The sequence below is a fragment of the Bufo bufo genome, chromosome 6 (assembly GCF_905171765.1).
Source record: "Bufo bufo chromosome 6, aBufBuf1.1, whole genome shotgun sequence".
Lineage (NCBI taxonomy): Eukaryota > Metazoa > Chordata > Amphibia > Anura > Bufonidae > Bufo > Bufo bufo.
In genome coordinates, this window is record NC_053394.1 from 337209267 (window position 1) to 337281355 (window position 72089).

Here is a 72089-nt window from a genome sequence, read left to right on the forward strand (position 1 = left end):
CAACTATACATCATATAAACTATGTTACTATCAATATGCTCACCTCCTGCTGCTCTATGACACACTGCCTGCAGATGGCACTGCTTTTTATGGCACAGGTTCTCTTTAAAGTGTCCAGCATATGTAAATGCAAATGGCGGGAGGTATGATTTATACAATTAGGTCCAAAACTCACTCACTTTCACACGGGCGAGAATTCCGCATGGTTGCAATGCGTGAGGTGAACGCATTGCACCCGCACTGAATCTGGACCCATTCACTCCAATGGGGCTGTGCACATGAGCGGTGATTTTCACGCATCACTTGTGCGTTGCGTGAAAATCACAGCATGTTCTATAGTCTGCGTTTTTCACGCAACGCAGGCCCCATAGAAATGAATGAAACAAGCAAGTGCGGATGCAATGCGATTTTCACGCATGGTTGCTAGGAGATGATGTTAGTAAATTGATAAAAGTCAATTTACTGTATTATTTTCCCTTATAACATGGTTATAAGGGAAAATAATAGCATTCTGAATACAGAATGCTTAGTAAAATAGGGCTGGAGGGGTTAAAAAAAAAAGAAAAATGAACTCACCTCATTCACTTGATCGCGCAGCCGGCATCGTCTTCTTTCTTCTTCTTTGAGGACCTGCAAAAGGACCTTTGATGATGTAATCGCGGTGACGCCAGCGCAGGTCCTTCAGAATGAAGTTTATGTGTCACTTTCCAGTTCATTGCGATATATTATGTGGATAGATAAGTGGCTGCTAATGCCCTAGGATTTGTTTATCCAGTATGAGTATTGATGATGAGTATGAGTATGATGATGTAGTAAGGCATGACAGTTTTGATAACCCTTACATCATCATGTTATATCGCTACCTGTATGCATGAGAGAGTGATGCTACGTACACCGACACCCTTTCAGTGTTCAAAAAAGTATTATTGAAGGTGACTGTATATGACGGGATTTAGTAGCCTCCCTACATTTATTTATGAATTTATGTGCTTTTAACCACTTAAGGACCACAGGTTTATACCCCCCTAAAGACCAGGCCCTTTTTTACAAATCGGCACTCCACAACTTTAGCGGTTTATTGCTCGGTCATGCAACTTACCACCCAAATGAATTTTACCTCCTTTTCTTCTCACTAATAGAGCTTTCATTTGGTGGTATTTCATTGCTGCTGACATTTTTACTTTTTTTGTTATTATTTGAAATTTAACGATTTTTTTGCAAAAAAATGACATTTTTCACTTCCAGTTGTAAAATTTTGCAAAAAAAACGACATCCATATATAAATTTTGCTCTAAATTTAATGTTCTACATGTCTTTGATAAAAAAAAATGTTTGGGTAAAAAAAAAAATGTTTGGGTAAAAGTTATAGCGTTTACAAACTATGGTACAAAAATGTGAATTTCCGCTTTTTGAAGCAGCTCTGACTTTCTGAGCACCTGTCATGTTTCCTGAGGTTCTACAATGGCCAGACAGTACAAACACCCCACAAATGACCCCATTTCTGAAAGTACACACCCTAAGGTATTCGCTGATGGGCATAGTGAGTTCATAGAACTTTTTATTTTTTGTCACAAGTTAGCGGAAAATGATGATTTTTTTTTATTTTTATTTTTTTCTTACAAAGTCTCATATTCCACTAACTTGTGACAAAAAATAAAAACTTCCATGAACTCACTATGCCCATCAGCGAATACCTTGGGGTGTCTTCTTTCCAAAATGGGGTCACTTGTGGGGTAGTTATACTGCCCTGGCATTCTAGGGGCCCAAATGTGTGGTAAGGAGTTTGAAATCAAATTCTGTAATAAATGGCCGGTGAAATCCGAAAGGTGCTCTTTGGAATTTGAGCCCCTTTGCCCACCTAGGCTGCAAAAAAGTGTCACACATGTGGTATCTCTGTACTCAGGAGAAGTTGGGGAATGTGTTTTGGGGTGTCATTTTACATATACCCATGCTGGGTGAGATAAATATCTTGGTCAAATGCCAACTTTGTATAAAAAAATGGGAAAAGTTGTCTTTTGCCAAGATATTTCTCTCACCCAGCATGGGTATATGTAAAATGACACCCCAAAACACATTCCCCAACTTCTACTGAATACGGAGATACCACATGTGTGACACTTTTTTGCAGCCTAGGTGGGCAAAAGGGCCCATATTCCAAAGAGCACCTTTCGGATTTCACTGGTCATTTTTTACAGAATTTGATTTCAAACTCCTTACCACACATTTGGGCCCCTAGAATGCCAGGGCAGTATAACTACCCTACAAGTGACCCCATTTTGGAAAGAAGACACCCCAAGGTATTCGCTGATGGGCATAGTGAGTTCATGGAAGTTTTTATTTTTTGTCACAAGTTAGTGGAATATGAGACTTTGTAAGGGAAAAAAATAAAAATAAAAAAATCATCATTTTCCGCTAACTTGTGACAAAAAATATAAAAGTCTAGGAACTCGCCATGCCCCTCACGGAATACCTTGGGGTGTCTTCTTTCCAAAATGGGGTCACTTGTGGGGTAGTTATACTGCCCTGGCATTTTCCAGGGGCCCTAATGTGTGGTAAGTAGGTAAATGACCTGTGAAATCCTAAAGGTGCTCTTTGGAATGTGGGCCCCTTTGCCCACCTAGGCTGCAAAAAAGTGTCACACATGTGGTATCGCCGTATTCAGGAGAAGTTGGGCAATATGTTTTGGGGTGTCTTTTTACATATACTCATGCTGGGTGAGAGAAATATCTCGGCAAAAGACAACTTTTCCCATTTTTTTATACAAAGTTTGATTTGACCAAAATATTTATCTCACCCAGCATGGGTATATGTAAAATGACACCCCAAAACACATTGCCCAACTTCTCCTGAGTACGGCGATACCAGATGTGTGACACTTTTTTGCAGCCTAGATGCGCAAAGGGGCCCACATTCCTTTTATGAGGGCATTTTTAGACATTTGGATCCCAGACTTCTTCTCACGCTTTAGGGCCCCTAAAATGCCAGGGCAGTATAAATACCCCACATGTGACCCTATTTTGGAAAGAAGACACCCCAAGGTATTCAATGAGGGGCATGGCGAGTTCATAGAAATTTTTTTTTTTGGCACAAGTTAGCGGAAATTGATTTTTTATTTATTTTTTTCTCACAAAGTCTCCCTTTCCACTAACTTGGGACAAAAATTTCAATCTTTCATGGACTCAATATGCCCCTCACGGAATACCTGGGGGTGTCTTCTTTCCGAAATGGGGTCACATGTGGGGCATTTATACTGCCCTGGCATTCTAGGGGCCCTAAAGCGTGAGAAGAAGTCTAGAATATAAATGTCTAAAAAATTTTACGCATTTGGATACCGTGAGGGGTATGGTGACTTCATGTGAGATTTTATTTTTTGACACAAGTTAGTGGAATATGAGACTTTGTAAGAAAAAAATAATAATTTCCGCTAACTTGGGCCAAAAAAATGTCTGAATGGAGCCTTACAGAGGGGTGATCAATGACAGGGGGGTGATCAATGACAGGGGGGGTGATCAATGACAGGGGGGTGATCAGGGAGTCTATATGGGGTGATCACCCCCCTGTCATTGATCACCCCCCTATAAGGCTCCATTCAGATGTCCGTATGTGTTTTGCGGATCCGATCCATGTATCCGTGGATCCGTAAAAATCATACGGACATCTGAATGCAGCCTGACAGGGGGGGTGATCAATGACAGGGTGGGTGATCAATGACAGGGGGGGTGATCAATGACAGGGGGGTGATCAGGGAGTCTATATGGGGTGATCACCCCCCCTGGAAGGCTCCAGGGAGACGCCTGTATGTGTTTTGCGGATCCGATCCATCTATCAGTGGATCCGTAAAAATCATGCGGACGTCTGAATGGAGCTTTACAGGGGGTTATCAATGACAGGGGGGTGATCAGGGAGTCTATATGGGGTGATCACCACAGTCATTGATCACGCCCCTGTAAGGCTCTATTCAGACGTCCGGATGCGTTTTGCGGATCCGATCCATCTATCAGTGGATCCGTAAAAATCATGCGGACATCTGAATGGAGCTTTACAGGGGTGTGATCAATGACAGGGGGGTAATCAATGACAGGGGGGTGATCAGGGAGTCTATATGGGGTGATCAGGGGCTAATAAGGGGTTAATAAGTGACGGGGGGGGGTGTAGTGTAGTGTAGTGTAGTGGTGCTTGGTGCTACTTTACTGAGCTACCTGTGTCCTCTGGTGGTCGATCCAAACAAAGGGGACCACCAGAGGACCAGGTAGCAGGTACATTAGACGCTGTTATCAAAACAGCGTCTAATATACCTGTTAGGGGTTAAAAAAAATCACATCTCCAGCCTGCCAGCGAACGATCGCCGCTGGCAGGCTGGAGATCAACTCTCTTACCTTCCGTTCCTGTGAGCGCGCGCGCCTGTGTGCGCGCGTTCACAGGAAATCTCGGCTCACGCGAGATGACGCCAATCGGCGTTAGCGTAGCCTGAGGGAGCCGCCGCGATGACGCCTTTCGGCGTTACAGTTGCGGCAACTGGTTAAAATACTTAATAAAGATTGCCAATTTTTTAAGGACTATTGTATTACTCCAGTTGTCCAGTTACTAAAAAGTGTTACAAATAGTGGATCTAACAACAATATTAATCTTTATAACTAACTAAACTTTCGTCTAGAAATGATATTCTTGTTTCTTTACTCCATCCCCTCATTGGAGTGACATTGCAACTTTTTTGCGACTTAAAAAAATAAATAAAAAATCACAGTGATAAGTCTAGAGTGAAACTAATTAAAGGGGTTATCTGCATTTAAAATTTTTTTTTTTTTGTTAATGGTTCCCCCTTCATATCATTCAGTGATGAGGTTGAAAAGATTCCTACCGTGCCACCGCTGCGCTCTCAGGTGTAATTAGGTTGTGGGCACTTCCTAGATCACATGCCGTACATTCGGCACGTTATCCTAGCCTGGTTACAACCCATGATGGGGCCCTATGATTCCTGTGGATGCGTCTGATGTAGCTTCAGCTTATCACAGCCATTAGAGCTGTGTGTTGCTATTTTCAGTCTTTGTAGATGTTTTTTTTAACCTTTTTTAGAACAAGCTGCTCTATTTTGCATACTATTTATACTGCAATGAAAAAAAAATATTCCGGCTTAGTTTTTACACAGTTAATAGCACTGAGTGATATTAAAGGTAACATGTCTCCAGGTTTAGGGCTCATGTAACACGACTGTATGTATTTTGCAGTCTGCAAAACATGGATCCACAAAAAAAAAAAAAAGGATGATGTCCGTGTTGCTTAGGGCTCTTTCACACTTGCGTTGTCCGGATCCGTCGTGTACTCCATTTGCCGGAGGTGCCCGCCGGATCCGTAACAACGCAAGTGAACTGAAAGCATTTGAAGACAGATCCGTCTTCAAAATGCGTTCAGTGTTACTATGGCACCCAGGACGCTATTAGGGTCCATTCACACGTCCGTTTTTTCTTTCCTGATCTGTTCCGTTTTTTCAGGAACAGATCTGGACCAGATCTGGACCCATTCATTTTCAATGGGTCCTGGAAAAAATCGGACAGCACAATGTGTGCTGTCCGTTTCCGTTGTTCCGTTCCGCATGTCCGAAAAAATATAAAACATGTCCTATTCTTTTCCGCAAAAATCGGATCCTGCACCAATACAAAGTCAATGGATCCGCAAAAAACGGAAGACATTCGTATGTCATTACGTATGTCATCCGTTTTATGCGGATTCCGTTCCTGGAAATTAGGCTTCCTCCCCAGTATTAAATGTGACCAGTGCGGCCCCCCTCCCTCTATATTCATTGGTGGCCAGTGCGGCAGTGCGGATTCCCAGTAAGTTTTCTACAGATCAGATTTTTCACTTCGTGAAAAACTGAGATCCGACAGCATATTCTAACACAGAGGCGTTCCCATGGTGATGGGGACGCTTCTAGTTAGAATATACTGAGAACGGTGTACATGACTGCCCCCTGCTGCCTGGCAGCACCCGATCTCTTACAGGGGGCTGTGATCTGCACAATTAACCCCTCAGGTGCTGCGCCTGAGGGGTTAATTGTGCATATCATAGCCCCCTATAAGAGATCAGGGGCTGCAAGGCAGCAGGGGGCAGACCCCCCTCCCTCCCCAGTATTAAATGTGACCAGTGCGGCCTCACCTCTCCCCCCCCCCCCCATCATTGGTGGCCAGTGCGGATTCCCAGTATTAATAAATGTGCCCAGTGCGGCCTCACCTCTCCCCCCCCCCCCATCATTGGTGGCCAGTGCGGATTCCCAGTATTAATAAATGTGCCCAGTGCGGCCTCACCTCCCCCCCCCCCCCCATCATTGGTGGCCAGTGCGGATTCCCAGTATTAATAAATGTGCCCAGTGCGGCCTCACCTCTCCCCCCCCCCCCCATCATTGGTGGCCAGTGCGGATTCCCAGTATTAATAAATGTGCCCAGTGCAGGTCTGTGCTAAAAGCAATGCGCCGCACAGACCTTTCACTTACCAGTAGGAGGAGCTCCCGGCCGGACACACATCGCAGCTCGCAGTCGCAGGTAAGTATAATGCTTGTATTTATTGCTAAGTAACCATGGCAGCCAAGACTGCAATAGCGTCTTGGCTGCCATGGTAACCGATCGGAGCCCCAGCAATTAAACTGGGACTCCGATCGGAACTCTCCGCTGCCACCAATGATGGGGGGACGGGGGGGGGGGGGGGGGGGAGGTGAGGCCGCACTGGTCACATTTATTAATACTGGGAATCCGCACTGGCCACCAATGATGGGGGGGGGGGGGGGGAAGAGGTGAGGCCGCACTGGTCACATCCGCACTGGCCACCAATGATGATGGGGGGGGGGGGAAGAGGTGAGGCCGCACTGGTCACATCCGCACTGGCCACCAATGAATATAGAGGGGGGGGGGGCCGCACTAGTCACATTTAATACAGGGGAGGGAGGGGGTCTGCCCCCTCCTGCCTGGCAGCACCTGATCTCTCACAGGGGGCTATGATTCGCACAATAATTGTGCGGATCACAGCCCCCTGTAAGAGATCGGGTGCTGCCAGGCAGCGGGGGCAGTCATGTACACAGTTCTCAGTATATCACCATGGGAACGCCTCTGTGTTAGAATATACTGTCGGATTTGAGTTTTCACATGTTTCCGTTTTTTGCGGATCCGCAAAAAACGGATGACATACGGAAACATTTTCAGGAACAACGGATCTGCAAAAAACGGACAGAAAATCGGATTATAGAAAAATACTGACGTGTGAATGTAGCCTTAAAGTCCTGGCTGCCATAGTAGTAGTGGGGAGCGGGGGAGCAGTATACTTACAGTCCGTGCGGCTCCCGGGGCGCTCCAGAATGACGTCAGGGCGCCCCAATGCGCATGGATGACGTGATCCATGCGACACGTCATCCATGAGCGTGGGGCGCCCTGACGTCACTCTGGAGCGCCCAGGGAGCCGCACGGACTGTAAGTATACTGCTCCCCACTACACTTTACCATGGCAAACAGGACTTTAGCGTCTTGGCAGCCATGGTAACCATTCAGAAAAAGCTAAACGTCGGATCCAGTAATGCGCCGAAATGACGTTTAGCTTAAGGCCGGATCCGGATTAATGCCTTTCAATGGGCATTAATTCCGGATCCGGCCTTGCGGCAAGTGTTCAGGATTTTTGGCCGGAGCAAAAAGCGCAGCATGCTGCGGTATTTTCTCCGGCCAAAAAACGTTCTGTTCCGGAACTGAAGGCATCCTGATGCATCCTGAACGGATTTCTCTCCATTCAGAATGCATTAGGATAATCCTGATCAGGATTCTTCCGGCATAGAGCCCCGACGACGGAACTCTATGCCGGAACCCAACAACGCAAGTGTGAAAGAGCCCTTAGTCGTTTTTTTTTCGGATCCATTGTAAGAATAATATTGGTTAGGACCTAACCTGGGTAAGGTTGATTAACAAATAATTTTACAAATGCCTAGGAAGGCAATAAGACCTATCTTGACCCAGGTGAAATTTAATACTTCACTTTTACTATTATATATATTAAAATCTGAATTACTAGGTGAGTGCTCATTTTATTTACCTTTATTAACTATTTTACAAACCCAAAAAATACTATGTTTAAAAATACAGTCAGCACTCCACTAGAGAAGTGAGATGTTGAATGGCAATGACGGGGCGTGGAGGGGTGCACTACCTCCCACCCTATACAGGGCAATGCCGTATTACTTAGTGCAGGGCTGTTGCCAACTGAATATTGTTATCAGTATGGCAGTGTAAAGCAGTGGGGAACAGGCGACATCAACCCACTGTCAGACGAATGCTAATGACCCCCTTATACACATGAGGCCAGCTAAAATGCCAGACCACAGATAGCCCTACAAGCTATAGTACACACCATAAGCTGGTGTTTGAACTGAATAGCTTGATTAATCTCTCTATTGAGATGTAGTCCAGCCGGACTGAACACAGTTGGATCACAATGAAGTGAAAGACTTCTTACTTGTAATACAGGACAATGCCATGTTACTTAGTGCAGGGCTGTTGCCAACTGAATATTGTTGTCAGTATGGCAGTGTAAAGCAGTGGGGAACAAGCGGCATCGACCCACTGTCAGAGGGATGCTAATAACCCACTTATACACATGAGGCCAGCTTAATGCCAGACCACAGATAGCCCTGCAAGCTATAGTACACACCATAAGCTTGTGTTTGAACTGAATAGCTTGATTGTTCTCTCTATTGAGATGTAGTCCAGCCGGACTGAACACAGTTGGATCACAATGGAGTGGAAGACTGAATCTAAAACTGCAAACTACAACTGCCCCCCGACATGTTTCACCAGTATTCTGGCTTCATCAGGAAAAATGGGCAGCAATTGTAACAATGTCTGCCCTTGTCCGAAAAATGGACAAGAATAGGACATGTTCTATTTATTTTGCGGAATGGAAGACAAATAGACACACAGAGTAATTTCTGCTTTTTTTCAAGCCCCATTGAAATGAATGGTTCCATATACGGACCTGTAAAAAAAGTTTATGTAAATGGAAGAAAAGTGTGTTCGTGTGCATGAGCCCTTATGCTGCACAATACGAGGGTCAATTACTTTTTAGGTCATCAATATCTGATCGGTGGGTGTCGCGCTCCGGCAATCTCCTCAATCAGCTGTTTCAGCTGCAGCACTAAGAAGAGGCTGCAGCGCTCACCAGAGGCTCATGCGGCCTCTTTAAACAGCTAATTAGTAGGAGTTCCGGGAGTCAGACCCCCTACCTTTCAGATATTGATAATCTATCCTGACTCCGGAAACCTCTTTAATGCCCAGGAGTTTTAAAGAGGACCTTTAATCTGTTTTACTTATAGGAGCTAAATACCTGTACTTGTGGGGTTGATGCTGCCACCCGTTGTTTTTTTTAAAAAAAACATCGCCACTACCCCCCGCTGTGCCCTCCTGAAGTTTTCTTGCTCAGTATTTAAATCCTAAGCATCGGTACAGGGAGGAGGAGACGCCAGGGTTTCTCAATGGGCGTCTCCTTCTCCCTGGCTGTGTCGCGATCCAATCACATCGGAGCCACTAGTGTTTTCTTCAAGACAGTTTTCCCCTGTAGAGAAGATATTGGCAAAGAGCTTCATCATTGATGAACTTTTAAAAGGCAAGAAAGACAAAAAATAACACCCAATGATCAAAACCATCAGGAGCAAAAAAATAAATACTTGTGTGTCCTGCGTTTCATATTTCCCATAGACCTTCTGCTAACATTTGGAGCTGGCGTGTTTACAGCAAAAAATGCACCAAAAAACAGGTGCAAAAAAATAGAACTAAAAGCATTAAAGCACAAAAAAAAACGTTAGCAAAAATCTATGAGAAAGCAGCCTTAAAAATTATAGGTATAGTTTTTTTTTTAGCTACACACTATTAGTTCCACATGCATAGCTGGTCCTAGGGATGGGAGGGGTTATTTGCATAGCTCCACCCACTAATCTAAATTTGCTTTTGACATAAAATAAACTTATCCAAATAAAAATATTTATGCAGTGGCTCACCAGTTTAGTATTATGGAGTGAGGTGCTCTATCATCGGCACACCCAAAAGCCGTTAGATGTAGGGGAAAAAATTGTGAGTTTGGAGACGGTGATAGTAATAAAATGGTATATTTAAATTTTTATAATATATTAAAAATTTGGTAAAAAAAAAGGCTAGTAGGGGTGGGGAGTCCTCTCTTCGTGTTGGATATCTGTATTGGGATTTATGACGTATATTCGGCTGGGATGTATGGAATTGTAATTAGAGTTAAGCGAACACCTGGATGTTCGGGTTCGAGAAGTTCGGCCGAACTTCCCGTAAATGTTCGGGTTCGGGATCCGAACCCGAACCGAACTTCGCCCCGAACCCGAACCTCATTGAAGTCAATGGGGACCCGAACTTTTGGGCACTAAAAAGGCTGTAAAACAGCCCAGGAAAGAGCTAGAGGGCTGCAAAAGGCAGCAACATGTAGGTAAATCCCCTGCAAACAAATGTGGATAGGGAAATGAATCAAAATAAAAATAAAAAAAATTAAAATGAACCAATATCAATTGGACAGAGGTCCCATAGCAGAGAATCTGGCTTCACATCAGCAGAGAATTAGTCTCTTCATGCCATAGCAAAGAATCTGGCTTCATGTCAGCACAGAATCAGTCTCTTTATGCCATAGCAGAGAATCTGGCTTCATGTCAGCACAGAATCAGTCTTCATGTCATAGCAGAGAATCTGGCTTCACGTCACCCACCACTGGAACAGGCCACTGTCACACATTTAGGCCCCGGCACCCAGACAGAGGAGAGCGGTCCCGTAACAGAGAATCTGGCCTTATGTCAGCGCAGAATCTGTCTTCATGTCATAGCAGAGAATCAGGCTTCACGTCACCCACCACTGGAACAGGCCACTGTCACACATTTAGGCCCCGGCACCCAGACAGAGGAGAGCGGTCCCGTAACAGAGAATCTGGCCTTATGTCAGCGCAGAATCTGTCTTCATGTCATAGCAGAGAATCAGGCTTCACGTCACCCACCACTGGAACAGGCCACTGTCACACATTTAGGCCCCGGCACCCAGACAGAGGAGAGCGGTCCCGTAACAGAGAATCTGGCCTTATGTCAGCGCAGAATCTGTCTTCATGTCATAGCAGAGAATCAGGCTTCACGTCACCCACCACTGGAACAGGCCACTGTCACACATTTAGGCCCAGGCACCCAGGCAGAGGAGAGAGGTCCCGTAACAGAGAATCTGGCCTTATGTCAGCGCAGAATCTGTCTTCATGTCATAGCAGAGAATCAGGCTTCACGTCACCCACCACTGGAACAGGCCACTGTCACACATTTAGGCCCAGGCACCCAGGCAGAGGAGAGAGGTCCCGTAACAGAGAATCTGGCCTTATGTCAGCGCAGAATCTGTCTTCATGTCATAGCAGAGAATCAGGCTTCACGTCACCCACCACTGGAACAGGCCACTGTCACACATTTAGGCCCCGGCACCCAGACAGAGGAGAGCGGTCCCGTAACAGAGAATCTGGCCTTATGTCAGCGCAGAATCTGTCTTCATGTCATAGCAGAGAATCAGGCTTCACGTCACCCACCACTGGAACAGGCCACTGTCACACATTTAGGCCCCGGCACCCAGACAGAGGAGAGCGGTCCCGTAACAGAGAATCTGGCCTTATGTCAGCGCAGAATCTGTCTTCATGTCATAGCAGAGAATCAGGCTTCACGTCACCCACCACTGGAACAGGCCACTGTCACACATTTAGGCCCAGGCACCCAGGCAGAGGAGAGAGGTCCCGTAACAGAGAATCTGGCCTTATGTCAGCGCAGAATCTGTCTTCATGTCATAGCAGAGAATCAGGCTTCACGTCACCCACCACTGGAACAGGCCACTGTCACACATTTAGGCCCCGGCACCCAGACAGAGAAGAGCGGTCCCGTAACAGAGAATCTGGCCTTATGTCAGCGCAGAATCTGTCTTCATGTCAGCAGAGAATTAGTCTCTTCATGCCATAGCAAAGAATCTGGCTTCATGTCAGCACAGAATCAGTCTCTTTATGCCATAGCAGAGAATCTGGCTTCATGTCAGCACAGAATCAGTCTTCATGTCATAGCAGAGAATCTGGCTTCACGTCACCCACCACTGGAACAGGCCACTGTCACACATTTAGGCCCCGGCACCCAGACAGAGGAGAGCGGTCCCGTAACAGAGAATCTGGCCTTATGTCAGCGCAGAATCTGTCTTCATGTCATAGCAGAGAATCAGGCTTCACGTCACCCACCACTGGAACAGGCCACTGTCACACATTTAGGCCCCGGCACCCAGACAGAGGAGAGCGGTCCCGTAACAGAGAATCTGGCCTTATGTCAGCGCAGAATCTGTCTTCATGTCATAGCAGAGAATCAGGCTTCACGTCACCCACCACTGGAACAGGCCACTGTCACACATTTAGGCCCCGGCACCCAGACAGAGGAGAGCGGTCCCGTAACAGAGAATCTGGCCTTATGTCAGCGCAGAATCTGTCTTCATGTCATAGCAGAGAATCAGGCTTCACGTCACCCACCACTGGAACAGGCCACTGTCACACATTTAGGCCCAGGCACCCAGGCAGAGGAGAGAGGTCCCGTAACAGAGAATCTGGCCTTATGTCAGCGCAGAATCTGTCTTCATGTCATAGCAGAGAATCAGGCTTCACGTCACCCACCACTGGAACAGGCCACTGTCACACATTTAGGCCCAGGCACCCAGGCAGAGGAGAGAGGTCCCGTAACAGAGAATCTGGCCTTATGTCAGCGCAGAATCTGTCTTCATGTCATAGCAGAGAATCAGGCTTCACGTCACCCACCACTGGAACAGGCCACTGTCACACATTTAGGCCCCGGCACCCAGACAGAGGAGAGCGGTCCCGTAACAGAGAATCTGGCCTTATGTCAGCGCAGAATCTGTCTTCATGTCATAGCAGAGAATCAGGCTTCACGTCACCCACCACTGGAACAGGCCACTGTCACACATTTAGGCCCCGGCACCCAGACAGAGGAGAGCGGTCCCGTAACAGAGAATCTGGCCTTATGTCAGCGCAGAATCTGTCTTCATGTCATAGCAGAGAATCAGGCTTCACGTCACCCACCACTGGAACAGGCCACTGTCACACATTTAGGCCCCGGCACCCAGACAGAGGAGAGCGGTCCCGTAACAGAGAATCTGGCCTTATGTCAGCGCAGAATCTGTCTTCATGTCATAGCAGAGAATCAGGCTTCACGTCACCCACCACTGGAACAGGCCACTGTCACACATTTAGGCCCCGGCACCCAGACAGAGGAGAGCGGTCCCGTAACAGAGAATCTGGCCTTATGTCAGCGCAGAATCTGTCTTCATGTCATAGCAGAGAATCAGGCTTCACGTCACCCACCACTGGAACAGGCCACTGTCACACATTTAGGCCCAGGCACCCAGGCAGAGGAGAGAGGTCCCGTAACAGAGAATCTGGCCTTATGTCAGCGCAGAATCTGTCTTCATGTCATAGCAGAGAATCAGGCTTCACGTCACCCACCACTGGAACAGGCCACTGTCACACATTTAGGCCCAGGCACCCAGGCAGAGGAGAGAGGTCCCGTAACAGAGAATCTGGCCTTATGTCAGCGCAGAATCTGTCTTCATGTCATAGCAGAGAATCAGGCTTCACGTCACCCACCACTGGAACAGGCCACTGTCACACATTTAGGCCCCGGCACCCAGACAGAGGAGAGCGGTCCCGTAACAGAGAATCTGGCCTTATGTCAGCGCAGAATCTGTCTTCATGTCATAGCAGAGAATCAGGCTTCACGTCACCCACCACTGGAACAGGCCACTGTCACACATTTAGGCCCAGGCACCCAGGCAGAGGAGAGAGGTCCCGTAACAGAGAATCTGGCCTTATGTCAGCGCAGAATCTGTCTTCATGTCATAGCAGAGAATCAGGCTTCACGTCACCCACCACTGGAACAGGCCACTGTCACACATTTAGGCCCCGGCACCCAGACAGAGAAGAGCGGTCCCGTAACAGAGAATCTGGCCTTATGTCAGCGCAGAATCTGTCTTCATGTCATAGCAGAGAATCAGGCTTCACGTCACCCACCACTGGAACAGGCCACTGTCACACATTTAGGCCCAGGCACTCAGGCAGAGGAGAGAGGTCCCGTAACAGAGAATCTGGCCTTATGTCAGCACAGAAGCTGTCTTCATGTCATAGCAGAGAATCAGGCTTCACGTCACCCACCACTGGAACAGGCCACTGTCACACATTTAGGCCCCGGCACCCAGACAGAGGAGAGCGGTCCCGTAACAGAGAATCTGGCCTTATGTCAGCGCAGAATCTGTCTTCATGTCATAGCAGAGAATCAGGCTTCACGTCACCCACCACTGGAACAGGCCACTGTCACACATTTAGGCCCCGGCACCCAGACAGAGGAGAGCGGTCCCGTAACAGAGAATCTGGCCTTATGTCAGCGCAGAATCTATCTTCATGTCATAGCAGAGAATCAGGCTTCACGTCACCCACCACTGGAACAGGCCACTGTCACACATTTAGGCCCAGGCACCCAGGCAGAGGAGAGAGGTCCCGTAACAGAGAATCTGGCCTTATGTCAGCGCAGAATCTGTCTTCATGTCATAGCAGAGAATCAGGCTTCACGTCACCCACCACTGGAACAGGCCACTGTCACACATTTAGGCCCCGGCACCCAGACAGAGAAGAGCGGTCCCGTAACAGAGAATCTGGCCTTATGTCAGCGCAGAATCTGTCTTCATGTCATAGCAGAGAATCAGGCTTCACGTCACCCACCACTGGAACAGGCCACTGTCACACATTTAGGCCCAGGCACTCAGGCAGAGGAGAGAGGTCCCGTAACAGAGAATCTGGCCTTATGTCAGCGCAGAAGCTGTCTTCATGTCATAGCAGAGAATCAGGCTTCACGTCACCCACCACTGGAACAGGCCACTGTCACACATTTAGGCCCCGGCACCCAGACAGAGGAGAGCGGTCCCGTAACAGAGAATCTGGCCTTATGTCAGCGCAGAATCTGTCTTCATGTCATAGCAGAGAATCAGGCTTCACGTCACCCACCACTGGAACAGGCCACTGTCACACATTTAGGCCCCGGCACCCAGACAGAGGAGAGCGGTCCCGTAACAGAGAATCGGGCCTTATGTCAGCGCAGAATCTGTCTTCATGTCATAGCAGAGAATCAGGCTTCACGTCACCCACCACTGGAACAGGCCACTGTCACACATTTAGGCCCAGGCACCCAGGCAGAGGAGAGAGGTCCCGTAACAGAGAATCTGGCCTTATGTCAGCGCAGAATCTGTATTCATGTCATAGCAGAGAATCAGGCTTCACGTCACCCACCACTGGAACAGGCCACTGTCACACATTTAGGCCCAGGCACCCAGGCAGAGGAGAGAGGTCCCGTAACAGAGAATCTGGCCTTATGTCAGCGCAGAATCTGTATTCATGTCATAGCAGAGAATCAGGCTTCACGTCACCCACCACTGGAACAGGCCACTGTCACACATTTAGGCCCCGGCACCCAGACAGAGAAGAGCGGTCCCGTAACAGAGAATCTGGCCTTATGTCAGCGCAGAATCTGTCTTCATGTCATAGCAGAGAATCAGGCTTCACGTCACCCACCACTGGAACAGGCCACTGTCACACATTTAGGCCCAGGCACTCAGGCAGAGGAGAGAGGTCCCGTAACAGAGAATCTGGCCTTATGTCAGCGCAGAAGCTGTCTTCGTGTCATAGCAGAGAATCAGGCTTCACGTCACCCACCACTGGAACAGGCCACTGTCACACATTTAGGCCCCGGCACCCAGACAGAGGAGAGCGGTCCCGTAACAGAGAATCTGGCCTTATGTCAGCGCAGAATCTGTCTTCATGTCATAGCAGAGAATCAGGCTTCACGTCACCCACCACTGGAACAGGCCACTGTCACACATTTAGGCCCAGGCACCCAGGCAGAGGAGAGAGGTCCCGTAACAGAGAATCTGGCCTTATGTCAGTGCAGAATCTGTATTCATGTCATAGCAGAGAATCAGGCTTCACGTCACCCACCACTGGAACAGGCCACTGTCACACATTTAGGCCCAGGCACCCAGGCAGAGGAGAGAGGTCCCGTAACAGAGAATCTGGCCTTATGTCAGCGCAGAATCTGTATTCATGTCATAGCAGAGAATCAGGCTTCACGTCACCCACCACTGGAACAGGCCACTGTCACACATTTAGGCCCCGGCACCCAGACAGAGGAGAGGTTCATTCAACTTTGGGTTGCCCCGCAATATAATGGTAAAATGAAATTAAAAATAGTATTGAATGAGGAAGTGCCCTGGAGTAGAATAATATATTGTTAAGGGGAGGTAGTTAATATCTAATCTGCACAAGGGATGGACAGGTCCTGTGGGATCCATGCCTGGTTCATTTTTATGAACGTCAGCTTGTCCACATTGGCTGTAGACAGGCGGCTGCGTTTGTCTGTAATGACGCCCCCTGCCGTGCTGAATACACGTTCAGACAAAACGCTGGCCGCCGGGCAGGCCAGCACCTCCAAGCCTTAAAAGGCTAGCTCTGGCCACGTGGACAATTTGGAGACCCAGAAGTTGAATGGGGCTGAACCATCAGTCAGTACGTGGAGGGGTGTGCACAGGTACTGTTCCACCATGTTAGTGAAATGTTGCCTCCTGCTAACACGTTCCGTATCAGGTGGTGGTGCACTTAGCTGTGGCGTGTTGACAAAACTTTTCCACATCTCTGCCATGCTAACCCTGCCCTCAGAGGAGCTGGGCGTGACACAGCTGCGTTGGTGACCTCTTGCTCCTCCTCTGCCTTCGCCTTGGGCTTCCACTGGTTCCCCTGTGACATTTGGGAATGCTCTCAGTAGCGCGTCTACCAACGTGCGCTTGTACTCGCGCATCTTCCTATCACGCTCCAGTGTAGGAAGTAAGGTGGGCACATTGTCTTTGTACCGGGGATCCAGCAGGGTGGCAACCCAGTAGTCCGCACACGTTAAAATGTGGGCAACTCTGCTGTCGTTGCGCAGGCACTGCAGCATGTAGTCGCTGATGTGTGCCAGGCTGCCCAGAGGTAAGGACAAGCTGTCCTCTGTGGGAGGCGTATCGTCATCGTCCTGTGTTTCCCCCCAGCCACGCACCAGTGATGGGCCCGAGCTGCTTTGGGTGCCACCCCGCTGTGAACATGCTTCATCCTCATCCTCCTCCACCTCCTCCTCATCCTCGTCCTCCTCGTCCTCCAGTAGTGGGCCCTGTCTGGCCACATTTGTACCTGGCCTCTGGTGTTGCAAAAAACCTCCCTCTGAGTCACTTCGAAGAGACTTGCCTGAAAGTGCTAAAAATGACCCCTCTTCCTCCTGGGCCACCTCCTCTTCCATCATCGCCCTAAGTGTTTTCTCAAGGAGACATAGAAGTGGTATTGTAACGCTGATAACGGCGTCATCGCCACTGACCATGTTGGTGGAGTACTCGAAACAGCGCAACAGGGCACACAGGTCTCGCATGGAGGCCCAGTCATTGGTGGTGAAGTGGGTCTGATCCACAGTGCGACTGACCCGTGCGTGCTGCAGCTGAAACTCCACTATGGCCTGCTGCTGCTCGCACAGTCTGTCCAGCATATGCAAGGTGGAGTTCCACCTGGTGGGCACGTCGCATATGAGGCGGTGAGCGGGAAGGCCGAAGTTACGCTGTAGCGCAGACAGGCGAGCAGCGGCAGGTTGTGAACGCCGGAAGCGCGAACAGACGGCCCGCACTTTATGCAGCAGCTCTGACATGTCGGGGTAGTTGCGAATGAACTTCTGCACCACCAAATTCAGCACATGCGCCAGGCAAGGGATGTGCGTCAAACCGGCTAGTCCCAGAGCTGCAACGAGATTTCGCCCATTATCGCACACCACCAGGCCGGGCTTGAGGCTCACCGGCAGCAACCACTCGACGGTCTGTTGTTCTATACCCCGCCACAACTCCTGTGCGGTGTGGGGCCTGTCCCCCAAACATATGAGTTTCAGAATGGCCTGCTGACGTTTACCCCGTGCTGTGCTGAAGTTGGTGGTGAAGGTGTGTGGCTGACTGGATGAGCAGGTGGAAGAAGAGGAGGAGGAAGCTGAGTAGGAGGAGGAGGAGACAGGAGGCAAAGAATGTTGCCCTGCGATCCTTGGCGGCGGAAGGACATGCGCCAAACAGCTCTCCGCCTGGGGCCCAGCCGCCACTACATTTACCCAGTGTGCAGTTAGGGAGATATAGCGTCCCTGGCCGTGCTTACTGGTCCACGTATCTGTGGTTAGGTGGACCTTGCCACAGATGGCGTTGCGCAGTGCACACTTGATTTTATCGGACACTTGTTTGTGCAGGGAAGGCACGGCTCTCTTGGAGAAGTAGTGGCGGCTGGGAACAACATACTGTGGGACAGCAAGTGACATGAGCTGTTTGAAGCTGTCTGTGTCCACCAGCCTAAATGACAGTATTTCATAGGCCAGTAGTTTAGAAATGCTGGCATTCAGGGCCAGGGATCGAGGGTGGCTAGGTGGGAATTTACGCTTTCTCTCAAATGTTTGTGAGATGGAGAGGTGAACGCTGCCGTGTGACATGGTTGAGATGCTTGGTGACGCAGGTGGTGGTGTTGGTGGTACATCCCATGTTTGCTGGGCGGCAGGTGCCAACGTTCCTCCAGAGGCGGAGGAAGAGGCCGAGGCGGCGGCAGCAGCAGCAGAAGAGGCCGAGGCGGCGGCAGCAGCAGAAGAGGCCGAGGCGGCAGCAGCAGAAGAGGTAGCAGGGGGAGCCTGAGTGACTTCCTTGTTTTTAAGGTGTTTACTCCACTGCAGTTCATGCTTTGCATGCAGGTGCCTGGTCATGCAGGTTGTGCTAAGGTTCAGAACGTTAATGCCTCGCTTCAGGCTCTGATGGCACAGCGTGCAAACCACTCGGGTCTTGTCGTCAGCACATTGTTTGAAGAAGTGCCATGCCAGGGAACTCCTTGAAGCTGCCTTTGGGGTGCTCGGTCCCAGATGGCGGCGGTCAGTAGCAGGCGGAGTCTCTTGGCGGCGGGTGTTCTGATTTTGCCCACTGCTCCCTCTTTTGCTACGCTGTTGGCTCGGTCTCACCACTGCCTCTTCTTTCGAACTGTGAAAGTCAGTGGCACGACCTTCATTCCATGTGGGGTCTAGGACCTCATCGTCCCCTGCATCGTCTTCCACCCAGTCTTGATCCCTGACCTCCTGTTCAGTCTGCACACTGCAGAAAGACGCAGCAGTTGGCACCTGTGTTTCGTCATCATCAGAGACGTGCTGAGGTGGTATTCCCATGTCCTCATCATCAGGAAAAATAAGTGGTTGTGCGTTAGTGCATTCTATCTCTTCCACCCCTGGGGAAGGGCTAGGTGGATGCCCTTGGGAAACCCTGGCAGCAGAGTCTTCAAACAGCATAAGAGACTGCTGCATAACTTGAGGCTCAGACAGTTTCCCTGATATGCATGGGGGTGATGTGACAGACCGATGGGCTTGGTTTTCATGCGCCATCTGTGCGCTTTCTGCAGAAGACTGGGTGGGAGATAATGTGAACGTGCTGGATCCACTGTCGGCCACCCAATTGACTAATGCCTGTACCTGCTCAGGCCTTACCATCCTTAGAACGGCATTGGGCCCCACCAAATATCGCTGTAAATTCTGCTGGCTACTGGGACCTGAGGTAGTTGGTTCACTAGCACGTGTGGCTGTGGCAGAACGGCCACGTCCTCTCCCAGCACCAGAGGGTCCACTAACACCACCACGACCATGTCCACGTCCGCGTCCGAGTCCCTTATTAGATGTTTTCCTCATTGTTCCCGTTCACCACAATTTTGAGAATGGCAAATTTGGGAATGCTTTTTCAACCCAGAACAAAAAGTCTGCTTTTACGGTCACTACAAATAACTTGACCAGCTAAAACAGTGCAGATTTGGTTGAATAGAGATGTGAGACCTGTTTTTTTTTGCGCTGTGTGACAGGTATAGGTTTAATCACAGAATGACACTTCTATCAGCACGCTAGCGTGTGTCTTAGGTTTTTCTGAATGACACTATCAATACCTTCAATGTAAGATTTTCTTTTTGGGATAGATTTCAAGTAGGCCTCAAATTCCAGAAACTAGTTATTTTGAGAATGGGAAATTTGGGAATGCTTTTTCAACCCAGAACAAAAAGTCTGCTTTTACGGTCACTACAAATAACTTGACCAGCAAAAACAGTGCAGATTTGGTTGAATAGAGATGTGAGACCTGTTTTTTTTTTGCGCTGTGTGACAGGTATAGGTTTAATCACAGAATGACACTTCTATCAGCACGCTAGCGTGTGTCTTAGGTTTTTCTGAATTACACTATCAATACCTTCAATGTAAGATTTTCTTTTTGGGATAGATTTCAAGTAGGCCTCAAATACCAGAAACTAGTTATTTTGAGAATGGGAAATTTGGGAATGCTTTTTCAACCCAGAACAAAAAGTCTGCTTTTACGGTCACTACAAATAACTTGACCAGCAAAAACAGTGCAGATTTGGTTGAATAGAGATGTGAGACCTGTTTTTTTTTGCACTGTGTGACAGGTATAGGTTTAATCACAGAATGACACTTCTATCAGCACGCTAGCGTGTGTCTTAGGTTTTTCTGAATTACACTATCAATACCTTCAATGTAAGATTTTCTTTTTGGGATAGATTTCAAGTAGGCCTCAAATACCAGAAACTAGTTATTTTGAGAATGGGAAATTTGGGAATGCTTTTTCAACCCAGAACAAAAAGTCTGCTTTTACGGTCACTACAAATAACTTGACCAGCAAAAACAGTGCAGATTTGGTTGAATAGAGATGTGAGACCTGTTTTTTTTTGCGCTGTGTGACAGGTATAGGTTTAATCACAGAATGACACTTCTATCAGCACGCTAGCGTGTGTCTTAGGTTTTTCTGAATGACACTATCAATACCTTCAATGTAAGATTTTCTTTTTGGGATAGATTTCAAGTAGGCCTCAAATACCAGAAACTAGTTATTTTGAGAATGGGAAATTTGGGAATGCTTTTTCAACCCAGAACAAAAAGTCTGTTTTTACGGTCACTACAAATAACTTGACCAGCAAAAACAGTGCAGATTTGGTTGAATAGAGATGTGAGACCTGTTTTTTTTTGCGCTGTGTGACAGGTATAGGTTTAATCACAGAATGACACTTCTATCAGCACGCTAGCGTGTGTCTTAGGTTTTTCTGAATGACACTATCAATACCTTCAATGTAAGATTTTCTTTTTGGGATAGATTTCAAGTAGGCCTCAAATACCAGAAACTAGTTATTTTGAGAATGGGAAATTTGGGAATGCTTTTTCAACCCAGAACAAAAAGTCTGCTTTTACGGTCACTACAAATAACTTGACCAGCTAAAACAGTGCAGATTTGGTTGAATAGAGATGTGAGACCTGTTTTTTTTTTTGCGCTGTGTGACAGGTATAGGTTTAATCACAGAATGACACTTCTATCAGCACGGTAGCGTGTGTCTTAGGTTTTTCTGAATGACACTATCAATACCTTCAATGTAAGATTTTCTTTTTGGGATAGATTTCAAGTAGGCCTCAAATACCAGAAACTAGTTATTTTGAGAATGGGAAATTTGGGAATGCTTTTTCAACCCAGAAAAAAAAGTGTGCTTTTACGGTCAATAAAAATAACTTGACCAGCTAAAACAGTACAGATTTGGTTGAATAGAAATGTCAGGTCTATTTTTTAGGCGCTGGGTGACAGGCTCAACTTGCCCCTGATGTAATATATGGCCAAAAAATAACCACACTGTTGATGGGTAAATGCACTTGGGTGACACAGGCTCAGCCTGCACCAGATGTAGTATATGGCCAAAAAATAATCAGACTGTTGATGGTTAAATGCACTTGGGTGACACAGGCTCAGCCTGCAGCTGATGTAGGATATAGCACAAAATAACCACACTATCGCTGGTTAAATACACTTGGGTGACACAGGCTCAGACTGCAGCTGATGTAGTATATGGCCAAAAAATAATCAGACTGTTGATGGTTAAATGCACTTGGGTGACACAGGCTCAGCCTGCAGCTGATGTAGTATATGGCCAAAAAATAACCAGACTGTTGATGGTTAAATGCACTTCGATGACACAGGCTCAGCCTGCAGCTGATGTAGGATATAGCACAAAATAACCACACTATCGATGGTTAAATACACTTGGTGATAGCTCGTGCTGGCGCACCACAAGTCACAAAATGGCCGCCAATCACCCCAGAAAAAAAGTGATCTAAAAACGCTCTGGGCAGCCTCAAAAAAGTGAGCAAGTCAATAATAGCACTTCAATGATCCACAGCTGCAGATCGATCACAGAATGAAGTCTTTTGGAGGAGTTAATCTGCCTAATCTCACCCTAACGTCGCAGCTGCAACCTCTCTCTATACTGATCATAGCAGAGTGACGTGCGGCGCTACGTGACTCCAGCTTAAATAGAGGCTGGGTCACATGGTGCACTGGCCAATCACAGCCATGCCAATAGTAGGCATGGCTGTGATGGCCTCTTGGGGCAAGTAGTATGACGCTTGTTGATTGGCTGCTTTGCAGCCTTTCAAAAAGCGCCAAGAAAGCGCCGAACACCGAACCCGAACCCGAACCCGGACTTTTACGAAAATGTTCGGGTTCGGGTCCGTGTCACGGACACCCCAGTTCGGGTTCGCTCATCCCTAATTGTAATGTGTTTAGTTACAATTTTATATCATATCCACCTTTGCTGAATACATCAAATACATAAAGTGCCAAGTGCTCAATATAGTGCTGGGTACATAGATATAAAAAGAGCTAAAAGTATGCTGAATACATAGAGTGCCAGGTTTTGGCTGGATACAAAAATGTATATAAACGCTGAATAAAGCGCTGAGTACATAGATACGCCGGGTACATGGATACATATACTTATACCGGATACATGGAGTGCCAGATCTTGGCTGAATATATAAATGCCAAATATATTTGATCCTTTACTTTGTCGTAATAAATGTAGTGGCTGAGTGTTTGTCACTACATCTCCCATTTATTACAACGAAGTAAAGGATCATAAGGAGTTATTGCAAGATGATATGACTGCATATAACATCCAAAACACAAAAACGCATGAAAACCGCACTCGAAGCGCACCTACATTTTTCATGACAAACACCTAGAAAATTAATTTGTGGCAAAAAATTGCAAGTACCCATGTAGACAAAATGATAAGGGAACCATCATCCACGTACTCCCACTGCTTATCATTAGATTAAATGAATAAGACCAAACAACTCCAAGTGCCCAAGATACAACACTCAATTGGGACATTGAGGGAAATACAACATTGTTTTTAGACAGGCTAACTTTTAATGTTCTGAAATAGGCCACCTTTTAATGTTTCGAGACAGGAATTTTTTCACTCATGCGACTATCACTGCGTTTTATCCAGCAACTCAAACAAAACCAGAATTTAACGAAACCCAGTCCGGATTTTCGAATCTACCTAATTGGACAATCGTAATGCCCACCAGTTCCAGTATACTACTATAAGCCACTGAGGAAGGAGCAGCAATAGGCTTCGAAACGCGTTTTGGTGAAAGGAACTCGAGGGCTATACAAGTTAAGATTACTTGATTACTACCGCTAAAATTATTCAAAATTTATGTTTTTGCCGCTTTTCCGCAAGACCAAAGAGCTAAAAGTCAATCACAATCCGACACTTCAAAAGTGAACTTCCGCCCTGAAACTAAGGACGAATCACAACCAACTCCGGGAGTGACGTGTGGCGCCGCCTTGTCACGTGGGACGCCACGACATACACACAACGAACCACGTGGGATGCCGCGTAGGTCCTTGCAGAGCAAAAAGAGATTGCGGACGATACGGAAGAGCAGAGCGGCACACAGCGGAGTGGTAAAGTACCAAAAATCCAACATTTTAATCGATTCAAAGTGGAACTATCTTTTTTTGCTTATATAACTTTTTGCCTATAAGATTTTTATGTGACTTTTATATGACTTTTATATGATTTATACACAACGCTTTAAAAAAACAAGTGAATCACTAACCTGAATCGACAACGCTATACGATTGATGACATTCATTATGTTGTCACCCATGAACTAACATCATATCTCCCACTCAAACAGGCCAAATATCTTTAGGAAATATTTGATGTGTACTGTCCCAAGAAGCAAAAGCCTATATTTTTACTGAAGTTTAATTAATACTCAGCATTTATATATTCAGCCAAGATCTGGCACTCCATGTATCCGGTATTAGTATATGTATCCATGTACCCGGCGTATCTATGTACTCAGCGCTTTATTCAGCGTTTATATACATTTTATGTACACTCTATGTATTCAGCATAAGTTTATCTTTATATCTATGTACCCAGCACTATATTGAGCACTTGGCACTTTATGTATTTGATGTATTCAGCAAAGGTGGATATGATATAAAATTGTAACTAAACACATTGCAATTCCATACATCCCAGCCGAATATACGTCCTAATTCCCAATACAGATATCCAACACGAAGAGAGGACTCCCCACCCCTACTACCCTTTTTTTACCAAATTTTTTATATATTGTAAAAATTAAAATATACCATTTTATTACTATCACTGTCTCCAAATTCATTCCGTGCTGCAACTAGTGAGAGTGTGCCTTTCATACTTATCTACAATAAAATGAACTTACCCTCTGCTTTATGCGGTTAATACTGTTCAATAAAGAACAGTTGGAGCTATGCAACGTGGTAGGTGGAGGGCCTATTTGGAAATACAAAAAGACTAGCTGGCTGGATCCTGGTGGCAAATCCGGTGCACAGATCCCTCTCCAACAACGTGATGAATCCAAACAACAAATTATTGACCCAGCATCAGGATAAAAGCAACTCCTTTTATTGAAAAATGACATAAAAAATTCCCATACTACACTTCCAGGTACCACCAACGTGCTTCGATCGCACTGTTGATCTTACCTATGGATGGTGGGGGGCCTGTTATAGATTTTGCATTAGCGCCCAGGAGCTTGGAGTTACGCGTCTGCGTGATATATTGCTTTCGTGATCATTAGTTGACATACTAATGACTAGTCTGTTAATTACAATGTAATTTATTGGCATCGCTGAGAATAATTATTGCAAGCGGTAGATTCCTCTGGCATATCACATCCATGAAGGGTTATCAATATACATTTCTTGTGTATATAGCCGCCTGCTCTCTAGTCCATTAGGGACATGCACACATTTGCGCTCTCTTTTTGGTGGTCTCAGCCACAAATGAGATTGTGACTGTAGATAATTGATACCTGGCGGCTGGTAGCGCAGAATCGTAAGGCTGAGTGAAAGCTTATGATGCGTAATTCGGGGCACATGATGCAAGCTTTATGCGTGTTTGTTCTTGTCAAAGGAAATATTGCACTACTTCAATGTAATCGACATATGGACCATAGTATGCTCAGCAAATGGATTGTACTTAAAGGGGTAAAACCGATTTGTGCTGGGCACCTCAATGGGAAAATACTTAACCTGCCCCCTGCGCCGCTCCTGGTCCCCGCACCGCCGATGCTGCGTCACCCGCGATGTTAGGGAGGCTTGTCCCTGTCCCCGTCTGCCATTGGCTGCTCCCCCCGACACCGGATGTTTTCCTCCGTGTACACGGAGAAGCAGCAGTGCGGGGACCAGGAGCGGCGCGGGAAGCGGGGTAAGTATATTCCCTCTGAGGGGCCCGGCACATGGGGGGGGGCTGTTGTATGATGTTGGATAACCCCTTTAATGAACAATAGCCATCATACAACAGTACCTGCCTCGTGCAAATCCAAAGCGAAATCAGCACCTAGCTGTAGCTTACATAGGAGTCACAGAACTGAAGGTTTCCTGTAGAACGACAATCCCAATAAAGTAACTGACACCAGGGCTGGTTACCCCAAGTGACAGCAACATAAGGCATATCTCCCAAGTGTCCCTCTTTTGGGGGGACAGTCCCTCATTTGGACCCAAGTCCCTCTGTCCCTTTTTGGTCCCTAAATTTTCCCCTTCTTGACCTGGGAAATAAATTTGCATTAACACTGATGACGTCCGTGTGCATTCCGTATTTTGCTGAACGGAGCAGCTGGCCCCTAATTGAACAGTCCTATCCTTGTCCGTTATGTGGTCAAGGAAATGGAATGTAGAACTGACATGCGGACATGCGGAAATGGAATGCACGCGGAGCAAGTTCAGTTTTTTTTTGCAGACCCATTGAAATGAATAGTTCCGTATATGGTCAGCAAAAAAAAAAAAAGAAAAAAGGAACTGACGCGGAAATAAAATATGTTTGTGTGCATGAGGCCTTATACAGAAATGCGGAATGGATATACGGATGCGGATCCATTCCGGAAAAATATACGATTATGCATTGTTATGCATTGACAAATTGCACACTAATGGTATTAGGATAATGGTAGGTGAACGGGCATGAGTCAGATTTAACCAATGATTTAACAACCCTGTTCACAACCCTCATATCAATTGTTGCTAAATTTATATATACAGATATAATAACAGAGGCATTTTCAACCTCTAGTGAACGACTGAAAAGCAGGCTTAGCCACAGTGTTGTAAGGAGCATGGAAATGTACTGCTATGTGAAGCAGTAAGTGACCAGGTCTACAGGTGAAACTCCAAAAATTTGAATATCGTGCAAAGTTCATTTATTTCAGTAATGCAACTTAAAAGGTGAAACTAACATATGAGATAGACTCATTACATGCAAAGCGAGATATTTCAAGCCTTTATTTGTTATAATTTGGATGATTATGGCTTACAGCTTATGAAAACCCCAAATTAAAAATCTCACAAAATTAGAAAAGTAGTGAGAGGTCAAAGTGTCACACTCTAGTCAGCTAATTAATCCATACCCCCTGAGAAAAGGGTTCCTGAGCCTTTACATTGTCTCTCAGTCTGGTTCAGTAGGAATCACAATCATGGGAAAGACTGCTGACCTGACAGTTTTGCAGAAAACCATCATTGACACCCTCCATAAGGAGGGAAAGCCTCAAAAGGTAATTGCAAAAGAAGTTGGATTTTCCCAAAGTGCTGTATCAAAGCACATTAATAGAAAGTTATGTGGAAGGGACAAGTGTGGAAGACAAAGGTGCACAAGCAGCAGGGATGACAGCAGCCTGGAGAGGATTGTTAGGAAAAGGCCATTCAAAAGTGTTAAGGACTTTCACCAGGAGTGGACTGAGGCTGGAGTTAGTGCGTCAAGAGCCACCACACACAGACGGATCCTGGACATGGGCTTCAAATGTCGTATTCCTCTTGTCAAGCCTCTACTGAACAACAAACAACATCAGAAGCGTCTTACCTGGGCTAAAGAAAAAAAAGAACTGGTCTGTTGCTCAGTGGTCCAAAGTCCTCTTTTCTTATGAGAGCAACTTTTGCATCTCATTTGGAAACCAAGGACCCAGAGTCTGGAGGAAGAATGGAGAGGCACACAATGCAAGATGCTTGAAGTCCAGTGTGAAGTTTCCACAGTCTGTATTGATTCGGGGAGCCATGTCATCTGCTGGTGTTGGTCCACTGTACTTCATAAAGTCCAGAGTCAACGCAGCCGTCTACTAGGAGATTTTGGAGCACTTCATGCTTCCTTCCGCAGACGAGCTTTATGGAGATGGTGACTTCATTTTCCAGCAGGACTTGGCACCTGCCCACACTGCCAAAAATACCAAAACCTGGTTCAATGACCATGGGATTACTGTGCTTGATTGGCCAGCAAACTCGCCTGACCTGAACCCCATAGAGAATCTATGGGGCATTGCCAAGAGAAAGATGAGAGACATGAGACCGAACAATGCAGAAGAGCTGAAGGCTGCTATTGAAGCAACCTGTTCTCCCATAACACCTCAGCAGTGCCATAGGCTGATAGCATCCATGACACGCCGCATTGAGGCAGTAATTGATGCAAAAGGGGCCCAAACCAAGTACTGAGTACATATGCATGATTATACTTTTCAGAGGTCCTACATTGTTCTATTTAACGTCCTTTTTTTTATTGATTTCATGTAATATTCTAATTTTCTGAGATTGTGAATTTGGGGTTTCATAAGTTGTAAGCCATAATCATCCAAATTATAACAAATAAAGGCTTGAAATATCTCGCTTTGCATGTAATGAGTCTATCTCATACGTTAGTTTCACCTTTTAAGTTGCATTACTGAAACAAATGAACTTTTGCACAATATTCAAATTTTTTTGAGTTTCACCTGTATATGTTACCACTAAGTCAAGCACATCTAGAGTGTAGATACCTCACAGCAAATGCCTAAGAAACACAGAAAAGTCAAGTACCAACTGTTTACGTGACCATTACTCTATTCATTTAAATTTCTGGTCTTTCCATTCTTAGAAGTCCAGTGATTGACAGCTATCTCTGTAAGAATGCTCATAAATGAAAGGCTGTTAATCATTGTAGAAACACCCACTGGACTCCTAATTATGGGAAAAGTAGAGTTTAAAGAGGACCTTTCACCACTCCTGACATGCCTGTTTTTAATAGCTATATGCATTTCCCATGTAATAACAATTCTGGAGCATCTATACTTATGTCTGTATGTTGTACCATTCCTTTATTATTTCTACTAGAAGTTATGAATGAATCACTAGCAGTCTGCAGTAAGGGTACAGAGGGGAGGTAACCAGTTGGAGGCGTGTACCTGCTCAGACTCACTCTATCCAATCAGTGCTGCCATTGTCAGTCTGTGCAGGTACAAGCCCCCAACTTGTTAAAACACCTCTGTACACTTACCGCAGACTGCTAGTGATTCATTTATAACTTCTGATAGAAATAATAAAGGAATGGCACAACATAGAGCCATAAGAATAGATGCTCCAGAATTGTTATTACATGGGGAATGCATGAAGCTATTAAAACAGACATGTCAGAAGTAGTGAGAGGTCCTCTTTAATGAATAAACTACAAGTTATACTGAATCTTTACCATTAAACTATTTGTATTTGAATCTGCTCAGCTCCTTCTACTCTATAGGATGCTGTCTGCAGATTGGGCCTCGCGCTGTTCAGTAGTTGTGGACCTCCACCTGCAATTTTAAACCATTTACCCATAAGATGGATATTCTCCTTCGCCTGCATTATTAGAGAAAGTCTGCCCTATAAGCATTGCTTTTACAGCAGAACGCAATGGATCATGAAGGCGCCATACAGCAGCACACCGAGTGCCTACAGGTTTGTAATATACGGATTCCATGTGCTGTCATACAGGGTGAATGCCTATTGCCATTGCTGTGGGCATGACTCCAATTGACACTGTTTGTGAGTCTTTCAACATTTACTGGGAAAGAATGCCAAAAACACATTTTTAGGACATTTGGCTGGGTGATAACTCCCAGACCCCCCCCCCCCCCCCCCCCACAGCCACCTATAATAATGTCTTATACGATGCCATCGGAAATCAGTTCCGTTGATTATAATAAGCCTTTGACAAGCTGCATGAATCGTCAGTCACGGTCAGGACACAAATTGTATTAAAATATTTTAGATAACTAAAGCAAGTTGGTGGCAGGAAGACACATAGTGAGCTGTCCTGGTGTACCTGTACAGAGCAGCAGGTGATGTACAGGACCAACATAACATATCAAGGACAGAAGGACACGTGTATTATTTTGAGAGATTGCATCAGAGTTGCCTGTCCCTGTTATTACATAAGAAGAGATACACAAACAAATACCGAGCAGACGCTTTCTCAACGTCATGATGGCTTGTGAAACATGATCAGTGTTAGCTATTCTGAGCATTGGTGTGGGATTGCTGTATTACCGCTTCCCTCGCCTGTCCTTAACCTCAAATTGAAAGGAATGAGGGAGGAAAAGTTAACGTAAAGAAATGTATTGGCAATAACGTACTCTTACCTTAAGAAATGAAATGGAGTTGCACAAATGAAATAATGTAAATAGTAAATACAAGGGTACTTTGGACTATGGACGTTGGTGGACATTTGTGCCTATTGTTTCAATAAAAAGCCATCAACTACCTACTTTATTGCATTTTTAAGGGTTAACTTGCACTGTGATGTATACTGTTTACACTTATACTGTTTTACATTGTTGAACTGCATTTCATATGTTTATGTAATATATCCTATTCATTTGCACTGTATTTGCACTGTTATTGCACTATATTTAAACTGCATTGTGGAGTTAGAGAGTAAGGGTTAATGTACAGGCAGTTAATACTGACAGACTTTCTACCTATGCAAAGTTTTGGAGGGAAAAAACAGACACACTTACCTTCTGACTATCTGGTTTAGCTCTGTTGTTTATGGCTGAAGACTTGTTTATGTCTGGAAAAACTGCTTAGTCATTCCCATAGATTTGCTTTGAAATGCTATACAAGTCTATGGCAGACTGAAATTGTAACACTGTATTTGTTTAGGCTGTGCTTTTCCACTCCACCCCTCTCACTAGAAGGTTCTATTTCAGCTAGAAACTGTATATAGAGAGGGTAGTCAGAGACCCTAGTTGTTTGCAGATAGGAGAGACTCTGTCAGTCTGCAGATAGGGACCAGTGTTTAATAGAAGAGACTCTGCCAGACTGCATGAGTGACCATAATAGGATGCTAGGATGGGGATACTCTGCCTCAGACCCTGTGTCATAAGCCTTTTGACCAGAGGGATAGTTGTACGACTGAGCCACAGACCCTGGGCCACCAGCCCTTTGGCAAGGGTACCAGCCTTCTGAGAGAGAGAGGGACAGCTAGATCATCCTTTTTCTCAGAATTAAATCTTCTTCTGCCTGGGAGGAGACTGGAGAAGCCAGCTCAGTTACCTGCCTGTAATGTTATGCACTTGAGTTCCTCCAGTAAAGAAGCACATTGGTTTACTGCAAACCCTGACTCTCTTGACTTATTTCCCATTGGGATGCACCACGCCTTCCCTTCTGGAGAATAGCAACATGTGGTGGCACCTCAACGGTGTCTGGGGGACCCAGTGTAGCGTTAGGGCCACCCCACACCAGGCTGCTGCAAAAATACTTACCTTTCCACACTCCAGCAATGCTCTCCCCTGCCCTTTCTTGTTGTTCTTTCTCATATGAGTGACACATACTCAAACACAATGTTTTCTTGGCCAAAATGAAAGCTTAGCCGATCAGCCAATAACGTGGCTTGGTTAGTGGACCAATATGGGGACGGATGTCTGCTGGAGGCAAGCAAAGAGTCTGACAGAGACACTGCTGCCAGCTTATAAGTGACTTACTGTCTTATCTATTATTTATCTATCTATCCCAATGAAAACAACACTAGTCAAAACAAGAGAATGCAGTGGGTGCAGTCCCTCCAGGCCATGGGCTGTAAGCCAATGTCTATCTGTCTGTCTATCTATCCATTCATCTATCTCTTTATCTATCTATCTATCCATTTATCTCATATCTATCTATTTATCTATCTACAGTATCTATCTTTCCCAAAGAGAGCAGCAGCACTAGTCAAAACAGGAGAATGTAGTGGGAGCAGTCCCTCCAGGCCATGGGTTGTAAGCCAATAGATGTACGATGGAAGAATGAGGCAGAACTCCAAAATAAGGTGAAAGGGTAGTGGACACGCTTTATTCACCCCAAATGCTTTCTATCTCAGATCTATCTATCTATCTATCTATCTATCTATCTATCTATCTATCTATCTATCTATCTATCTCAGATCTATCTATCTATCTCAGATCTACTGTATATTTATCTAATTGGTTACTACACAAGTGGTCAGTGCATGTAGATACTAGCCATGCTGCCAAGTTTAGATGGGTGTATCTCACATGCTGCTCTGTCATACCTGCAGTATAAATAGTGCGTTTGCAGAACACAGGTTACACAGAGAGTGACACCCTCACCAGGTAAGTTACAGTCCTGGGGTATTACTGATGCTATATCGACATTTGCAAAGTATTTAGCAATATATATGGGGAGGGTAGAGCCCATCCGTCGCTTAAACAGACCCTTCAGATAGAAGCTTGGAGTCTAGTTCTTGACTCCAATGTCAGAACCCGTCAGACATTTCAGATGAATGGCTGCCATGAAATACATGGATGGCAGAAAACCTTCAGAACAAAGTGGTTATGTATTTTGGCTCATAGAGGGGAAGGTCCTGAGCAGTCAGTGGTAGTAGTTGTTGCTGTACTCTGTGTTTTATCCTTTGGTTTACTCGAATGCAGGAAAAAACCTGGCCCTAAATTCTATTCATCTAAAATCTGTCTCATTGTTCCCTTCTTGCCTATTTATTATGATGTCTAAGATATTGACCCTTAATTTCAGGTTCCACAAAATGTCCAGTATGAGTTCCACAGCCAAGTCTCGGAAGCCATTTATTGTCCTAAGAGAGTTTATGACTGGCCGGCACAAGGTGGCCTCTGGATTCATAGGTGTTTTTCTAGACAATGACCAGACACATGGTCGTATCATGGACCTGTCTTCACGTCCCGAAGTATTGGTGAGGAGAAACGTGGTACGGCTCCTCAGCCGGAGAGAGTCAGCCTTTTTGTATGGGATTGGATCACCTCAACGGCGGCTTCATCTACTGGCCAACGAGAAGCTATTTCTTGCAGTGTGTGCATTGCAGATTAGCGATGTTGTCCGAGTGCGTTACCGGGGCTATGCCGCAGTGGGTGTAGCCACTGGCATCTGGGAACTTTCTGAAAAATCAGGACTGTGTGATCTTACAAAGTTACTGGTTGAAATTGAATTACTGGTGAGTAAATCTATAACATAATAATTCAATAGTACTCATACCCTACTGGCCATCAAACAAGGTTGTACAGCATAAGAAGCGGTTCTGGAGATTGTAAGAAGGAAAATAGGGGGCGCAGAAAATGGGGATCTCTCAATTCCCTAAATTTACAGGTCTCCTGCAAAGTCCGGCTGCTCTGATGAAAGGGTAACTTCATCGGCCTAGACTTTGCTAAGAGAGATAAGCGCAAGTAGCCAAGTGAGTGTCCGCTTGTTTGCCGTTCACATATCACTTTCTGGCAAGGCTTGAGTTAGAATAAGTGAGTGTTTTCAAGATTTTTTTTTATTCTTTTTTGGCCTGGGCATGGAAGAAGTCTGTATGGGGCGCTCCTTTAATGAAAGCACAGTTTGGCTGAGAAACCATATGTGGGGGAACTCTCTAGCAGGCACCCACACTAGATGTATGGGTGCCAGTCTTTGGTTTTGGGGCAGTCTTTTGCTATCATTATGAGATTATGACAGGTATATGAGGACAGGGCTAAAACCCATTGTCATCTATGGACTAGCCTTATCCCCCTTTCCTTTAGTCTATATTAACCTGCACAGTCCCTATCCACACTGGAAACTTTAGCAAACAAGTGAGAGGAAAGATGTTCACGGGTCTTCTCTCCCACCAGGTTGAAGAGCAGCACATTTTGACTATACTTTATTCCAAGGTGTTAATTATAGTGAAGCTGTCCCCTCTCGTTAAGAGCCCATGTCCCCTCTCGCTAAGCTCTGCCCACTTCTCTCAACACTGAGAAGTGCAAATACAAAATATAGCGCCATAATTTCCGACTTTTTATACGACATGAAAGTGATGTAAAACCTATGATGAATCTGTCCCATAGTCTGCATCCATCGTAATATAACATGAAATATTGGAAAAAGGAAGAGTTTCATAAGTAAGGGTACAGCTACACGGCCACACAGGTAGCACGACGTGTCGTGGCCAGGATAGCGGAGTAGTGGTGATCCCATAGAAATGAGTGGGATCGCTGCGCAAGTGGATTTTTTGAGACTTGCCCAACGATCCAGCCACTATCGTTGTGCACCAGTGTAGCCGTACCCTAATATTCTCCTAGACATACATTGTGTAATTCTGCAATGAAAATCCACAATAAAGTCCAGTACAATGCAGGTATAACACATGCGGTGGAAAAATATGTGTTGATTTAATGGCATGCTATGTATTTTCAAGACCTCATCATGGCCTATATTAAGGGTACGGCCATACGGGAACATTGAAAAATTGCATGCGGATTATCCACAGTGTTTTACACTACCAGTGAAGTGGATGAAATTTCAACAAATCTCCTCTCTTACATGCTGCGGAAAAAATCGACTTGCGTTTTGGATTTTAAATCCAAAGCAAATCAATTTATTTTGCAGTTTTACAATGCAGATCTCACTTTTTGCAATGCAGATGGTAAAATCTGTAGAAACCTCTGTGACAGATCCGCCCTTTGTGGTCACATACTAAGGCCATGCTCACAAGGCGTATTTTTCATGCAGATTTTGGCATGTTTTCCACACCAAAATCCATGCATAATCCACCTCCCATGGTTTTCAGTTGGCAATCGCTGTAGTTCATACTGAGCGTTTTTTTTTTTTCCATGCGTTGATAGAATTTTTTTTTTTCATACATGGTAAAGGCCTAAAAACCACATCAAAATCAGCATCACAATCTGCACCAAAAACAGAATAACAGTAACTGCACATGATGTGGATTTCCCATGGTTATTCTGTGTGGATTTTTATGTGGAAAAAACACAGCCTAAGGTCGAATGCACACGGCCGTGTTTCACCAATGACGCTGTGCTCTCCTACTCTCAGCAGGAATCCAGGCCGTGTTACCAAGGACCACTTACGGCCGTGAAACACGTCCGTGTGCATTCGGCCTAAGGGTCCTTTCACACAACCGCATGAATGGATCCGGAACCGTTCCGCAATTTTGCAGAATGGGTGCAGACCAATTCATTTCAATGGGGCCGCAAAACACAGTGTGCTGTCCACATCCGTAGTTTCGTTCCACGGCCCCGCAAAAAAGATAGAGCATGTCCTATTCTTATCCGCATTCGCCGACAAGAATAGGCATTTCTATCATAAGGCTGGCCGTGTGTGTTCTGCAAAATGCGGAACGCACACGGCCGGTACCCGTGTTTTGCAGATCAGCAATTTGCAGAATTACTGTCAGGTGAATGGACCCTAATATGGTACCATTAAAGTGAATGGGATTTGCCAAATTTCATATCCAATTTTCTCATTCTGTACTTACGGAAATTGACCTGCTGTGCATACTTTAAAATCTGCAGCATGTCAATTGTTTGTGCAATTCTGCACCTTAGAGATAGCAGTTTTTCCCCTAGATTTCAATGGGGTTAACATAAATAGAAAATCCACACCAAAAACTGCATAAAAACGCACAAAAAACGTGATTAATTGTGAAGATATATGTGCGTTTTTGCGGTTTTGATGTGGATTTCATGCAGATTTTCTGTGTACTAATCAGGTACCTTTAGGGCCCATTCAAACAGTGGAATTTGCCAGCATAAATTTGGCGCGACACTGTGCCAAAATTCCGTTGGTGGACGATTGGTGTCTGCCTCATATTGCTTTTAATAGGAGGCTGTGCTGCAGTTCACAGGCCAGTGGTTTAAAGGGGTATTCCCATTAGAGACAATGGGGCATGTCACTAGGATATGCCCCCATTGTCTGATAGGTGCGGGTCCCACCTACACAGACAACGGAGCAGCGATGTTGGTGGCCAGAAGACCCCAGGTTTGACCAGGTCCGGCCACCGCCAAGCGTTTTCCCCATAGTACTGAATGGGAGCGCACTGCGGTTGCGCAGCCACCACTCCCATTCATTTCTATAGGGCCAACTGAAATAGCTGAGTCAGCGCTTGGCTATTTTCGGCAGCGCCATAGAAATGTATGGAGGGCGGCTGAGCATGCGCAGTGCGCTCTCCACAACTTTTGGCATCCATTCTCAGTGTAGGTGCGGGTCCCAGCGGTGGGTCCCGAACCTATCAGACAATGGGGGCATATCCTAGCGTCCTAATGTCTGAGATGGGAAAACCTCTTTAAAGCTGCAACCTTGACAAGAAGGGACATGTCCCTTCCTGGCGTGATGTCCGGATGGATGCCGTTGGAAGCCACAGTGGATGACCGCTCACGGTTTAGCTCGATTCAATGTAACTAAGATGCAAGAGGGTCCGCGGCATTCAAAGTGAACAACTGCGTCAGAAATAGCGTCTGTTTCTGCCTCGGGGTACGCAGCAGAGTTAGACAGCATCAAAATTCACAGTGTAAACGTACCCTTAACAAAAACGGCACAGAAATGGAATTTTGAAGTAAATTTTGCGCCTAAACTTTCGGCGTGCTAATATAACCGTGTGAACATACCCTCAAGGATGTAACATACAGCAAAATCTGTATGTGGCCATAACCATTGCAAAAATGTTCATGCCATATCTCAACATTTATAAACACATGACAAAATAACGTGGTCTCAAAAAGCAGGAAATGCTCAACTCTGTATGCCGTTATGCATCTATACCGGGGGAGCAAATCCTGCACATGTGGCCCATTGCTAATGGAGATCCCCAGCAAAAAATGCATACAGTGGAGGATGCCTGCAGCGGACCACAAGTGCCACAAAAACATCCTACACAGATAACAAAATGTGTGGATGCAATTGAGTATATGAAATTAACTTTTACACGAATAGGTGCACTACTGTGGTGGATGCAATCAACAAAATCTTACTAAACCCTCACACTGATGTTAAAATGAGACTTTAGCCAATATATCCTTATATGAAGGAGCCCGCGCACCACGTCAAGATATCACCTGTGAGGTCTGCGTCATATCAGTCAGCCTTGAGTGGGACTCGCAGCCTCCTCCCTCCTCCCACTGTATGTGTGGTTTCACACTGCAGGTAACGGGGAGCTGTTTGCTGTGAGTCGGACCTTACGCTCCTGTAATTCACCCACTGACCCCTGGTTCTGCTCATACGGCACAGGTAGGTTAGCGTTAGGTGCCACCTGAGATACCTTGACGTGGTGCGCGGGCTCCGGTATGTCCTTCATATAAGGATATATTGGCTAAAGTTTCATTTTAACATCAGTGTGAGGACTTAGTCAGATTTTGTTGATTGCATCCACCACAGTAGTGCACCTATTCGTGTAAAAGTTTATTTCATATCTCCACATCCCCATGGCATGCTCACGCTAGCTGCATTTTCTATAATTGCACTAATGCTAAGTCAACAAACATAATATACAATGTATACTTCATAGCAATAAACGTAATTAAAAATGGAGACCTGCGAAATACTATTTCCATTGGTATTCCTTTACCATGTCATCCAGGTGCAGTCATAACTCAAAAATAGACTTGGGTGCCCTTTAAGACATGAAATATAATCTGAAGACATTTTAATTTTATATGACTTTCACAAGACTTGGTAATATTTTGCAGGAAGGAGAGTTCAACGATAATGCCACGCCATTGATAAAGATTGATGCAGGCGATGTTCTGGCTGTAAGTTCTAGCATACAGCGCTATCCACAGTACAGGGGAAACGGACCCAGGTCGGAAGAAGAAGGTACATGTCTATCAAATAATACTGTGGCCGAGTGCAGCTAGGTACCGTATATAAGAAACAAAGAAAAGTCTTGGCATTATCCGCTTTCGTAAAGATGATGGGGCAGATGATTCTGGTATTTTGGAAACTGATCCAAGTTCTATGACGTCTTATTGATGCCTTTTAGTTTCCTAATGTCGCCCGGGTACAATGTACGTCATCAATGAAAGCAATCCCAGAATCCCATCTGCCTTTGTCACGGCATGCCATTAAGCCTGTATTTGTTTTACCGTGGGAGTGACACGTGTTGCAAGGATAATTAGTATGTAATAATTGTAATTACAACATGTTAACCTTTAAGGCATTTACAACTCTCATTTCATGTCCCTGGCCTGATTTTATAGCGCTTACACATATGATTGCCGTAAATAGTCTCCAAGATCATTTTTTTTTAAATTTTACAAAATTTTTGTATGTTTCTTAGGCTACTTTAACATCTGCATTTTCCTTTCAGGTTTTGAGATCCGACAGAGGATCTCAATACCGGAGGAAAAACGCTATAGTCCGATTTAATACAACCGGCTGCATCCGTTCGGATGCGATTGTATTAAATAAAAAAATGGACAAACCGGATCTGGCACTAACACCATTGTTAGTCAATGGGCGCAATGGGAAAAAAAACTGCATCCATTGCACCATTGCCTTAGCTTGTTCAGTTTCGCAAACCAGACACAAAACCACAGATTGCAGCGGTTTTGTGTCTGGTCACAGAACGCAACAAACCGGAATGGAATGCATTCTGATCCATTCTTTTACGGTTTGTTCAGTTTTGTCCCCATTGACAATGAATGGTTACAAAAGTGGAGCATTTTCCTCCTCCTCTGCCGGATCTCAACGCATATGTGAAAGTAGCCTTAAAAAGGTTTTCTGAGATATTTTTATCTGATGATTAGAGATGAGCAAAGCGAATGTCAGATAGAAACATAGAATGTGTCGGCAGATAAGAACCATTCGGCCCATCTAGTCTGCCCAATATACTGAGTACTATGGATAGCCCCTGGCCCTATCTTATATGAAGGATGGCCTTATGCCTATCCCATGCATGCTTAAACTCCTTCACTGTATTTGCAGCTACCACTTCTGCAGGAAGGCTATTCCATGCATCCACTACTCTCTCAGTAAAGTAATACTTCCTGATATTACTTTTAAACCTTTGCCCCTCTAATTTAAAACTATGTCCTCTTGTAGCAGTTTTTCTTCTTTTAAATATTCTCTCCTCTTTTACCTTGTTGATTCCCTTTATGTATTTAAAAGTTTCTACCATATCCCCTCTGTCTCGTCTTTCTTCCAAGCTATACATGTTAAGGTCCTTTAATCTTTCCTGGTAAGTTTTATCCTGCAATCCATGTACTAGTTTAGTAGCTCTTCTCTGAACTCTCTCCAAAGTATCAATATCCTTCTGGAGATATGGTCTCCAGTACTGCGCACAATACTCCAAATGAGGTGTCACTAGTGCTCTGTAGAGCGGCATGAGCACCTCCCTCTTTCTACTGGTAATTCCTCTTGCTATACACCCAAGCATTCTGCTAGCATTTCCTGCTGCTCTATGACATTGTCTGCCTACCTTTAAGTCTTCTGAAATAATGACCCCTAAATCCCTTTCCTCAGATACTGAGGTTAGGACTGTATCACTGATTTTATATTCTGCTCTTGGGTTTTTACGTCCCAGGTGCATTATCTTGCACTTATCCACATTCAATTTTAGTTGCCAGATTTTTGACCATTCCTCTAGTTTTCCTAAGTCCTTTTCCATTTGGTGTATCCCTCCAGGAACATCAACCCTGTTACAAATCTTTGTGTCATCAGCAAAAAGACACACCTTACAATCGAGGCCTTCTGCAATTTCGCTGATAAAGATATTAAACAATATGGGTCCCAGAACAGATCCCTGAGGTACCCCACTGGTAACAAGACCATGGTCTGAATATACTCCATTGACTACAACCCTCTGTTGCCTGTCCCTCAGCCACTGCCTAATCCATTCAACAATATGGGAGTCCAAGCCCAAAGACTGCAATTTATTGATAAGCCTTCTGTGTGGGACAGTATCGAAAGCCTTACTGAAGGCTAGATAAGCGATGTCTACTGCACCTCCGCCATCTATTATTTTGGTCACCCAATCAAAAAAATCAATAAGATTAGTTTGACATGATCTCCCTGAAGTAAACCCATGCTGTTTTTCATCTTTCAATCCATGGGATTTTAGATGTTCCACAATCCTCTCCTTAAGTATGGTTTCCATTAATTTCCCCACTATTGATGTCAGGCTTACTGGCCTATAGTTGCCCGATTCCTCCCTACTACCTTTCTTGTGAATGGGCACAACATTTGCTAATTTCCAATCTTCTGGGACGACTCCTGTTGCTGCATCTGAAGCCTCTTCGCTAAGCCGAGTTCGGTTCCAAGGTTTTTCACTGTAATAATCAATTACTGAAGTTATTCAACGAAGTCACGCGTGACTTCGTGATTAACGGACTTCGAATCATCGCAGGCAGTATATTCTAATACTGTATGGAGAAGGATCTCCATACAGCATTATAAGCATCCGAAGTCCCTTCGCTAATCTCTACTGATGATCTATCCTCTGGACACCCAAGACTCCCGCCAATCAGCTGTTTGAGAAGGCACCGACATTCACCATAGCGCCATGGCCTTCTCACAGCTCTCTTTAGGCCGTGTGAAATCACTTTCATTGGTCACATGGCCTAGGCGTCACTCAGCCCCATGGAAGTGAATGGGGCTGAGTGCAATGCCAAGCACAGCCACTATACTATGTAGGGCGCTGTGCTTAGTGAGCAGTGAGAAGGCTGGGGCACTACCGCGAGCACCAGTGCCTTCACAAACAGCTGATCGGCGGGGGTCCCGGGTATCAGACCCCCACCAATCAGATACTGATGACCCATCCAGAGGATAAAACCTCTTTAACCCCTTCAAGACCGGGACAATTTATGTTTTTGAGTTTTTTTCCTCCCTGCCTTCCTGGAGCCATGACTTTATTAACTGTTCCGTTCACATAGCCATATGAGGCCTATTGTGTCTTGTAATTAAATTTACCATGTCTTGTATTCTAAAAAGGGAAAACATTCTTTGGGGGGTGAAATTGCAAAGAAAACGCAATTCTGCCATTTTAGGGGGATTTTGCCTTTACAAAGTTCACTGTTCGCAACATGGCGACCTTATTCTGCGGGTCAGTGCAAGAAAAATGATACCAAGTGTATATAGATTTAATTGTGTTTTACTACTAAAATTTGTAGCGCCATATTCTTACACCTATGCCCTTTTTTATACTTCTGTCCACACAGCTGTGTCAGGGCTTGTATTTTGTACGGGGCAAGATGTCGTTTGTGTGGGTACAATTTTGATCACTTTTATTCAATTAATTTTTTTGGGGGGGAGGGGGGAATCGGACAAGGTGACAAAAAAAATAACTAATTGATCACTTTTTTCCACTACGGTTATGGCTTTCACCATGCATGATAAATATGTATGTGTTTTAATAGATTGGACATCATTTTTTATTATTATTTATTTTTATATGTAAAGTAGGGAAAAGGAATTAATTAAATTTTTTATATTTTTTGTGGAGTTTTTAAAAAAATATTTTTTCTTTTTTTTTTCACTTAAATTTTTAGTCTCCTTGGGGGTCTTGAGCCTGTAATCGTTCAATGGCTTATACCATAAACTGCAATAGCATACTATGGTAGTCTATGGGATTTCTACTAGCTGCCTATTAAGTCCTGCCGCAGGCACAGCATATGGCACTATGTTTTCTGGTAAACTGACGGACATGATGATAGAATCTGACAGACCTCTCTTGGTGACCGTCATGCAGATGCGTCACAGCTTGAATTTTGTTTTTCTGCTCCTACGATGGAACAGAAGTACAACATTCCTAACATAGGTGTTCTTTGCAACTCTTGAGTTATACACCACCCCGTCATGTTGTATAATGTAGCTATATAATGCTGTGTAATTTGGCTGTGTTCCAACAACATATATAATATACACACCTTGTTAAATTTCGTCCTCAAAACCTAATCCTGGGAACACAGGGGAACGTTTGTCTACATATGTCTCTTCTAAATGGATTGCACAAGAACATAGATCCCTTTTTGGGTATCCATGGCCCCAAGTACCAAATGAAGTTGTTTGAGCCTGACCCTTTAGTCCAGCAAATATAAGATTAAAAAAACATTATTAAATGTGTTTTTCCTGTATCTGCCCAGATATGTATAGTGTCTTGGAAGACTTAAAGGACCATCCACCTGTGCATGAATCCGATGTTCAGGAGAAGATGGTTGGACAGAGAAAAGGCATTCAAGGCCACTACAATTCTTGCTATTTAGATACCACCCTTTTCAGGTGAGGACTAATGAATTCCTAATAAAACAGGGCATAGAAACCTAAATCCTATAAAACACTTATAAACCTACAGTAATTGTGTGCCTCTGATTTTTTCTTTGACAGCCTGTTTGCGTTTTCTTCTGCCTTGGATCACCTCTTACGCTCTCCTGATGTTTGTGATGCCAAAGTACAGCGAATCTTGCGGCAAGATATTGTGAATCCACTGAGAAGGTACATTTCTTTTAGAGAACTAGATCTGCCCATCCACATACAGATAGCTATATGAGCATTTTCATTAACAATCTAAGTATGGCTGCAAGTCTATCTTTTGTACATCTTCAAAGAGAGTCCTAGATCTTAGGATGTCCTGTCAGTGAACTGATCTGACAAGCAAATTCAATGGGAGTTCAGCTTGACAGAATGGACGACAAACATGGAAATAGCTGTTAGAAGGGGTTAAAGGAAGTCTATCACCACAGTATGCCACCATACACTGCTTATATGGTACTGTAGCATAACTATAGATGAATCAAATGGCACGTGTCTTCTTTTGTTTTGATGTTCACCAAAGGAAAAAAACTCAGTTTTATTGATATGTAAATGAGGGCTTGCAAGTGCCCAGGTGTGGCGTTGGGGCTGTAAGTGCCCAGGTGTGGCGTTGGGGCTGTAAGTGCCCAGGGGTGGCGTTGGGGCTGTAAGTGCCCAGGGGTGGCGTTGGGGCTGTAAGTGCCCAGGGGTGGCGTTGGGGTTGTAAGTCCCAGGGGTGGCGTTGGGGCTGTAAGTGCCCAGGCCGCTCTGCCTTCTTCTCACATAACCCCTCCCCAGCCTGTTGCTTGGCCCACCCTGTAAGACTCTTGCGTCATCCAGTTTAATGTATGAGATCCCGCCTGCGCTTGCGCACTGTGATGACCATTGTGGGCAACAGCATCGCTCCATGCAGTGGCGGGATCTCGTCCAGTACACTGGATGACGTAAGAGGCTTACTGGGCGGGCCAAGCAACAGGCTGGGGAGGGGTTATGTGAGAAGAAGGCAGAGCGGCCTGGGCACTTACAGCCCGAACACTGCCCCTGGGCACTTACAGCCCGAACGCCGCCCCTGGGCACTTACAGCCCGAACACCGCCCCTGGGCACTTACAGCACGAACACCGCCCCTGGGCACTTACAGCCCGAACGCCGCCCCTGGGCACTTACAGCCCGAACACCGGCCCTGGGCACTTGCGAGCCCTCATTTACATATGAATAAAACTGCGTTTTTTCCCTTGGACTGAATCCAAGCATCAATCATCAACTGTAGTCCAAAGCTGCTTTAAACTGAGCCAGTATACATTATATACAGTATAATCTAGTAGTGGTTTCCCATATAGCTGTTCCTCATGCTAATGGTATACAAGATGTGGGATATTTTCTGCATTTCACATCATATTTCACATCGTATTACAGGAGCGGATTTGTACATGCTGAGAATGTCATGAAGCTCAGAAAACTACTTCGATGTGACACCTTTGTTACGGAGGAGAAAGGTTGGTTTGTAATTTTAGGTACTTTTAGTTGTTTTATACATGTTGTCAGCTATATTCATCTCATGTGGTCAATCTCTTCCAGACCCTGAAGAGTTTCTAAGTGCCTTATTACATGAGGTTCTAGCAGTGGAGCCACTTCTTAAAATCAGGTATTAGTTCATGATTCTGTCACTGGCAGGCATGTACGACACAACTGCGTTGCCTTTTCAGCTGAATCTCATGGCGATATCTTTTTCGATATTACAGATGTAATAACAAGACCCAGGAATGCAACAGCTATCAAATAATTGTGGAAAGAGATGGAACCCTAAAGGTTCCCAGTGTCCAGACCCTTATGGATAGGTCATTCCGATTCTATGAGAACCTAACATTTGACCAGGTAAACGCTCGCCTACAAATTCCCCCTACTGCGATCTTGATGTTTCCCTATGGGGGGAAAAGTTGCACAACAATAGCAACAATTTCAGCTTGGTTGAGATTCTTGCAATCACCACAAGTCACCTGCAACTCCCATAGGAAAACACGAAGGTCACGCAACACGTCAATGATACATGTTGGGTACACATTTCCTTTAAGCTTACACATGCTGTACTATTTACAGGTTCCAAGTTGCCTCATCCTTCAGATGCCAAGATTTGGCAAGAAGTTTAAAATGTTTCCATATATATTTCCTTCCCTGGAACTGGACATCAATCACATGCTGCACAAAAGTAAGTCACATATTTTACCCTAGCAGTATGGCTCGAGCAATCCTAGTCTAGCACTGCGTTAGGCTCCTGCACACGGCCGTGTCCATATCTCGGTCTGCAGAAAACAGATCCACGAAATGCATCGGCCACATGGATCCACAAAGTACAGATATTGCATGTCCCCATGGTTATCAATGGGTCAGTGTGCTGTCTGCAAAAAAATGTGGGTAGCAAAAATTCAGTGGTGTGCAAGAAGGTCTTCGGCAGACAGTTTGGGATATGGTATAGAAGATCTCAGTGAGAAAAAGACGGAAAGGTCCAACTTCTAAAATCCAATTCTTATTCCAGCGGTTTCAAATTTTTCCATACCCAGGACAGTAATACACAATCTACGCGTTTCGGACTCACAGATTACAGTCCTTACTCATGACAAATGTGCTATACAAATGCCACTCTATATAAACCCCGATTTACATGTTTTGCGGATCTGTGATTTGAGTGTGGTGAATGTCCAACCGCCCACTCCGGGTGAGCCTGCTTAGCCTGCCCCATGTTTGATGGGAGGCATGGGGGTTTATATGGAGTGGCATTTGTAGAGCACATTTGTCATGAGTAAGGACTGTAATCTGTGAGTCCGAAACGCGTAGATTGTGTATTACTGTCCTGTGTATGAAAAAAAATGTAACCGCTGGAATAAGAATTGGATTTTAGAAGCTGGACCTTTCCTCCTTTTTCTCACATTACAAGTTAGCAGCTGATCAAGGCTGCGTCCGTGCTTCTGGGAGTCGATTTTAGGTGAGCGCTGCAACTTTTGTATGTTCTATATAGAAGATCTCAGTATATGCTTGCAATATATGGTTGATCTACTTGTCTGCAGGAAGCATGGTGTGCTGTCTATGTCTGAGTTCTGCCGAGTATGAATGTACCCAGTGCCTTGCCGATCCTTTAACCACGGATGGGAATGTCCGCCAGTTCTGCCAGCTTTGTGAGAAGCAGGTCAGTATCTGAAGTATATATACATATTAGAACACACTGTACTTGAGTTGAAATACTGTATGTATACTCCAAAACATAGAATGTGGAGACCAGATAGTAGGTAAATCTCACCAGTAATTTAAGGTGACATTCCCGTCTCCTCTATTCACATTATAGCCAGAAGCCATGACGCTGTGCCGGATCCATCACACCATTGACACCAGTGGCACATGAGAGACCCTCATTGTTTATAACAGGGTGCTTAGGCTTGTATGGAAAAAAATAGTGCCGCATACATTGCTATTTCTCCTGTCAAAAACATTGGAACCTACAGCTGTGCCTTCAACAAAAATGTGAACCGAGTCTAAAGACCCCCATGGACATTAGCGTATTGTTGTCCAAATTTATCAGTATCCGCAAGACCAGACAAGAATCTATTGTATTTGGGAGCCCTCGACTATACCCGGGAGAGAAGACTCTACTCAGGAGAGAAGCATGGTGCATATAAAATTTTTCACCCGATCCTTTTGTTCTTCAGGGAGATGTATATGAGTGTATATGTAGAAGTGGAGAGAGATAGCTCTCGGCCGAAAGAGCGTATGGTGTATTTGCACCTTTAGGATCACTTGTCTCACTTTACAGTCGTGGCCAAAAGTTTTGAGAATGACACAAATATTAGTTTTCACAAAGTTTGCTGCTAAACTGCTTTTAGATCTTTGTTTCAGTTGTTTCTGTGATGTAGTGAAATATAATTACACACACTTCATACGTTTCAAAGGCTTTTATCGACAATTACATGACATTTATGCAAAGAGTCAGTATTTGCAGTGTTGGCCCTTCTTTTTCAGGACCTCTGCAATTCGACTGGGCATGCTCTCAATCAACTTCTGGGCCAATTCCTGACTGATAGCAACCCATTCTTTCATAATCACTTCTTGGAGTTTGTCAGAATTAGTGGGTTTTTGTTTGTCCACCCGCCTTTTGAGGGATTAAGATCTGGGGAGTTTCCAGGCCATGGACCCAAAATGTCAACGTTTTGGTCCCCGAGCCACTTAGTTATCACTTTTGCCTTATGGCATGGTGCTCCATCTTGCTGGAAAATGCATTGTTCTTCACCAAACTGTTGTTGGATTGTTGGAAGAAGTTGCTGTTGGAGGGTGTTTTGGTACCATTCTTTATTCATGGCTGTGTTTTTGGGCAAAATTGTGAGTGAGCCCACTCCCTTGGATGAAAAGCAACCCAACACATGAATGGTCTCAGGATGCATTACTGTTGGCATGACACAGGACTGATGGTAGCATTTACCTTTTCTTCTCCGGACAAGCCTTTTTCCAGATGCCCCAAACAATCGGAAAGAGGCTTCATCGGAGAATATGACTTTGCCCCAGTCCTCAGCAGTCCATTCACCATACTTTCTGCAGAAGATCAATCTGTCACTGGTGTTTTTTTTGGAGAGAAGTGGCTTCTTTGCTGCCCTTCTTGACACCAGGCCATCTTCCAAAAGTCTTCGCCTCACTGTGCGTGCAGATGCGCTCACACCTGCCTGCTGCCATTCCTGAGCAAGCTCTGCACTGGTGGCACTCCGATCCCGCAGCTGAATCCTCTTTAGGAGACGATCCTGGCGCTTGCTGGACATTCTTGGATGCCCTGAAGCCTTCTTAACAAGAATTGAACCTCTTTCCTTGAAGTTCTTGATGATCCTATAAATTGTTGATTGAGGTGCAATCTTAGTAGCCACAATATCCTTGCCTGTGAAGCCATTTTTCTGCAACGCAATGATGGCTGCACGCGTTTCTTTGCAGGTCACCATGGTTAACAATGGAAGAACAATGATTTCAAGCATCCACCCTCCTTTTAACATGTCAAGTCTGCCATTTTAACACAATCAGCCTGACATAATGATCTCCAGCCTTGTGCTCGTCAACATTCTCACCTGAGTTAACAAGACGAAAACTGAAATGATCTCAGCAGGTCCTTTAATGACAGCAATGAAATGCAGTGGAAAGTTTTTTTTGGGATTAAGTTAATTTTCATTGCAAAGAAGGACTATGCAATTCATCTGATCACTCTTCATAACATTCTGGAGTATATGCAAATTGCTATTATAAAAACTTAAGCAGCAACTTTTCCAATTTCCAATATTTATGTAATTCTCAAAACTTTTGGCCACGACTGTATAGTCATTCTGCTTCATGCACTAACATCCTGGTAACGGGCTTGAGTTTGCACACAGCAGCCAATCAGAAGGGGCAGAGCTACAAGAAAGTGTAAGCTATAGGTACTGACTTGCGTAACATTTCCGAGCTTTCTGGACTTCTGCTAAGTACACTAGCTTTGGAGTAGGTTGTGTTTTTTACACAGTCCACAAAAAATTGTGGATAGTCGGCATTTATTACGCACTGTATATAATATGCTATAGACCTATCTACGGTGGTGCCTCATGATTGTCCTCTCTACCTATAGGTTCATTCAAGCAGTCAGATGAAGGATCACAAACCTACAAGACTTGAAACGCAAACTAATGTTTCTAACCAAAAACAGAAACTTGAATTGTTGGCCGTTCTCTGCATAAAGACCAGTCACTTCGTCTCATTTGTTAAATATGGACCAGGCAAAAATTCTTGGGTCTTCTTTGACAGTATGGCGGGAAGAATAGGTACGTAATTTACTTTTTATAAGGAATATTGACAGAAGCGAACTGAAAACTTTTAAAGTGGCAAAGAAAACTAAAAGTGGTCCTATATTGTAGGCAAATCGAAAGTGACAGAAGGCATGGCCAACCCAAGTAGGCAGGGACAACCGAAGGAGGTGGGAGCCAGCAATACCATAGTGCAGCACGAAATACTGCCATCCTTGCTGCAATATTCTAAGATATCACCTTCCAGAGGGCAGCAGTACAGTTCATTTCAGGAGGGCTCCTGCGGCTGGCGGCCAGGTTCATATGTACCTGGAGCCCTGAACATGAATTAATGCTGAGAGAATCAGATCATTATGTACTTGGCTGGCAGCCATCAGGAGGGCTCGGGTGGCTCCATCAGCATTGTCCCACCAGGAAATTTCCCTGTTAAGTCTATGGCCCGTCCGCCCCTGACTATCAAAGTCTGGCAAATTATTATCATTAATATCATTTTAGAGCCCAAAATGTCAAAGAACCCCTGAATATGTGTGAATATTTAGGCCTCATGCACACGACCATATCCGTTTTTGTAGTCCGCAAATCACAGATCCGCAAAACATGGATATCGGCCATTTGCATTCTGCATTTTCCCCTTCCGCAGTTCCTACACTATGTTACAAATGCCTATGCTTGTATAGGACATGTTCTATTTTTTTTGCGAGGCCACAGAACGGACATACGGATGCGGACAGTACACAATGTTCTGTCCGCATCTGTTGGAGCCCCATTGAAATGGGGTCCGCATCCACATTTTTCTGCAGATCGGACGCGAACCGAAAATACGGTTGTGTGCATGAGGCCTTCTCATGCGAAACTCCATTTTCTCCAGTTTTTCTTCCGGGAGTGTCCACACAGAAAGGATAGACTACACCATGGATGAGATCAATTAGTGTTGTGAACGTCCACTGGGAATTTCACCTTTTCCAGTACAGAGGGTGAAATCCGCAACAAATCATGGCAAGATCTGCAGAGGAAATTCTGCTGTGGTAAAATCTGTCCTGTAGGGCCATACATTTAAAAGAGCACCTGTCAGGAGGATCAGCCCTATTAAATATATGGCCTGGTGGGGTTGATCCTGCGGATCACAATGCTACCTGTCTTGTGAAAATTGGTTGTAGCATTCCTGAGGGGAAAAAAAGGATTTTTATTATTTATGCAAATTAGGGTCTCAGTGCACTGAGCGGCGGGGCCTAGCCTCTCTGTGCACCTCAGGTTTCCAGTGCAGTTTCTTTTCTAATTAGCCCTGTAGCATGTGGTATGTAATAAAAGAATCATACTCACCAGCTCGACTCAGCGATCTTGTTTTCTTACAGCTGGGGTAGAGCAAGGTTATGTGTGCTGCTGAAGCCAATAATGGCCTCAGCTGTGATGTGTCCCCAAGCAGCAAGTCACTGCTGGGTCATATGCCACTTGGGGACATGTCGTTCTTCAGGCCAGTCATTGGCTGTAGCTGTGCTCATGACCCCGTTCATACCCTCATCAGAAGTGACCAAATTCTTTAAAGGGTTTCTGTCACCCCACTAAAGTGATTTTTTTTTTTGGGCTAGTTAAATTAGTTATATAGCGATATATTAAAATATAATAGTGTTCCTTACTTTGATCCAGCAGTTTAGTCAAAAAACGAAGTTTTATCATATGCAAATCCGGTCTCTACCAGCAAGTAGGGCGTCTACTTGCTGGTAGCTGCTGCAGAAATCCGCCCCCTCCTCTTGTTGATTGACAGGGCCAGCCGGGATCTCCTCCTCCGGCCAGCCCTGTCGGCATTTCAAAAATCGCGCGCCCGTGTTGAATCTGCGCAGGCGCTCTGAGATGAGGAGGCTCGTCTCCTCTGAACTCTCACAGTGCGCCTGCGCCGATGACGTCTTCCATTTCGATGATGTCATCGGCGCAGGCGCACTGAGGGAGCTCTGAGGAGACGAGCCTCCTCATCTCAGAGCGCCTGTGCAGATTCAACACGGGCGCGCGATTTTTGAAATGCCGACAGGGCTGGCCGGAGGAGGAGATCCCGGCTGGCCCTGTCAATCAACAAGAGGAGGGGGCGGATTTCTGCAGCAGCTACCAGCAAGTAGACGCCCTACTTGCTGGTAGAGACCGGATTTGCATATGATAAAACTTCGTTTTTTGACTAAACTGCTGGATCAAAGTAAGGAACACTATTATATTTTAATATATCGCTATATAACTAATTTAACTAGCCCAAAAAAAAAAAATCACTTTAGTGGGGTGACAGAAGCCCTTTAAGGAAATCAGTCCACTGGAAGTGTAGATACAAGTTGCTTTTCTCATGTGCGGTGTAGGAACCTAGAAGGGTAAAATATGTTTAAACTCTTTCATTGCAACCTGCTTATGTTTCAACTTAGGTAATGAAATTGGCACAAATGTCCCAGTGGTACGAGCCTGCCCACAACTGGGAGACTACCTGTCAATGTCTGAGGAGGAATTCAGTGCTGTGGACTTCACAAAGATGGACGCCCTACCTAAAAGATTCTTCTCCGACATCTACATGTGCATCTACCAGTGCCCAGATCGCAGCATGCAAACTGGCTGACCTACAGATCCTAGTAAACGATGACAATCTTGTGTTACTCATGCTTCCCCATACACAGGTTTAAAGATGGTAGACCTAAAAGCATTTCTGACAGTTGACAACTAACACCGAACGAGATGAATCCAGTATCGGGCCTATTCTGGAATCCTTCTGATGTTTTCAGGGGCCATTACTACAGGCTTTCTACACTGCTCTAGACTTTCAAAAGATGTCTTCTGTGTTACACCTTTCCCTCATCAACAGATATTTGTTCTTGATGGACAAGGTATCTCTGCTATAATAACGTGTAAAAAATTTCAAAAGTGTGAAAGACACAAAAGACACCAAATCTATCTAGAAATCCAAACATTTGGAAGTTTTCTTTTCCTTTTTTATATGTCTATATTTATGAACAATGTGCGGTGGTCAGGTATATGAGTCCTTGAGGTGCATGCATACCACGCATCATGTACAATAAAATTACTTGTATGGCAGCCATTAGCATATTTTATGTAAGTATTTTAGGACTAACTCTATGGGAAAGGATTCTGAGGCCTTTTCATCCATAATCTACCACAAGTGGATGTAGAATTCTGCCTTCTGCCAGCCAAACATTAAACTGGTGCATCAGCCATCACAATAAATTAGAATGTCATTGAAAAGTTCATTTATTTCAGTAAGTCCTCATTCACCTCTCCATTAGGAGATAGGGTACAGAGCAGTCTGCCGGGTATAGATTCTCTATAGGGTTTAGGTCAGGAGAGTTTGCTGGCCAAACAAGCACAGTGATACTGTGGTTATAAAACCAGAAATTGGTACTTTTGGCAGAGTGGGCAGGTGGACTTGATATAACACAGTGGACCAACACTTGCAGATGACGTAGCTCCTCTAACCATCACTGACTGTGGAAACTTCACACTGGACCTCAAGCAACTTGGATAGTGTGCCTCTCCACTCATCCACCAGACTCTGGAACCTTGATTTCCAAATAAAACGCATAATTTAGCTTAATCTGAAAACAGGACTTTGGACTATTGAGCGACAGTCCAGTCCTTTTTCTCCATAGCCCAGGTAAGACGCTTCTGATGTTGTCTCTGGGTCATGAGGGGCTTGATACAAGGGATGTGACAGTTGTAGCCCATCTCCTGGATACATCTGTGTGTGGTGGCTCTTGAAGCACTGACTCCAACCTTAGTCCGTTCCTCCCCCAAATTCTTGAATGGACTTTTCTTGACAATCATTTCAAGGCTGCGGTTATCCCTGTTGCTTGTGCACCTTTTTCTACCACACTTTTTTGTTCCACTCACAGACATCCCAACCTGCAAAAACTCATTTCAGGGAAGTGCACTTCTCATTTCAGGGAGGTTTTCTTTTTTTTTCTTTCACAAACTTTTTATTACATTTTCCAAACATATGCAGTATCTGCACACTTTGCTCTATGGCAGTGATGGTGAACCTTTTAGAGACCAAGTGCCCAAACTGCAACCAAATACCCACTTATTTATCGCAAAGTGCCAACACGGCAATTTAAACTAAATACCAATATAGTATATCTTTCATGTACTTTATCATATAGCTATAATAGCCTGCCTACATTCAGTGTGCCGCCTGTGCTGTTCATAGTGCGTCCTGTGCTGATGAATGGCAGGAAAAGTCTAAAGCATATTGGTACGCCATAGAGTTTTTCCTGGGTGCGGGTGCCCACAGAGAGGGCTCTGAGTGCCGCCTCTGGCACCCGTGCCATAGGTTCGCCATCACTGCTCTATGGTGTGAAGGACTGGGCTCATTACCCTGCCCCAAATTATCATATTTATGTATATGATTAAAGGGATTCTGTCCCCACCTATAAGCCCTGTGAGCTAAACATATGCTCATGTCCAGGGTAGCATTCTGATTTCTAAGGAGGTCTTATAAAAGCTATTTGTGGCTTTATTCTGCGGAAAAACAGGTTTTACTAACCTGTCAATCATTGAATTAAGGTGCCCAAGCAGGGGAGGTCTGTGGATGCATGGTGCCCGGCCGCACGCATCGCTGTTCGTGCCCAGCGCCGCCTTTTACTCCTCAGTGCCACCTCTCCCTCCTCCCGCTTTGAGATCCCGCGCGTGCGCACAGGCTCAGCCTGATGCGGCGTTGCGGACTGCTGGCATCGGCTTCTTCTTGCACTGTGCGCACGCGCCGAGAAGGGGACACTGCTACAGGTTGCTGGAAAGGTTTACTGCGAGTAAACTAGAGATGGGAAGTTCGGATCTTTCACATGAATCGGTTCAGTCGCTGAGCTGACAAGAAGCAAGTGAACCGAAGCTTAGGTTGCGCAATGCGCATGCGCGGATGCTTCGATTCACTTGCTGACTCGCTGAGTCGGCTCTTGGTCTGAGTCAGGAAGTTTATTCTTTAAAACCCTGTGTGTAATCATCTACCCCACTGTAGGAAAAAAAAATCAAGCATCCAGGGGGTGCGAATTTAACACTGTGGTAAATAATAAATTAAAATGGAGGGTTAAATGTGTAAATGTATTTTAAAAAAATACATCTCTCTTAATAGTTATATAGCTACTGAATGAGACAGAAGAAGGGATGCCTTTAACATATATATCTCCTTGAGAAGCCAATTTGACCCTAAAGGGTTAATTCAACCTGTCTAAACTCTGTGTCCTGTCACTTCTCTTATCTCTGCTCTGCTATCAGTAAACCTTTCCGGGATATATTGGGGCGTCAGGGAGCCGCTATCTAATAGCGGGAGACTCCCTGAACGTCCGGGAGACTTGAGATCCCTGCACTCAACTTTCCATTAATATGCTTGAATACAGCACTCTGTGAACAGCTAGCTTCTTTAGCAATAACCTTTTGTGGCTTACCCTCCTTGTGGAGGCTTCTGGACTGTCTTCTGGACAACTGCCAAGTCAGCAGTTTTCCCCATGATTATGTAGCCTACTGAACCAGACTGAGGGACCTTTTAAGGCCTCATGCACACGGCCGTTGTGGATCCGTTCCGTGCATTGGGGACCGCAAATTTGCGGTCCCCAATGCACGGGCAACGGCTGAGCGGCCGCCGGGACGGATCGAGACCCATTCAACTTGAATAGGTCTGTGATCCGTCCGCACTGCAAAAAATAGTACAAGTTCTATTTCTGTGCGGTGCGGAGGCACGGCCAGAAACTCCACGGAAGCACTCCGTAGTACTTCCGTTTAGCATCTCCGTGATTGCGGACCCATTCAAGTGAATGGGTCCGCATCCGTGATGCGGAGTGCACATGGGCCGATGCCCGTGTATCGTGGACCCGCCGTATGCGGGCCGCAATACAGCCACGGGCACACAACGGCCGTGTGCATGAGGCCTAAGGCTTAGGAAACCTTTGCAGGTGTTTTTTTTTGTTGATTAGCTGATCAGTGTGTGACACCATGACTCTATAATATTGAACTTTTTCACAATACTCTAATTTTATGAGATACTGAATTTTGGGTTTGCATTAGCAGTAAGCCATAATCATCAACATGAAAAGAAATAAACTCTTGAAATAGATCACTCTGTATGTAATGAATCTATATAATAGATCAGCTTCACTTTTTGAATTGAATTACTGAACTTAATTCACTTTTCAATATTCTAATGTATTGAGATGCACCTGTATTATGCCAATTTCTATTAAAAGCACTGTGGGTGGATGTATACTGTGGCTGGGATTGGAATGGCATTGGGAAACCATGGTTCCATACAGCAATTCCAAGAACTATATGGCTATCGACACCTTCGGGCAATTATTTTACAACTGCCTTTTGCTCATTTTGGGCAAAATATTTTTTTTCAATTGGTTTTTATTAAAAATTGTCAGCCGTTTTTGAGACACAAGGGTAAAAAATCAGTCTGTTTACAGAGTATGACTTCTCAGTCTGTCGGCTGACAGCTCATGTGAAGCCTTATTTCTGATCTCCTGACCTCACAAACACATATTATAGCTGAACCCTTATCAAACTGATAAGTATATGGCTTAAATGAGTGTTTATGAGGTCAGGAGATCAGAGATAAGGCTTTACAGGAGCAGTGGGCTGAATGGACAGACAGATTTTTAACCCCCGTATCTTAAAAACGTCTGAAAATGTTTAATAAAGACTAATTGAAAAAATAATTGTAGCTCCAAATAAGTAAAATGCAATCATGAAAAAAAAATCCCCAGAAGGTGTCCATACCCTTTAACCACCTCCGGACCGCTGTACGCACAGACGCGTCCTGGAGGTGGTTGTTTCATTCCGAGTGGACGCGCCGGCGCGTCTTCTCGCGAGACGCGAGATTTCGGTCACAGCCGGCCCGCGCATGCGCATCGCGGGCCGGCAAAAGTTCGAGGAGAGTTGCATCAGCAACCTGCCAGCCAATGATCGTCGCTGGCAGGTTGCTGATTTTTAAAAAATCGAATCACAAACCAGATAACAGATCATATTAGTAAATATGATCTGTTATATGGCTTCTCTGCTCCTGTGCTGGTCCTTTTCGTCGGTTGGATCCAGCACAGGAGCAGACTTCACAGTGAGTACACCAAACAGCACACCTTAGCCCCAGATCACCCCCCTGCACCCCAATTAACCCTTTGATCACCCCTTTGATCGCCCCTGTCAATCACTAGTGAAAGGAAAAAAAGTGATCAGTGTAAACTGTCACTTTTTTTTTTTCACTGGTATTGGCTGTTAGGTTTTAGGGATAGTTTAGGCCCCTGGGTTAGGTAGTTAGCTTCAGTTAGCGCCCACCCCACCGCACCGCAGTCACTTTTATTCGCTGATTAGCGTATCGCTAATCAGCATTTGTACTTTTATAGTATCTGTAAGTGATCAAAACTGATCACGGTCAGATCTATAATAGTATTAGTGTCACTTTAGTTCGCCCTCCACCTAAAACGCAGTGTTTGCCCGATCAGGCCTGATCGGTCGCCCACACGTGCGTTCACCCACGCCCGCCCCACCGCAGTGACAAAAAATTATTATTTTTTGATCACTGCACATTCACTTTACACGCACTGCGGCGATAAAAAAATCAGTTTTGATATTTTTTATCAACCGCAGCGGCCTCCGGTACTTCGCTAGCCTCCCCTTTGTAAGACAGGTTTGCTTTTTTTCTTGGGTAGTCTCAGGGAATACCCCTAAATTTAGTAGTCCAAAATGTCAAACAAGGGGTATTCTTCTGAAGAGGCCTACAGGATTCTGACCCAGTCGGATGAGGAATGGGAACCCTCATCTGATGAATCTAGCGGGTCAGAATATGAACCTGTAGAAAGCAGTGGCTCTCTGACCCAAAGTTCGGACGAGGAGGTGGAGGTCCCTGATAGAACCAGGCGTACCCGGCCCCGTGTCGCTAGACCACAGGTTACGCAGGATCCGCTTCAAGAGCAGCAGAGTGGGGCTGTCGCTGCCGGATCACGTGGTGAGGCATACACCAGCAGCGCAGCCCTTCCTGGACCTAGTACCAGCACTGCCGTACAACCTGGTGAAGTAGCGAGCACCAGAAGGGCAGTTGAAGCTGGTACGGTGGCACGTGCAGTAGTTACCCCGTCGCAGCCACCGCGCAGACAGGCCCGTAGACCCCCTAGAGTCCCTGAGGTGCTGGCAAACCCTGATTGGCAGTCACCAACTTCAGCCGCACCTGTAGTTCCCCCTTTCACCGCCCAGCCTGGAGTTCGGGTTGAGACGGCTCAAATCGCTTCGGCCCTGGGATTTTTTGAGCTGTTCTTGACTGCGGAGCTCTTGGACTTAGTCGTGGCAGAGACCAACCAATATGCCACACAATTTATAACCGCAAACCCGGAAAGCTATTATGCCCAGCCTTTCCGGTGGAAACCAGTCCAAGTTTCCGAACTTAAAATTTTTCTGGGCCTTCTCCTCAACATGGGCCTGACAAAAAAGCATGAATTGCGGTCATATTGGTCCACGAACCCAATTCATCACATGCCCATGTTCTCTGCTGCTATGTCCAGGACACGATTTGAGACCATCCTGCGTTTTCTGCATTTTAGCGACAACACCACCTCCCGTCCCAGAGGCCACCCAGCTTTTGACCGGCTCCACAAAATTCGGCCCCTCATAGACTATTTCAACCAGAAATTTGCAGATTTGTATACCCCTGAGCAAAACATCTGCGTAGACGAGTCCCTAATACATTTTACCGGGCGCCTTGGCTTCAAACAATACATCCCAAGCAAGCGTGCCCGGTATGGGGTCAAATTGTATAAGCTCTGTGAAAGGGCCACAGGCTATACCCACAAATTTCGGATCTATGAGGGAAAAGATCAGACCCTGGAGCCGGTCGGTTGCCCTGACTACCTGGGGAGCAGTGGGAAGACAGTCTGGGACTTGGTGTCACCCTTATTCGGCAAGGGGTACCATCTTTATGTGGACAATTTTTACACAAGTGTGGCCCTCTTTAGGCATTTGTTTCTAGAACGGATTTGCGCCTGTGGCACCGCGCGAACTAGTCGCGTGGGCTTCCCCCAACGGCTTGTAACCACCCGTCTTGCAAGGGGGGAGAGGGCTGCCTTGTGTAACGAAGAACTGCTCGCGGTGAAATGGAGAGACAAGCGTGACGTTTACATGCTCTCCTCCATTCACGCAGACACGACAATCCAAATTGAAAGGGCAACCCGTGTCATTGAAAAGCCCCTCTCAGTCCACGACTATAATGCGCTCATGGGAGGGGTGGACTTCAATGACCAGATGTTGGCTCCCTATTTAGTTTCCCGCAGAACCAGACGCTGGTATAAGAAGGTGTCTGTATATTTAATTCAATTGGCGCTGTACAATAGTTTTGTTCTCTACAGTAAGGCTGGGAGAACAGGATCCTTCCTCAAATTCCAGGAAGAGATCATTGCGAACCTCCTTTACCCAGGAGGTTCCGTGGCCCCATCCACCAGTGTAGTTAGCCGTCTACACGAGCGACATTTCCCCAGTGTCGTTGCTGGTACCTCAACCCAACCGCCACCCCGAAAAAAATGTCGTGTCTGTAGCAGGAGTGGAATAAGGCGTGACACCCGCTATTTCTGTCCTGACCACCCTGCCCTATGCTTAGGTGAGTGTTTCCGGAAGTACCACACACAGGTACACCTAGCATAGGGATTGCATCTCACAGGACAGGCACACAGGGCTATTAGGGCCCTTTTACTCACAGCTGCTGCAAACCTCTCCTTTCACCTGGGATAAAGTGCATAACGTACTTCGCCACATCTTTGGGCGATTTGCGCTTTGCACATTGTCCCATGGGGAAGGAGAGGTTTGTTCTATAAAGGTAAAAAAAACTAAACAAAAAAAAAATTACTGGTAAGTAAAAAAGTTACAAAAGTTAAAAAAAGTTAATATGTTCTGTTCTAAAGTTAATAAAGTTATTGCTTTGCGGCCTGGTTTTTTCTTTTTTGTTTTGTTTTTTTTACCTTTCAGGTGGACCAACCGATCGACTAGCTGCAGCACTGATGTGCATTCGGACAGAAGCATTGCGCTGCTGTCAGATTACACGCAAGTCGGTGTATGCGGCGCTGCAAGACGAGATTTCTCCTCTGCAGTAAAAGATACGTTTGCCGAGGCATATGAGCTGAGGAGGTGGCGGTGTTCATATACTTTGGCAAACACTTTGTATATATAAAAAAAAAAATCCCGGCAATGATTTATTCATCCACATCGATTGATGTGAATGGAGAAATCGGGTTTGCCAGGGCATACGAGCTAAGTGGGCATGGATGTTGGGCGGAGCTCCTATGTCCTGGCAGACGCCTTTCCCCTCCTTTTTCTTTTTTTGGCAGAGATTTTTTCATCCACATTGATTGATGCGAATGAAGAAATAACACCATTTTGGAAAGAAGACACCCCAAGGTATTCGCTGAGGGGCATATTGAGTCCATGAAAGATTGAAATTTTTGTCCCAAGTTAGCGGAAAGGGAGACTTTGTGAGAAAAAAAAATAAAAAAATCAATTTCCGCTAACTTGTGCCAAAATTTTTTTTTTTCTATGAACTCGCCATGCCCCTCATTGAATACCTTGGGGTGTCTTCTTTCCAAAATGGGGTCACATGTGGGGTATTTATACTGCCCTGGCATTTTAGGGGCCCCAAAGCGTGAGAAGAAGTCTGGTATCCAAATGTCTAAAAATGCCCTCCTAAAAGGAATTTGGGCCCCTTTGCCCACCTAGGCTGCAAAAAAGTGTCACACATGTGGTATCTCCGTATTCAGTAGAAGTTGGTGAATGTGTTTTGGGGTGTCATTTTACATATACCCATGCTGGGTGAGATAAATATCTTGGTCAAATGCCAACTTTGTATAAAAAAATGGGAAAAGTTGTCTTTTGCCAAGATATTTCTCTCACCCAGCATGGGTATATGTAAAATGACACCACAAAACACATTCCCCAACTTCTCCCGAGTACGGCGATACCAGATGTGTGACACTTTTTTGCAGCCTAGGTGGGCAAAGGGGCCCACATTCTAAAGAGCACCTTTCGGATTTCACAGGTCATTTACCTACTTACCACACATTAGGGCCCCTGGAAAATGCCAGGGCAGTATAACTACCCCACAAGTGACCCTATTTTGGAAAGAAGACACCCCAAGGTATTCCGTGAGGGGCATGGCGAGTTCCTAGAATTTTTTATTTTTTGTCACAAGTTAGTGGAAAATTATAATTTTTTTTTTTTTTTTTTTTTACATACAAAGTCTCATATTCCACTAACTTGTGACAAAAAATAAAAACTTCCATGAACTCACTATGCCCATCAGCGAATACCTTGGGGTCTCTTCTTTCCAAAATGGGGTCACTTGTGGGGTAGTTATACTGCCCTGGCATTCTAGGGGCCCAAATGTGTGGTAAGGAGTTTGAAATCAAATTCTGTAAAAAATGACGAGTGAAATCCGAAAGGTGCTCTTTGGAATATGGGCCCCTTTGCCCACCTAGGCTGCAAAAAAGTGTCACACATCTGGTATCTCCGTACTCAGTAGAAGTTGGGGAATGTGTTTTGGGGTGTCATTTTACATATACCCATGCTGGGTGAGAGAAATATCTTGGCAAAAGACAACTTTTCCCATTTTTTTATACAAAGTTGGCATTTGACCAAGATATTTCTCTCACCCAGCATGGGTATATGTAAAAAGACACCCCAAAACACATTCCCCAACTTCTACTGAATACGGAGATACCAGATGTGTGACACTTTTTTGCAGCCTAGGTGGGCAAAGGGGCCCATATTCCAAAGAGCACCTTTCGGATTTCACTCGTCATTTTTTACAGAATTTGATTTCAAACTCCTTACCACACATTTGGGCCCCTAGAATGCCAGGGCAGTATAACTACCCCACAAGTGACCCCATTTTGGAAAGAAGAGACCCCAAGGTATTCGCTGATGGGCATAGTGAGTTCATAGAACTTTTTATTTTTTGTCACAAGTTAGTGGAATATGAGACTTTGTAATAAAAAAAAAAAAAAAAAAAAAATCATCATTTTCCGCTAACTTGTGACAAAAAATAAAAAGTTCTATGAACTCACTATGCCCATCAGTGAATACCTTAGGGTGTGTACTTTCCGAAATGGGGTCATTTGTGGGGTGTTTGTACTGTCTGGCCATTGTAGAACCTCAGGAAACATGACAGGTGCTCAGAAAGTCAGAGCTGCTTCAAAAAGCGGAAATTCACATTTTTGTACCATAGTTTGTAAACGCTATAACTTTTACCCAAACCATTTTTTTTTTACCCAAACATTTTTTTTTTATCAAAGACATGCAGAACTATAAATTTAGAGCAAAATTTATATATGGATCTTGTTTTTTTTGCAAAATTTTACAACTGAAAGTGAAAAATGTCATTTTTTTGCAAAAAAATCGTTAAATTTCGATTAATAACAAAAAAAGTAAAAATGTCAGCAGCAATGAAATACCACCAAATGAAAGCTCTATTAGTGAGAAGAAAAGGAGGCAAAATTCATTTGGGTGGTAAGTTGCATGACCGAGCAATAAATGGTGAAAGTAGTGTAGGTCAGAAGTGTAAAAAGTGGCCTGGTCTTTCAGGGTGTTTAAGCACTGGGGGCTGAGGTGGTTAAATTGTACCTCCAGTTGCAATCTCTGGAGTGAATGATGTGACGGTCACGCATGCACACAGCCTTTCTAATCATCTGTATGGCGCTGTCGGAGATAACCAACCACCATACTTGGCTTCTCGTCGGCAGTCCTCGAGAGATGAATGGAAAGGGGGAGCCCGTTCTCATTATCGATGGAGGTCCCAGTAGTCGGACCCCCACCATTTACATACTTATCTCCTATCCTGTGTATAGGTGATAAGTTCTTATGATAGTTTCTTCTTTTGGACTCCGTTTGCCTCATCGAAGCAATCCGCTGAGGGATACATTTCAGTACAGTTTTTGGGTATTCAAACATATCCCCCCGGCAGCGAAAAGCTAAAACACAATATAAACAGTCTCTAAGCAGAAGAGCGGTGTGTGCGTTTTTTGTTGTTAATTTTACAAAAAATGTATCTGTGATGCTGCCTAAAAGTGGTTGTCTTATCACAAGATAATTGATCTATGTAAGATTGTGGGACTTCTGGAACCCCCACTAATCACCCGAACGGAGGTCCCTGACTTCCTGCCCCTCCTCACCAAGATTGGCTATTGTGGCTGAACATGGTCCCCACTGTTTCATGCAAATCCATGTGAGAAGCAGCCAAGCGCATTGCATTTGGGTCTTTCTGTGAACCCCTGGACCTTCAGCAAACCCCCCTTTACATAAGGATGTTGCGTTGTTAATCCTGCTGATAGACTGACAGGAGAGCAAATAAACTGCAGTGAAACCTGGTCAGACGTAATTTTTTGTTTTTATGATGTTCCTTGGTACTGATAATTAGTAGGACTATATTTTGCTATAGGGTCAATTAAAGGTTAATGATGACCACTCCTTTAATTACCCGATAATCAGCTAACAGTCCGGAATGATTACCTATATTTAGTTAAGAAGGGTGATAATCGGATCTATAATGAAAATCTGAGCAGGACAATTTCCCAACCTTTTCACCGCACCCTCCCGTAATTAGAGGGCTCACCCAAGACTGCATTTTTGTACTGCGTGTTTTCTTCCTCAGTTGACCTTGGCACCAATGAGGAAATATAGGAACCACAATCCAGACTTATAATATTTAACCCATTTGGAGCCAAGGCAGGGTGGTGGCTCTCCTTAAAGAGACCAGCTGTGTATGGAGACTTTTTAGCAGTGCTCCGTGGTATAGAGACTTATTGGCAATGCAACGCAATCAGGTATCTCCCAGGGAAAGGAAACTCTCTTGCTCGCACCACCTTCCCATTTGTAGAGGAGCACAAAAACAGCCTTATAGGCCCAGCCATTGACTTTTTTTGAGGAGGGTGGGGGGAGATCATGAAAGGCTACTCTTACACTAGCGGCACAGACCTCCGGCAGGCTGTTTCGTTGGGTGAACAGCCTGTCAGATCCGTCCTGCCGCTAGTGAACGTGTGCCCCCCGGACTGCCGCTCTGTCCCCATTGACTATAAAGGGGGCAGGGGCGGAGTTCCTGGCGAGAGGCTGCCGGAATAAAACGACGACATGTCCGACATTTATTCCGGCAGCCTCTCGCCATGCCTCGCCAGGAACTCCGCCCCCGCCCCCATTATAGTCAATGGTGACGGAGCAGCAGTCCGGGGGCACACGTTCACTAACCTAGCAGCAGGACGGATCTGACAGGCTGTTCACCCGATGGAAACAGCCTGCCGGAGGTCCGTGCCAATAGTGTGAAAGTAGCCTAAGTCTGTACATAATAGTAAAACAAATTGTTCCTGAGTCTCTGAACAAGCTGCTGCTGATGGATCAACGATTCCTATTAGATTTCACACAGGGGTGTAACTATAGGAGCTGTGGAGGTAGCCAACCTGGCCCTGGAGTTTAACGGGCCACTGAGCTTTCAAAAAACGTTTGATATGTCACAGGGATATATCAAAGTTTTTGATTGGTTGGAGTCTGGGGGCCAAGAGCCAAACCAATCACTAGAACAAGCATTATTACCCATTATTTAGTACAAGTCAATGAAGCCAAGACCTATGGCGCTGTTTGGAGTGGTCCTCGCCACTGAACGTATGATTTTGCTGTTTTGTTGCGGATTTCCTGTAGCTGAGAATATCTCCATTCATTTCAATGGAGGTGTAACCCGCACAGAAACTCACAAAGAAACACCCATACTATTCTGTGGTGTTAATATAGGCAACAAAATCCACAACTCTGTAAAATCTGCCCCTGTAGATTTTGTTGCAGAAAATTCGGCAGCATGTGAGGACACCCTAAGGGCTGTTTCACACTAGCGAGTCCATTGCAGGACTCATGCTCTGTGTGCGAGCGTGATCCTCCGCTCTGGACTTTCAGAGCGCACAGCGTTATACTGACTTATAATGCTGTGTGCCTCTGCTTGATCTTACGGATACAGGATCATACTGACATAAAGCTGTCAGTATGAACTGTACAATATTGAAAACCACAAGATTAAAGAAATGCATGTGCAGGCATGTAGATAAGGGCTCATGCACACAAAAAACACGGATGTCGACCGTGTACCTTTCGCAATTTGCGGAACGCAAAACGGACAAGAATAGGACATGAGCTATAATTTTTGCAGGTCCACGGAATGAAGCAACGGATGCGGACAGTACACGGAGTGCTGTACGCATCTTTTGCAGCCCCACTTAAGTGAATGGGTCCGCACCCGAGCTGCAAAAAATGTGCATGAGCCCCTAAAAATCAGACGTGGATTAAAAAGGAATGAGAAATAACAAAAATACTTCTACTTCTCCTTTTTGGAATTTACTTCTGTCTTTGACTTGAAAAAGTGCACATTTCTGACACCACCCTAAGACTTCATTCACAAATCTGCTCTGGTGTTGTTTCTTTTACCACATGCATTTTTTTGTGGCATTTAGGTGCTAACACATTTAAATAGTCATTTTTTTCATGCATTTCTTCCCTAAAAGGAGGGGATGAAAAACATCTGAAAAAACAATTGCTTCAACATGCGGACACAAAAAACCTTTGGGGGAAAAAATAAATAAATTCTCACGTGTTGATCGGGAATAAAAAACTTGCACAAGGAAGACGCTGGTTATGATCTTATTTTATGTCTATCCTCAAGATAGGTCATCAGTATGTGATTGGTGGGGGTCCGACACCCAGGACCGACGCTTCTGTGAGCACCATAGCCTCCTCGCAGCTTACCAAGCACAGCGCTGTACATTTGATTACAGTTGCTGTGCTTGGGATTGCAGCTCAACCCTATTCACTTGAATGGAACCGAGATGCGCCTAGGCCACGTGTCTGATGAACGTGACATCACTGGACTAGGGTAAGCTGTGAGGTGGCCACAGCACTGCGTCATGGCTTCAGTGGAAGGCCACCGATCAGATACTGATTACGTATACCGTATTTAGGTATTCAGCCTAGGGCTAAGCACAGTGTGAACACAGCCTGATCGAGGCACTGGAGAGACCCTGACTGAAGAGTCTCATAAGCGCCAGAATGGGGTGTGAAGAGCGTGAAGTGGGGTAGGATAGGTGACTACTACCAGCAACAACCCCCCCCCCCCCTTCCACCTGGGGCGACCAGAGAAACCCTAAAGCTTCCCCCTGTTAAAAAAGAACCGATTTTAACAGGTGCAGCATGTGCAAAGATCAGGGAAAAGACACATTTCAATAAATCAGATTTAATTGTAAAACACATTCACGTCGAGTTAAATATCAAATTTTGTTCCAATACTGTGTAGCTTTATGTGAGGATTTGTATCATTTCCCTATAACCCGTCTGTGCAGCAGCTGCTTTCGACAGTATTAAATACAGCTGCATAAGGGCCTTCAGTCACGCGGAAGCTGAAGATATTGTTCTGCTCTTCTAGAGAACTCCACTCCCACGTGAACGGAGAACACGTGCGAGCCGATACTGGAAGCCTCGCTCATCCATGTGTAAAATAGTCATAGGGATCCCGTCTGGATGCTGAAGCTTACACTGTGACAACAGAGCCCGTTTCTATGGTATGTCCCTCACGCCATGCTGCCGTCCTGGTGAGCCATGGTGCCAAGTGAACACGCTGACATTTTCCAAGAGCCGAATAAAGAGTTTTCAGAGTTTTTTAAGCAAAGGACTTAGAAAAAGTAGGAGCTATGGCGGTGAACTGTACCTGCAGCCCCAAGGTCAAAATCTGGGGGAACTCTGTTAAAAAAAAAAGAAAAAAAAAAGTAACCACTTTCTTCTTCTATTCCTGTTCACATGAAATGTCCTTTTTATTGGCTGATTTTTAAAAAAATTACCGTTCTTCTTGACCAAAAATGTGGGATTTGGCAGCAAAAAGGGGAGATAAAAATGATCATCAATCGAAATGAATCGCTGTGTAGAAAATGACCCAAACCACCTAAAAGAGGAAGACAAAGATAGGGTTAAAATCTAGAGTGCATACACACTTGAGCAACTCCGTGAGCTAAACTGATAATACAGTTACCCTAAAATCCCATTAACCTGTGAGTAATGCAGTAATGCACTGATAGTATGTTACTGCGTGTCCGGGGACCTGCTGGAGTGCCTCACCCACCACAGCAACACTCCTCTGTCACTCCTAAGCCGAGATTTTCCTTCTTCTGCTGTTCAAACTCCATCCACTTTGCTTATACTGTATTCCGCTGCAGGTTTTCCTTCCACAAACTCAGGCGGAAAGTCAGCAGTGGTTCAGACCCACGTGGACATACCCGTGGATTGTCTGCTTGCACTGTTAAAGGGCTTTTCTGCCATTTTTATACTGATGACCTATCCTCTTGATTGGTGGGGCCCCGACACCTGGAGCCCCCACAATCAGCTGTTTGAGAAGGCAGCCTTTTCGCTGCTTTTCCTAGACCATCAAGTTCATTTTTCACTCGGCCTAGGCGCAGCTCAGCCCCATTCAATTGAATGGGGCTGAGCTGTGATACCAAGCACGGCCACTATACAATGTACGGCGCTGTGCTTGGTGAGCACAGAGAAGTCTGCGTTACTCACAGGAGCTCCGCTGCCTTCTCAAAACAGCTGATCGCCGGGGTGCCAGATGTCGCACCCCCACCAATCAGATACTGGTGACCTATCCTGAGGATAGGTCACCAGTATTAAAATGTCAGAAAACTCCTCCCTGAGATCTTTTAAGGTAGCGGATTCTGTCGCGGATCCACGTCAAAATTCACAAATTCTATATGCACTGCAACGGGTGAAATCCACTGTAAATATGTGCAGAAAGAATCGCCACCCAGGTTTTTATTTGCAGCTTTTGTTAAAATCTTATCAACTTTGCTGCTACTGTAATCCTCTGCAGCAGAGGTCGCACTACAAGAGTAAAAATACTCCTCTTACCATTTTTGAGGAGTATTTTCAGCCAAAGAGGAGTACGAAAGTTGCAGTAATGCATATATATATATATATATAATACACAGGTCTAAATAACATTAAGAGGCTGCTATTTATGCAGGAAACCATTATCAGTGCTCTGCGTCTCTAGTATTACATTATTGCTATTTTGAGTGACCCTTCACAACGTGTTGAGACACGATTAAATTGTTATTTTCAAATGGTCACTAGGACCAATAGTTGTCTCTTGGTTGACACGTGTGATAGTTGAAACTAAAACGTAACATTTATTATTTATTGTAAATAAAACATTACACTAAACTGACATTTAAAATTATCAGCTATGCCTGCATATAAATCATGAATTTTATTATCAGTTATGGAGCCCTGGGATAGATATGGAGGTGCTACTGGTCGCTCTGCTCCCTTATTCTGCTAGGCTGCTTTATATTTAGCAGCCAAAGCAGCTTGATTCTATTGCCAGCTCTGTTACTGCACAGTGCTGGGTCTCACGCGATGACTGCTGTGCACTCAACTCCACATTATCTGCCTATCTGGCTACCACTGTCTTAGCAGTTATCAGTGTTGAAACGCAGGCATACACTGTCTAAAATCACATGCTCTACAGGACACTGCCCTCCATCTAGTATTACATTGGCCCATCAGCACCATGATTATCCCCACAATGTTCTGCTGTGCAGATCCAGTGCCCACGCATGAGATGACCGAGCAGCGCAGAAGTATCCTTGCTGGGATGATGCTGATGGGGCAAAAAAAATACAGGATACACAGAGCACTGCATTAACATGATATAGACTGATATGAGGCAAATACACTGACTCACTGATCACTGCACCAGCAGGCCCTGGTTGAGCAACTGAGCCAGAGCTTGCACTAGCAGGCCCTTGCACTCAGCCAGAACATTCTGGTGCAGTGATCAGTTAATCCACAGGCTCTTGCTGAGCACCTGAGCTGGAGCCTGCTGGTGCAGTCAGCCTCTGGACTCACTGATCACTGCACCAGCAGGCTCTGGCTGAGCACCTAACACAGGGAGACCACAGGAGGAGAGTTTAGCATTGTACTTTACATTCCGGTGTCAAGACTCAGAGGTATGATGACGACCTCTTGTCTGGGAGTCACCTCCTCACCTCTGATGTCGGCAGCTGACTCCGCAGTCAGAAGAATACAGCCACGCTGCACTCTAAGTGATCCCATTACTCCGGTGCAGAGCAAAGATCAGTGCTCTGCTGTCCGTCCACCGCTCCTTATCAACTTGTCCCCAGGGGCTGCTCTCCCGTCTACATGGATCTTTCCTCGGCCAGCCACTAGTTAGCCTACACAGTCAGGGACTCTGGAAAAGCAGCGCGCCGAAATTGGCCAATGAGCAGCCTCCCTCCCTAATAACAAGCTCCTTACTTGCTGCCATCCCTACACCTGCGAGTAAGGAGCTTTGCTATTGGATGTTTTGGTAACAGCTGTATTGCTGTGCTGCCCATGAGATTCACAGCGTGCAGTGCGCTGGTTAACTACATGCAAAGCCTTAAAAAGGTTCTCTTATCTTAGACAATAGGGGCATATCGCTAGGATATGCCCCCATTGTCTGATACGTGCAGGTCCCACAGGTGGGACCCGCACCTACAAGGAGAACGGAGCCGGGGAGAGTTGTGGCTGGAGGACCCCGGGTTTCCTAGGGTCCATCCACCACCAGGCGCAGCTCCCCGTCTCTCCCTTTGAAGTGAATGGGAGCGCACCACACATGCGCGGCCACTACTCCCATTTATTTCTATGGGGCCGACGGAAATAGAGCCAGTGCTCGGCTATTTTCAGCGGCTACATAGAAATGAATGGAGGGCAGCTGCGCATGCGCAGTGCACCCTCAACTTTCTCCTCTCCGTTCTCCTTGTATCCTAACGATATGCCCCCATTGTCTAAGATGGGATGACCCCTTTAATGCGTATTCATACGCATTAGCCTTTTTTCACAGTGTAAAATTGCCTGAACGGGCGTCTCTGATGCTTATACAGGTGTTATTGCGACCTCTGCTCTGCAGTCTTTCCATTCCGAAATGCCAGGCAGAAAATCGGCGTCATTTCTGCCATGTGTGAACAGACCTTTATGGTGGCTATAAGAAGTAGGAATGAGCGAACTTGTGTTTTCATGTTCGGCATACAAGGTTTGGGTTATCTAAGAATTCCATTATGGATTCCGCTAGCACAGACCATAAGTTATGGGCCGTGGTAGCGGAATCCATAACGGAATTCTTAGATACCCTGAACCTTGTACGCTGAATGTGAAAACACAGGTTCGCTCATCCCTAATCATAAAAAAATTAAAAACAAGACAAAAAAACAACAACCCTTGAATAGTATGTCAATGGACAGGGATATCGCAAGTTATTTACTGGTGACTTCTTTTTATCTTACAGGTATACAGACACAGGGGAGGTGGTATCTTCACTCCATTGGACCAGGTTTTACATGACTGCATATTCACTCTTTATTTCCCCTACAGGAATCGTTGCAGGAAAGATGTGCGCTTTCCTCCTTGATCTCACCGTTTCAAACAGAGGTTTTCCAGACCGTACAACCCCTTTAAAAAGTAATTATTTTTTAAAGGTGAAATGTCCACATTTTCTGCCACGTTGGAATACCCCTTTAACAATGTGCATGTAAGTGCAAAGTGAGTAAGATAGTACCACCTAGTGGTAAACATATGCCACATACACAAGGCATCATACTTTGCTTCTGAGGTGTTAACAATCAGAGGCTTCTTAAAGGGGTTATCCGGGAATTCATATCGATGACCTATCCTCAGGATAGGTCACCAATATCAGATTGGCAGGGGTCCGACAAGATCCCCGAGGATCGGTTGTTGGAAGAGGCCAAACGCTCTGTGAGCACCGTGCCCTCTTCCTAGGCCATGTGACATCATGTTCATAGCTCACATGGCCTATTTGCAGCTCAGCCCCATTCAAGTCGATGAACCCGAGCTGCAATATCAAGCAGTCGCTATACAATGGTAAGCACCCGGGAGGCCACCACACTTATTTTGGTGAGCGCTGCAGATTCCCAAAGCACCTAATCAGCGGGTGCTCAGACCCCCGCCAATGTGATATTGATGACCTAACTTTTGGATAGGTCATCAATTTTATTTCCCGGATAACCCCTTTAAGCTATTATACTGAGATCGCTAGAGGCGATCACCTCAAAGAAGATAACCGCAGGCTGCACTATTCTTGTCACTAAATGTGACAAAACTGCCGTCAGACTCCGAACAGAGCCTAAGGCCTCTTTCACATGAGTGACACAGGTTGTGTCAGGAGAAAAACTGGTGGTTTTACACACAAGTTCAAACTGTTTAATTTATGTGATTGCATTCAATGTGTGCGTTTTTTTCCCGTCCGGATTGCAGGCGCTTTTCATGCGAGTGAAAAAAAAACAAAAAAACTGAAAAATAATGATCTACATCTCCTAGTAACCATCAGTGAAAAACGCATTGCACCCGGATGGCAAAAATGCACACACTGCATGGAATCCTAGAAAAAAACAACTGAACTTGTGCGCAAAACCATCAGTTTGTTCCTGAACAGATTCATATCGCTCGTGGGAAAGAGGCCTAAGAAAGGCCGGTCAGTTACCTGCTCTGCGTGCTTATAGAGTTCAGCCTAATGAAGACACGTCTAGCAATCTTGGAGCACTGATACCTACCAAAAACAGAGCAAACGAGGTCATAAACCCTTCCTTAGTTAGTTCCCAGGTACCGCCATACTCTTCCTCATCTATTTGCTGGAAGCTGCTAAAATACAGGTACAGTACGCCGGCATTGATTAGGCAAAATCTGTCCAAAAACAAAAAGTGGAAACACTTTAAGATACAAAAGCAAAATCATGTCATCATCTACATTTTTGATACTAAATTAAAGGGAACCTGTCACCAGGATTTTGTATATAGAGCTGAGGACATGGGTTGCTAGATGGCCGCTATCACATCCGCAATACCCAGTCCCCATAGCTCTGTGTGCTTTTATTGTGTGAAAAAACAATTTGATACATATGCAAATTAACCTGAGATCAGTCCAGCGTGAAGGAGCCCAGCACCGCCCCGGATCCTCAGAATCTCCTCCTTGCTCCCCGACGTCGCAAAGCTAGAGCGCCGTAATCTCGCGATGAGCGAGCTAGCGCATGCGCAGTGTCGTCATAGTGTTCCTTCCTTGTGCTGGCATAAGCCTCAGGGAACGAACTGCGCATGCGCTAGCTCGCACATTGCGAGATTACGGCGCTCTGGCTTTCTGATGTTGAGGAGCAAGGAGGAGATTCGGAGGATCCGGGGCAGTGCTGGGCTCCTTCACGCTGGACTCATCTCAGGGACAGGACTCATCTCAGGGACAGGACTCATCTCAGGTTAATTTGCATATGTATCAAATGTGTTTTTTTACACAATAAAAGCACACAGAGCTATGGGGACTGGGTATAGCAGATGTGCTAGCGGCCATCTAGCAACCCATGTCCTCAGCTCTATACACAAAATCCCGGTGACAGGTTCCCTTTTAATAAAGTGTTCCGGGACTACTTAGTAAAGCAGTCTAAGGCTAGTTTCACACTGGCGGTAAATTCTTCCAGCAGAGGAGCAGCCTGTCGGAAGACATCATATCCGGCATAGCCGTAGCACCGCCAGGCCCCATTGACTATAATTGCGGGATCCAGCCTGTTTCCGGCATTCGTGCCAGGATTCGGCCGGACCAATACCTCTGCAAGTAGTGTTTTATGTCTGGCCGAATCCCGGCGCTAATGCCGGAAACAAGCTGCATCCCTGCCGAGTCCTATTATAATCAATGCACTCTGGAGGGGTCAGGTAGTATGCGGCTATGCTGGATACGATATCTTTAAGCAGACTGTTCTTCTGGAAGAATTTACCACTAGTGTGAATATAGCTTAAGGTCCTCAGTGTGATCAGGGTGCTATGTCTTTACCAGTAGAAAATTCAATCAGTTGGACACATTTTAAGCACTTTTCTTGAGTCTGTTCAGGCCGGAAGCTGCTTTTCTCAGCCTATGGGAGGGTCAGCTGTCATACTGTCAACTGGGCTTCTTCATGGTCTCTATCAGACCACCAGAGACCCCCCATTACACTTAGGGCTCATCCACACGACGTGGTTTTTATCTGAATCCATTCCGCATTGTTTGTGGATTGGATGCAGACCTATTCACTGCAATGGGACCGCAAAAGATGCGGACAGCACTCCATGAAAAAGATTAAAATAAATAGAACATGTCCTATTCTTGTCCATTTTGCGTACAAGGATAGGAAGGTTCTACAGAGGACAGGATTAACCATTCCGCAAAATGCAAAACGCACACGGCCGGTATCCGTGTTTTGCAGATCCGCAAAAACAGCCATGTTTATGAGCCCTCTGGGCAATGGATCCTGCCGCGAATTCACCACACATGATCATTTCCCAATAGCCTGGCGACACCTGTCTGTCCAAAAAGCCAGGAATTAGGCTAGGGTCACATGTATGTAGTCTTCTCTGGCAGAGGAGAAGACCACCAGAATGACCGTATCCGGCATAGCAGGACACCACTGGATCCCCATTCACTATTATGGGATCCGTTGGGTTTCTGGCATGAATGCCGACTTTCTGCAAGAAAAATACTGCTGCGTGCAATGGGGTTTTGACATTTTTGCTGGACACCCAACGAATCCCATCATATTAAAGGGGGATCAGGTTGGCCTTGGTGTAGGTAATTCCAGCAGTCCGCCCCTCTGCCGGAACAGACTACCGGGATGCTAAATGCAGATGTGACCGAAACCTTAGAGAACATCTTCTTGTCTTGATCACCGTGTATGCGAATTCAGAATATACTTACATAGCTATTCCCACAAATCCCTTCAGAGGAACGATACCCCAAATCACGCCCAGTATGATGGCCAAGATCTGCCGGATCCAGTAGATGACATCCAGGAACTCATCCTGTGGGTGACAGAGCAGGGAAGGTCACCTGGTTAATCTCTACACAGGGTTAGTTATTTTCTGCCTGCACATCCAGAGGCTTAGGACACCACGTGGTGTAGTCATTCTCCTCCAGCAGCAGGTCAGACCCGCTGAGTCAGCAACGCCAACCAGAATAAATCCCTCTCTACTAATAATCCTCCTAAAAGGGGGGAAAAAAAAGACATGACCCTACAGTTAAGGAACTGCATCTCAGGCAAAGGTTCATTCAGACGTCATTTACTACAGGGGGTCACATGCCCCATTAGAAAAAGTAGGGGGTGTCCACATGGATGGCATATGATCTGTCCAGACTGGGCAGCTGACAGGGGACGAATAGTTCTGCGGTTTTCTATCCTCCATCATTTGGCTCCGGTGACCGGTGGGACAAGCATAGCACATCAGTACAAGTAGGATTTTAAGGAGTTGACTTTTTTTTTTTTTATTCAAATCGTTTTTATTAAACAATAAATACATATTATAACATAATACAATATGTTGACTTTTTCTTTCTTTAAATTATCCACGATGCAGATTCAGTGAACAACAATACTCATAAGTA

At 45.2% G+C, this 72089-nt stretch overlaps 2 protein-coding genes across 2 annotated transcripts in view; one reads left to right on the plus strand and one right to left on the minus strand.

Annotated features, from left to right (window-relative positions):
* The first annotated feature begins 29150 nt into the window (after positions 1 to 29150).
* Positions 29151 to 51336, plus strand: LOC121005155 (ubiquitin carboxyl-terminal hydrolase CYLD-like). Its single transcript, XM_040437722.1, has 12 exons — positions 29151 to 29279; positions 32355 to 32787; positions 37289 to 37415; positions 41681 to 41816; positions 41922 to 42029; positions 43240 to 43319; positions 43402 to 43468; positions 43566 to 43698; positions 43921 to 44029; positions 44886 to 45004; positions 47447 to 47639; positions 50021 to 51336. Exons 1-12 carry the CDS (start codon positions 29242 to 29244, stop codon positions 50206 to 50208), a joined length of 1731 nt encoding a protein of 576 aa, XP_040293656.1. The 5' UTR covers positions 29151 to 29241; the 3' UTR covers positions 50209 to 51336.
* A 12530-nt stretch (positions 51337 to 63866) lies between these two features.
* The window catches only part of RAB5IF (RAB5 interacting factor), an 11446-nt gene continuing 3223 nt past the window's right edge, over positions 63867 to 72089 (minus strand). Inside the window, exons 2-4 of the mRNA XM_040436848.1 lie at positions 71406 to 71509; positions 69248 to 69377; positions 63867 to 64584 (exon numbers count right to left, since the gene is read on the minus strand). Coding sequence (XP_040292782.1) covers positions 64543 to 64584; positions 69248 to 69377; positions 71406 to 71509 — 276 coding nt within the window. The 3' untranslated portion in view covers positions 63867 to 64542. The remainder of the gene's footprint in view (positions 64585 to 69247; positions 69378 to 71405; positions 71510 to 72089) is intronic.

Coding starts and splice junctions, on each gene's coding strand:
- LOC121005155 (XM_040437722.1), top strand. CDS start 29,242: ATGAAGGCGCCATACAGCAGCACACCGAGTGCCTACAG. Junction 43,320..43,401: donor CTTTGTTACGGAGGAGAAAG/GTTGGTTTGTAA, acceptor AATCTCTTCCAG/ACCCTGAAGAGTTTCTAAGT. Junction 44,030..44,885: donor CAATCACATGCTGCACAAAA/GTAAGTCACATA, acceptor ACTTGTCTGCAG/GAAGCATGGTGTGCTGTCTA.